Source organism: Lygodium microphyllum, chromosome 22, assembly GCF_053477565.2.
Source record: "Lygodium microphyllum isolate KBCC chromosome 22, Lygodium_microphyllum_v1.1.10, whole genome shotgun sequence".
NCBI classification, from domain to species: Eukaryota; Viridiplantae; Streptophyta; class Polypodiopsida; order Schizaeales; family Lygodiaceae; genus Lygodium; species Lygodium microphyllum.
This window is the reverse complement of record NC_141156.1, coordinates 40,163,636-40,235,724: the sequence shown is the minus strand read 5'-3', so window position 1 is coordinate 40,235,724 and position 72,089 is coordinate 40,163,636. Positions and strand designations below refer to the sequence as shown.

The window sequence follows — 72,089 nt, the reverse complement described above, 5'->3', positions numbered from 1 at the left end:
GCACTAGCAGGCAACTCGAGCTTGCAATGAGACGTGGTGGCTAGGGTTTTTGAGGAAGCCATTAGGGTTGATGACCAGCTGAAAGAGCGGAGCCCCAGGAGCTCAAACCTAGAAGAAATCAACCCACGGAGTTTAGAGCGAACGCCAACCTCTAGCGAGCGATCAAACGCATCATCCCAAGATAAGGGGAAGGCCATCGAGACGGACCACGGCTTGGCCGAGGTCAAGACGGAGCTGGCCAAAATACAAGACATGTTGAGGCGACCGACGCGTCCGCACGTCTAGTGCATGTACTGTGGAGGAAACCACCTGCCAGTAGAATGTCAGGACCCTAGGTTAAGACCCTGCGCTAACTGTGGAAGGTTCGGCCACGATGCCGCACACTGTAGACGACCACGAAGACTACCATATACGCAACCCTATGGCCAGCTTTACTCGGCTAACAGGCCACAGCCATTCTTCAGAAGGGGAGCCCCGCTAGCCCTACCAGCGCCTAACGACATGAAGCCAGCGGTCCCTAGGCTGGACATAAATCCTACCAGTATTCCTAGACCGCCTGGTCCCTATGTGACCCACCCACCGAGCGATGCTCCCGTACACTACGTAGAGGAGCCCAGTGACGAAGAAACCTATATATACCCTTACGTCTCGCATGATGATGAGGGCAATGAAATCCTCATGGATTACCGACCGGTGTTGGTGATGGCATTAGGACGAGGACGGGGTAGAGGCCTGGGAGGGCAGCCACAGGATCCGGTCACTTGTTGGACGTGTGGACATCTCGGTCACGTCTCATCACGCTGCCCAGAGAGAGAGCAGCAAAGTAGGGACAAAGCTGACCAAAGGTGCGCGGAGTGCAGAATCACCCATCTTTTCATAGACTGCCCAAAACGGAAGCCACCTTCCGGTTCAGCTAATTTGCCATCTGTCCCACTGGGACTGTTTGGTGTTGAAAACCCCGATGGGGAGGCCACACCTATCCCCCTACGAGTGATGACCCGAGCACAAATGAAGCAGGCCGGCGTCTCTCTGCCAGGACCTAGCAATCTCGACGCGACCTCAGTAGGAAAGAAGAGCCGTAGGCGGAAAAAGAAGAGATCAGAGGCTAAGGTCGCACTAAAAACCAACAGCGTTATGACCTTACCCCAGGGAAAGAAAGTCTCAGACGCAGAGGCAGAGACTTCAGCCCCTAAAACAGCCCAAAAGGAAAGCGCTAAGGTAGGGGGACACCCACACCCCAAGCGGCAATTGGAAGCCATAGAAAAGGTGAAGGAATGGGTGAGGGAGGCTCAATAGCACCTCAAGGATGTCGAACCCATCACGGAGGACGAGATTGATGATCTCTCTTGCATGAGTGCGCCGCTATCACTACCCCAACCTAAGTCTGCCGAGGCTGCTACGCCACAGGCAGTGCCGTCAAGGCCAAGCCTAGACGTAACAGACCCGCAAGACAGGCATGGCCATTGGCCAGGACAGTCTGAACGAAGGGAAGGACGAGTGTTTAGCAATCTCCTAACCACACTAGTGACCACCCCTGTAACGGTTGGCCTGGGAGAGCTGCTCAGGCAGCACTCTGCCCTATGGCAGGACCTCAAGCATTGGGTCGAGAGACCACACGAGCAAGCTCCGGTAGATACTCAAGACCAGGATGCGGAAACGCACTTACCAAGTTTGACGCTACACTCCGGCCCTAAATCCTTGCACATCAACGCCTTCTGGGAGGGCTGGGAGATGCATGCAGTCCTGCCAGTCCTAGCCCTGGGAGACGCAACGAGAAAGGGGATTGTAGACACATGAGCTGGGGTTAGTGTGCTTAGCCACGCAGTGTTACAGAAGTGGGGAAACCCGCCTGTCGAAGCTGCTCGATTTAACGTCACACTAGCAAACAGTATGCGAGTGAAACCATTCGGGGTCTTGAAGAATTGGCCAGTGAAGATTGCAGGAGTCCATTTCTCTCTCAACTTTATCATCATGAAGGGAGTGGACTATGATATCTTATTGGGTCGACCCTGGATGCGCAATGCTAGAGTTATCGAAGACTGGGGTAACAGCTTGATCTTCCTGGGCAACCGAACTAACGCTGTGAGAATAGAGATGGACACTTGGAAGACCTCGCCAGTCGACCTAGACGCCATCTCTACTCTACTCAAGGGAAACACCTAGGACAAGGAACCCTATGGGTCCTTAACTAAGTATATCCCATGCCCAGAGGACGAGCGGGATTGGATGCACGTTCTCGCCACACTCGACCTGCCGTTCTCAGATCATGAGGCATACTAGCAGGCTGTCAAAACAATTGGCAAGCCAAAAGAAACATTGCCTACACCTGTCTACATGATGGCAGCAAGCCTCCATGAAGGGCCTAAGCCTGTCGCTTTCCAAGTGCCTACCAACAGGAGAGAACTCCAAGGAATACTGGGGCACTTAACGGACCGACTGGCACGCAACGCAGCCGCCAATCTCAAGCCTCTCCAAGACCTCTTGGAAGAACCCGAGTGGAAGTGGACCAGGGTACATGAACTGAACCTCAGGTACAACTGGGCGTTGGTCCCCGACCAACAAGACGAGGCAGAGCACGCCTTGGGGGACGATGAGCAGTCTAGCGAGGCAGATTCCTGTGACAAATACGAAGATTGCCAACCCTTCGATGAAGGAAGTGAGATTGAGATGGACACCGTAGAATATGACACCGAAGGGCGAGAGATTGAGCAAATCCGGGTAGATGCTAAGCCGCAGACGAGACCGGCCCTTAGAGTGGACCAAGGAGTCATGTGTGCGAAATGCGATCGTGCTTGGTTGGAACAGATGGGAGCTATGGATTTTAAGCAAGCCGGCGTGGCCCAACCAGGAACGACAGCAATGCTTAGAACCGAATCACCATCCGAACTGCGGCCGCCAGGGGAGACCACCTCCTCTAGTGAAAATGGGAAATTCGACTCTGAATCTGAAGTTACTTCAGATGATGACCTAGAAATCCCTAGGCCACCCATGACCAGACGCACCAAGGGAGACTTACATGTCCACCTGAGGCGCAGATGGTTACAACAGAATGAAGCTAAGCGTCCCAATGATGCGCGATTAGAGGAACAAAGGAAGCCACAAGACCTCCCTAAGCGCTTTTCGAAATTCAAAAGAGGGGACAGGGTGGTGGTTCTGCTAAGTGCCAAGCACCAAGGGCAAACCCGCTAACCAATCGAAGGGCCAGCCAAGGTCAAGGAGGTAAACCTAGCCCTGGAAGGGGAAGTACCCCGACCAGTGTTCATTGCCGAGGAATCGACCACGGAAGAAGAGCCCAGCCTTGTCACTCTTTTGCGGGAGTATCGGGACGTATTTGCTTGGTCTTTAGATGAGCTACGAGGGGTAGATCCGAGTGTTGTGACTCACAACATACCCATGACAACGGATGCAACGCCGGTCAAGCAGCGACCATACCCCATGAATCCAAAGCATGCTCATGCTGTCAAGGAGGAAATTGACAAGCTGATGAGAGCCGATTCATTTATGAAATTGAGCACACAGACTGGGTGTCACCCATAGTCATTGTGATGAAGAAAAACGGCAAGATTCGAGTGTGCATCAATTACAAGAAAGTAAACGCTGCGACAAAGAGAGACAACTACCCCTTACCATACACCGAGCACATGCTTGAGAGGGTGGCAGGTAAGGAAGCCTACAGTTTCCTGGATGGCTTCTCGGGGTACAATCAGGTGCAAGTGCATCCTGCAGATAGGCACAAGACCGCCTTTGCCACTGAGTGGGGCATCTTTGCATACATAGTCATGCCATTCGGGCTAACCAATGCCCCCGCCACCTTTCAGCACCTCATGTGCACCATATTTAAGGACATGCTTCGCAAGGAGTTAGAGGTCTTTGTTGATGACCTGTGTGTCCATTCGGCCTGGATTCAACATCTCGAAAAACTCCGCGTGGTCTTTGAACGGTGTCGCTTATACTGTCTCTCCCTCAACCCCTTGAAATGTCAGTTTTGGGTGAAGCACGGATGCATCTTGGGACACGTGGTGTCCAAGAATGGCATTGCCACGGACTTCTCGAAGGTCAAGGTCATCGTGGACCTTCCACCCCCAAGTAATTACAGGGGAGTTCAATGCTTCTTAGGTCACACAGGATACTATCGGCGGTTTGTACTGAACTACGCGCTGATCGTTAGGCCATTGTACAAACTGCTAATTGTCTTCGAGTGGACTGAAGCATGCCAACGAGCCTACGAGGAACTGAAAAAACCCCTAACAACGGCACCTATCCTACGATCCCCAGATTGGACTATGACTTTTCAAGTACACATCGACGCCTCTAAGTTTGCCGTAGGGGCAGTGCTGTGCCAACCTAGTGAGCATAACTTAGACTACCCAGTGAGTTTTGCTAGCAGGCAGCTCACTGAGACAGAGATGAATTATTCGACAACGGAAAGGGAGGGATTAGCCATGGTATTTGCCGTGAAGAAGTTTCGGCATTACCTACTGGCCACCCCCTTCACCTTCTTTGTAGACCATCAAGCCCTGCTCTATCTAGTTAACAAACCTTGCACTACAGGACGTATAGCCCGATGGCTTCTCCTGCTCCTAGAGTTCGACTTCTCAATGGTGGTACGGAAGGGAAAACAACATTACATGGCTGACCATCTATCCCGTATACCCACAGGAGAAGCTGCTGGACAAGGCATCGTGGATGAGTTACCTGACAGCCACTTATTCCACTTATCCAGCGAAAGAGACCTATTCAGGGCCGATCTGACACCATATTGGACAGACGACATAGTCAAGTGCTCGAGCATGGGCTGCCCGAATGACTAATAGAACGGGCACGGCTTAGGCGCTTAATCTTGAAAATCCAGCCCTATCAGTTGATTGCAGGCCAGCTCTATAGGCTGGGGCAAGATGGTCTGCTACGTAGATGCGTATGTGAGCATGAGATGCACGATGTGCTCTCAGAGGCGCACAACGGTATTGCAGGAGGACACTTTAGCGGGGACACTACAGCACGAAAGTTGTTGCAGTCCCAGCTATGGTGGCCCACACTCTTCCGCGATGCCTCACAATTTGTCAAACATTGCGATGAGTGCCAATGGACAAAGGTCCCGGTCCATAAAGATCAGATGGAGTTAACCTCGGTTATCGCTCGCCAACCTTTCGAAAAATGGGGGATTGACTTCATAGGACCCATCAGCCCCGCGGCACAATATTCACAAGCTAGATACATGGTGGTGGCCACGAATTACCTCACCAAATGGGCGGAGGCGAGGGCCACACGGAAAAACGACGCTAGGATGACTGCCAAGTTTTTATGGGAGCAAGTAATCTCGCGTTTTGGTTGCCCCATCGAACTGGTTAGCGACTAGGGAACGCACTTCATCAATGAAGTGATAGCCCATCTCCTATCCACCTTCCTCATCATCCATCGCAAATCCTCACCATACTACCCTCAGGCTAATGGCCAGGCTGAATCAACCAACAAAATTCTCATCACTGTCCTAACCAAAGTAGTCTCAGCCTCACGAAGTGACTGGGATAACAAGTTGATGGCAGCCTTGTGGGCCTACCGAACAGCTTATAAGACGGCCGTCGGACAAATGCCTTTTAGGCTAACCTATGGGACTGAAGCTATTCTCCCATTAGAATTCTTCGTCCCTAGCCTGCAGATAGCACTCCAAGAACGATGGGAAGGGAGGGAAGCATGGACGCAATGCTTGGTTGAGCTAGAATGCCTGTCTCCTAGCCACCCACGTGCTTATCTGTGAGAAAGCCAGACGCAAAAGCTGGTTTGACAAACATGTCAAGCAACGAGAGTTTGAGCCGAGTGACCTAGTGCTCCTCTACTCAGTTAAAGGACACAAGAAAAAGATGAAATTCAGAGGTCTCGGACCCTTTAAAGTCCGCACAATCAGTCGAATTGGTAATGTCGAGCTGGAAACACTGGATGGTGAGGGAATGGGCTTCTTCAACGGCAGTCGAATCAAGAAGTACTATCCGCCCACTCATCCGCTGCATGAACAACCAATGGTGGAAACGCCCGTTAAAATACGAGTAGCCACACTTACGAAAATCTGCGAGAATGAGGAGGAGCTTGTAGAACCTGCCTACCTCCGCATCACGGTCACGGCCAAGCAGACGTGCTCCTTCAACGCCCTGATTGACGAGGGGGCGGATTTTAACATTTTGACGCATGATGGTGGTGTGATGGTGGTGTATGGTGCTGGTGGTGGTTGGGTGGTGGTGGTGGTGTTGATGGTGGTGATGATGGTGATTGTGGTGGATGATGGTGATGGTGCTGGTGGATGGTGGTGTGTGGTGGTGGTGGTGTTGGTGGTTGGTGCATGATGGTGGTTGTTGGTGGTGGTGTTGGTGGTGGTGGTGGTAGTGTAGTGGTGGTGGTGCTGTGTGTTGTTATGTCCCTCTGCTTGGACTCATCATATACTCAGTGGGAGTGTGCCTATTGTCACGACTTTCAGCAAGGGCCTCATAACCCCGGCACCGCTCACGGGGCCACCGATAGAAATAGCCAAACCTAGGACTAAGGAGGAGGGCCGTGCATATCTACCACACCCAGATCCCCACGCACCGCGGCCCGCCACACCCAAAGCAAAACCCGAACAGACTCGCTTGCAATGGGTGCCTAAGAAGCCTCGAGACCGGCCTAGAACCAGACGCGCGTGTCCACGGAACACCTACAAACCTAAACCTAGGAAACCAAGACGCCATCATCACAAGCGCCACGTGATTAAACAAATATGGGTCCCTAAAGTCCTCCTGCGTGCACAAGGCTACTATGAGGGGAATGTTTCGATGTGGATCCCCAAAATCCCAACTGTCACATGCCCTGGTTCTATGTCAACCTCAAGGCCTTGTCCCCCGACACCTCAAGACCACGAATCACAAGGTCCACCCCAGTCATCCAACTCCTCTGCGAGTCAACCCACGGGCATCACACACACCCAACGACCCAAGCAACGGCCACCACAGGAGGCATTACCCAACCAACCCAACCCACAGCTCAGCAACCCCGCTGACCGCAATAGCATAGCCCCTAAGATCAAACCCGACCCATCCATCCAAGCAACGCCTGGGTTGCCGACTCAAACAAGCCCCCCGCTACAGCTCTGTACTGTCAGAACCTCCAGCTCCAGCAAATCCCAACCACTCGCCGGCCTTAAGCCTTCCTATGAACAGAAGTCATTCCTAATGCTGGCCGTTGACCTCGCAGAGGACATGGGAGATGATGTCGTGGACTGCATCAAACAGCTCGATGCCACCTTTGTTGCACTGGCCCCCTCAGTTATGACCGTTTGGACTTGGGACTATTAGCAGAACCCCTTGCAACTGACGTGTGCACTATGCCTTGCTCTTGGGAGACTTTTGAATTCGCCTTTGCACAAGCTTCTCGCTCTGCCGCTGAGCTGCTTGCTGGCGAGGTCTCCAAAGAGCAAGCCATTAAGCAATGCCTCATCCCATCATTTGACCCATGCACGACGTCCGACCTCACTAGCCAAGAAACAGCAAGGTTGTCCCACCTGGCAGACACGGAATCACCCTTCTTGAAGCAGTGGTACACTCTTTGATTGAAATGGGCAGTTGAGGGATGCCGCATAATGACCAACGCCGAACAATGCCGAGCCATCAAAACGGCCGAGTATGATCCCACATACGTCGCGCCCACCTCGTATCGAGTGTTAACCACTCTTTGAGGTCGGACCATGGACGATCATATCTTAGGGCACCCCTATCTCGATCGCATCTTGACAGAAGAAAAGCTCCACATCGCAAGTCGGGTCAACTCCGGTGATTTCCTCACTGATGTCCTCACATACATCACCCACGTAGGCATCCGACCCTGTGACCTGGACTACTCTGCACACTTAGAATATAACCCCAACTTCTACGATTGGCTCCTCCACAAATAAACACGAATGCCTTGGGCCCACAACCTCCAATCCTGGGACGGATTTTTCTTTTCCACAAGGGGGATGGGGCAGTAAATGGGGTTAAAACTAAAAAGTAAACCAAGCATGAAAGTTAAAACTAAAAAGTGAACCAAGCATGAAAAGGCTCCAAATTGAAATGCCATACAGAAATAGGTGATAGAAGTTTGAAAGGAAAAATCACAGTTATGAACGATAAAATCTGCTATGGTCGTCCAACAAATTGGTTGCCAAAAATACTAAAAAGTTAATTGACTGAATGTACAGGTGGTGACCATGGCAGGTCAAGACAAAGCTGGCAAACTCCCCTTCTCGGAGGAAGAACAGGTGCGGTACGGCCTCACTGTGGAAACCAGAGCATTCAATCAACTGAAGTTCCGCCACATATTCAACTTGGAAGACGTGGTTATTGAGGAACCAGTGGTACGACGGATTATAGAGCAATGCCACTTACAAAGGTATCTGGACGCAGTGGGCCAGAGGATAAACTACACCCTGTGCGCTGAGTTCCTGTGCACCTTCAACAAAAACAGGGGCACCGTCACGGTGCGGGACAGGGAAGCCACCAGACACGTGCAGGTTGAATCGACCCCTGAACTGATAGAAAGGGCACTGGGGCTTCCGAACAAGGTGGAGAAAGTACATGGAGAGGGAGTACATACCTATGTCTCTCTCTCTCTCCCCATATACATATTTCACATTGTGTATATGAATGTGTGTTTGTGTATGGTATTTTATATGAAAAAGGACATGCATTTAATGTGGAGAGAATAATTGTACATAAGCACGTGTGCATGCTTGTAGACTCTAGAGTATGAAAGCATGTTATGAATGGACATATCAAAAAGATACATGCATGCATTTTTTTCTTTTTCTTTTTGTAATTTTAAAATGTTTCAATTATGTGGTCACACATCATGTTTATGGTATAGCACGGAGTATGTAAGGGCATACTTATGTATGCACATATGTACATATGTATGTTACCTTAGTGTTGTGAAAGCTGGTTGATCGCATATAAATTGTAACTTAATGTAGCTTAAACATATATATTGGATTCCTAGAAGCTTATCATATAGATATACGTGTAAAATCAATTTAGACATGTACTAGTGATTGTGATTCTATATATATCAATGATCATATCATATGATATTGTTTCCATAATTATGTAACATAATGATACTATTTCCATTATTATGTAGCATAATCTCTCTCTCTCTCTCTCTCTCTCAACATACATTTAGCCCTTCATATCCATCGTGGTCCAAATGACATGCGATAATAACATGATGGTGATATTAGACAAACAAGCCACTTGACATGCCAAATATTTTGGCATAGCCCTTGAGTTCTACTTTTATGAGTGCTAGAGGAACAATCTAAATTGGTTGGTTGTGGAAGGTCATTGTCACAAGCAAGCTCTATGGATGTCAAAGCTATTGATAAGGTTATGGAAGAACTAGTGCTATATTGAAATTTGGTATTTGCTGCAAATGAAGCAAACATTTTGCAGGGGGGGGAGAAACCTCCATGCCATCCTAATACTCGAAAATTTTGAGATTTGGAGGTGGCCATCAAGAAAAATTGAGTGACACTGAAAAGATATCGTCCCTCCTATCCTCATGCCAAAGCCCTAATTTACCACATTGAAGGGAGAAGACGATGTTCAATATCAGGAGAGCTCGCTCGATTGCAGAAGAGGAGATTCAGACATGGTTTCTTGCAGCCCAGAGATGCAGCCTGGTTGCTTGTATAGAGAAATGAGCGCGAGCTTGCTAAAGTCAGTAGTGCTGGGCACCCGCGACACAATCACAAAGCTCGTTGAGTTGAGCGTGTCATGGAAGTACAAGGTGATCTGGCAGCGCAGCCCCTCGCCGATTGGCACGACTGAGGATATACGTAAGGATGTTGAAACATTGATTATTTTTTCAAAACTAACCTCACATGAAGATATCATTGTTTAGGATGGAACCAAGGAGTGGAGGACATTGTAAAAGATGCGCCTGATCTATCATGCCTACTTGAACCTCTTGTCAAGCTTCCTCTTGCCACTTCTAAATGCTAGTCTAAGCATCAAAGCAACTTATTGTAATAGATTAGGAAAACATATGATTTCACTATGGTGATCAAATGATGTTGTAGGATAACCCATTGCTGAAATACACAAGCATCCCTTGTTATCTCAACTTTTTCGCTTCAAGGTGTTAATGACCAATGTGCTCTCGATCTTTCCCGTTGTATCTTAAACTCTCCACTTTTAAGGTGTAAAAGTAGAACTAACACTAGATGTTGCTATCTATATGTGTTTGGAAACCCTTGTAATAATTCTTTTTAAATGTAATGTGGAGCTTCATAATTCTATTGCATCAAAATTGGTTACATATTTTCATCTATTTATCATGGATTGAAAAGAAACTATTCTTCTTTCCATATGCCTATCGATAATGTTTCATCGTTTCCTTTTGCAAGCAGAAATTAACTAACATGGAGCCAAGATTTCCAATACAATGCCCTATCGTAGGCCCATTTGATGTGTCAACTTTGATATGGACTATAAAGGTTGATCCTACCTAGTTGTATCACACTATTTCATATGCATATATACCATGGGAACATGTGATTGATTTTATCTTTGGTGAGAGTAAGATGCAAAGTACTCCTACAAATTTCAAAGTTTGATCTAGCCATGAAAATCAAAGTGGTAGTATTTTAAATCCAAATGAGGAATCTTGGTTGGAGCTATATTGGGATTTACTTTCTTCATTTATCTTCTTTTTATTAAACATAGATCTATCTATGTGTTGCTATTCCATTGTCATTTATACATGTTAACTTCTATGAACTTGTTACCTTCTTATCTCTGTTACTAGTGTGCATATGGTCCTAAAGACATGTACAATACATTAGAAGCATCCCAAGCCCTTCACCCTAAACATCCTAATGTAAGAAGTGAAAAGCACTTTCTGGGTTCTAGATGTCATTCTTACGTTGACAAGCTATATTTATGGCCCATATTGCACGTGTCAACTACATTGAGCATAAATATGTGGATTCAGATGGGTGCATTTGTCATGGTGACAAAGTATCAGATTCAAGATTGACCATAGCACCTTGGTTATCAAATGATGTAAGGACTTGGGTGGTGAATCTTCTTCATAAAGGACTCACACCTCAACAAGTATTTCAACAAAGCATCTATGGAGAGTTAGGTAATATTAAAACCTAGCCAAAAGCTTGGAAGGGATGCTTTCATGACTATGAGGGATATCCTCAATATAGCATCAAAATTGGAGTTTGTCGCATATCAAACAGATGAGAATGATGCTATTAGTGTGCATAATTGGGTATTAGGAAATGGAAATCATACTTTTATGTATCAACCAATTGGAGAATGTTCCTCTCAACCCTTCATTTTGGGCATCCAAACAAAGTGGCAACTTCAAATGTTCATTAAGTATGGAAGCAATAGCATCTCAGCAATGGATGCAATATTCGAAACCAATATATACAAGGTACAATTGTTTAACCCTTTGTATCTTGATAAGCTAAGTATTTCATATTCCTATACTTTGGATGTTTTTGTCTCCTAACTAGCATATAACTTTGTTGTTACAATTATGCATGTAGTTCACTCTATAATCCATTCTTGTATATGATACCCATCATAATGGAGTACCCATTGCTTGGATTATCACTTCTTATGTGGATTCCATTAGCACAAAAGATTGGCTAGCTAGCTTCCTTTCGAAATTGGATTCTAGATTTCAATCAATCATGGGCAACAAAATGGATGGATGGTAGATGATGCACAGGTGGAAATCAATGAATTACAACAAGCTCCTTTCTCATTCACTCTTTTGTTACACACACTTTTATGAATGTGAATGTTATAATTACTAATACCATTGTTTTGCATGATGTAGGAAAATTCTTCGTCTCCCAATATATTTGTGTATATGGCACATAAGAAGATGTTGGTTAAAGCATTTGATCAAGAAAGTCATAGATCCCCAAATAAGAGCTAATATGTTTAGGGACTCGGACTATATTATGAACATGTGTTGTCAACATTTATCCATTGAGGCAAGAAGATTGGAGAAGGCATACACACTAGTGGAAACCTTCCTAACAAAGTATAATGCTCAAGAAAAGTTCATATCTTACTTCAAAGAAAATCAGCTTCCAAAAAAGGTACTTTCACATCCTACTTTAAAATCAAATAAAGACTAAGTTTATGGTGTGGAGTATAACCAAATAAATATGAATTGGGCTAGTATGATGTTTATGGTTTGAAGTAGGTATGTGGATTCAGACTAGTCACATTCTAAACCATGCAGAACCAAGATACTAATAGATCTATTGAAGCATATCATGGTGTCTTGAAGAACAAATTCTTATGTGGTTGTTGCTCAATTCATGGGCAACAAGTGGATTGGCTTCTCCATAAATTGCTCACAACAAGTCACCCTTACTATTGGTACAATGAAGCTATGAAAGAAGTTGGATTCAGACAAAATTTCACAATTCATAAGATTGTACTATCTTTCTTAGAATGAGCAAAGAAAATTGCAAATCACTTCATAAAGTTCATGGGTGATGATCATAGCCTTGCCAAATGCAACAATATGAGTAACATAAAGCTTTAGTACACTATTCAAAATGTGGATTGTGCATGGGCCAATTGTAACTATGATTGGGTAATGAAAGGAAATCTATCCAAGCATCAAATCAAGGTTATGATAGTAGCTGGTATGTCAATACTATTGTCACTAAGTCCATGACATGTACCTTAATAATGTAGAAGGTGACTTTATGATTTATATGCTCTACTAAGAAAGTATTTTATTTCATTAACTAAGGATAAGAATATATCATTTTTTCTTTTAGGAAATTGTGTCCATGCTTCCATCTCCATATACAACCATGTGGCATCTATGCAAAATGACACAATAGAAGAGGAAGTTTAGCTTTTAGTCCATAATGTTTGTACCCAATAATCACATGGTAAGGCATAACATTTATTGGGAAGTTTTTATAATATATCCATGTATGTATTTCAATTTTTTTAAAAATGATTCATCATGTCGTTCTTTTATTTCAAGGAATATGGTGCAAATTATACATGAGAGGTTTCAAGAGATTATGCAATTGGCAGGTACATCTCATATACAAGTATGAATATTTTGTATAGATTTTAGTCATTTTAAAATTAAGATTATTTTTTTACAACTTGTGTAAACAGAGACTCCTCTTTGCAGCCACATCTTGAATAATTCCAAACCCAATTACTTGCAACTTTGAAACAAATTAAAGGGACCTTACAAGAGACAAGGGCACATCCATGTAATGAATGGGTGCCAATAAATGATGGTTTTGGAAACTCTTTTATGTGTGCCAAACCATTTGTTGAAAATATGTTCCCAACAACTAGGTGACAACCACCTTCATCAAATGTGTACAACTTTCCAATTCCAATAAAGAAAAAGAAGGTGTCCATGCAAGGACTCCTAGACAATGAGGTCTTGCATCATGAGGATGCTTCCAAGACATAACTTTCATGTATTCAAGTACTCTTCTGTCTTGCTTGTATGCAATCGAATTGGTTAAATTATTATTGAAACATGATTGTAGTCTTGTTCAAGCTTGACTCTATTCTTATTCAAGAAATTGTTTATGGTACTCAATACACTTGTGATTGCAAACTAAATGATGTTGTAACCTATTGTGTCGATTGTGTGTATGAACTTTCTCTAACACTAAGTGCTTATGCTAGTTAATGCACTTGCAATTACAACCTAAATGATGTTCGATCCTAGTGTCCCTAAGTTGACTTGATGAAGTGCATGCCTAAATGCATTGTGGGTGAATTATGCCTAGCCTAGATGTGCATGTCATCCCAAGGTTGATGTGGCTAGAAGAGCACTTGATGATGTGTGTGTTGTAGACTTTTAAAGGATATATGGTGTCTACGGAGGGATGTACCTAAAAGGAAGTGTGGGTGCTTGTGTTGCTTGGGGTAGAGCACTTGGATATTCTAAGTTAGAGATTGAACTTCCAACTAGTCCCTGGGATAAATCCTAAGATGATGGTTTTGCAAGGAATCACACTTCACAAAGTACAAATGGATCCTCCCAATAGGTCTCAACTTTGTTGAAAGACACGTAGGCCTACTACATGTGCCAAAATAAGCTCAAGTCAAAGCATCTTGTTTTGTATATCCAATAAGGAGCTACCCTATTGCATGTGCCAATAAGCTCAAGTCAAAGCCCAAATATCATCATGTGTTAGAAATAGTTGTGCACTAGGGAAGAGTGGTACCTAGGCTAAAGTGTACATGTGCTATCTTGTCATGTTGCCCCACTAGCTTGCCCTTAGTCCGAAAAGGTTAGCTGCCCTAATCCCTTATGCACTGGTGCTCCCAATTGACTACTCAATGGCCCATTTGTAGTGCAATAGTGGCATGGATGTGCCTATGATTGAGTGTTTCTTGTCCAAAAGTACAACTTTGTGTGGCCTTAATGACTCCTAACTCTAGACCATGTATGGAACGGTCTTATGTGAGTGATTGATTATGCACATGAGTGAGTGACATGTGAGAGTGTGAATCTAAGTGACCACTATCATGCGAGTGTGCGAACTTGGGTGTGCTCAAGTGAGACCTATGTTGCTATTGTGATAATCTATCCTCTGTATATCCCTAGTGTCTATAGGGATTAGCTAACATATATAGTATTATGTGTCTATAGTTTAGTGTATTTATGTATCTATAATGGCCAAATGTTACCATGAGCCCAACTCATTCAAGTAATATTAACATTGATGATAATATAACAAATTAAGTATTAATAGTAATATTAATCATATGCTTAATACTAACAATATTCACCATATTTAGCATTCTAGATAGTGTTAATATTAATGCAAACAATACTAATATGCTCATATTATTACTAATGTCAATACATAGTATTAATAACATGTAAATGTAGATGTATTACTTCATTATAATATGCATACATACATGCAATAATATATGGTGATAAAATGCATTACATATATACTATAATAAATATGATTATAATATATGCAAAGGGCACTCATTTTGCTAGCTAATTGTTATAATGGATAATACATTATTATTCATTATAATATAGATACATTATTGTTCATTGATGGTGTTTGGGGGTGGGGAGGGGGGGGGGGGGGGGTTTATAGACCTTCATGGGAGTTCAAATCATAACCTATCATGAGGCACAAAAAGGCACATGAGATATATCAATAAGGAATCCTTTGTATTTATGGTATCAAAAGATACAACATTGAGGTATGTCTCATGACTACACCCTCGTGATGCTGCACATGTGAGGGTTCACTACTCAGGATAGAGAGTCACATATAGAGTAGAAACTGAGTAGAGCTTAGAGCCACTTCTACTCCCTATATAGGTGTTTCTGGCTCCCAAGCCATGGTATAGCTACAAATACCATACCCTTACACTCACCCCTACTTAAGGGGTTGTTGTCTCCTTAGCAATCTAAGGGTGTTTTTCTTGACTCATTTTGGGGTCTTAACATAGTTCATCCTATCAAGCTGGTTAGTGTTTTCCAGTCTAGGACTTGACTCATTAGCGGGCTCTTAGCGGGGTCTTAATACATCTTTTTCTATCAACTAGTCAATGTCTATAACACTATGACTTGGGTGTCTTAACACAACTTATTCTATCAAGCTAGCCAAGGTCTATCCATCTAGACTTAGTTCTTTTTATTCTTTTGCATTCCAATCCACCCTCAACTAAATTACATTTGAGGAGTGGAGGCTTCACAGTCCTAACTTTTGCATGCCAAACTTTGTAGGCGTGACCCCAAGTTGTCGCACTATTGGGGTGAAGGCGTCGTGGCGCAGTTGTGGCCATGTTGTGCCACACCTTGAGGGAGATAGTCCATTGAGTTGCTCCTTGCACCATTCCTCCCTTTCTTCTTGTCATCACCTTGGGTCTTGGGGACTTGGGTCTCTTGGTTCATTTGCCAAGATGAGTTGCCCTCATATCTGTCAAGAACTTAGGTTGTTTTCTTTTGTATCTTTGTCGAATCTTTCTTGCTTACCTTGAACCTAGACAAATTGGCTGGTTCAACTTGCCTTGTCACATAGAAGGTGCAGTGTTCATGCATGGCATCTCTTTGGCTCTTCCTAGACTCATTTGGAGTTGAAGTTCTTGGGAGGGAATAGACTAAGTCGTCACACTTAGATTGGATTTTGGGTTGCATAAGAAAAGGTATCCTTGAAGTTCCTAGGGTGACGCCCATATGTGGAGTGCTTGGTGTGTCACGAATCCATATGATCCAAAAAATGGAAACCCCTTGCACTGTTTTCATCCTGAATGCCAAGATGTCAATCTTTACCAGCATTGAGTATGGTCCCAATGGGTTCCATAGTCCAACGACATTAACCTAAAGAGTGAGTTGGAGAGTTCTCCAAGACTCAACTAGTAAGGTTACCTTGTATGCACTAAGTTACCTTGATTGGACCATATTGTGAGCACTCTCTCATCCATGCTCTTCCTTCTTTGAGGCTTTATCCTCCAACTCATTCTCTCCAAGCTCATAAGGGTTTGCCTCTTTGGGGTAAAAGGCACGATCAATGACTCCATTGCTAAAGTGCACTTGGTTTTTACTTGATCTGAGTTGGCTAGGATGGGATCTGGCCTTGGATCAAAAGCTTGGTTTGTTTCATCCTTAACCACGAGTTTAGCTTGAGAGGTTTTTGAAGCATCTTCATTCTCATCTCTCATATTGGCTCTAGCGGCCTGCCTCCATTTCTTGGCGTTTGGTTTCTCCTTCTTCTTTTCATTCTCATTCTCATTCTTCTCATTCCCTATCTTTCCTTCTTCTTTTCGGCCTACTTTGCTTGGGTCTATCTTTTGCTCCTCTTCATCCTTCTTATTTCGACCTAAGTCTAAGTCATCTTCCATCTCTTCTTTCTTCGACTCTCAAGCTCTCCATATTGGTCATTCTAACTTGGCTCCTCCGCCTTTTTCTACTTACTCAATCTTTTTTCTAACTTTTGTCTTCTTGTTTTCTTCTACTTGCTTTCGCATATCTTGCTCTAGCTTTTCTTTCTCTTCTAGCTTCTTCCTAGCTAACTCTACTTGTTCTTCTATTTCTTTTCTTCTCTTTTATTGTTTCATCTTTTCCTTTATCTTCTCTATGGCTGCATCTAATAAGACTTTTTCTTCTTTTCTATCATTTGATTCTATCTCATCCCATATTTTCATGATTCTCTCCTTCAACTCTTGTCCTAATCTATCATCGTTGAACTTTATGGGTTTGGTTGGTTGTTGGGGTTGGGGTTGGGGTTGTTGGGGTTGAGGTGTTCGAAGATCTTGAGCTCTTCCTCACCCTTCTTTTCTTCCTTGGGTTGATGGGGTAGAGGTATTCCAAGATCAAGACTGAGCTCATCCTCTCTCTTTTTTTATTCTTTAGCTTTTGCTTCTCCTTCACCTATATCATCCTCTAGAGTAGAAGTGTTGGCTCCATGTAGTGGATGCCTTGCCCAAGGTACTTTTGCCCTTCCATTCTCATATTGTAAGTCTTTCTCCTCATCTGCTTCTTCATCATTCTCTTCATCAAAGGCACTTGTGCCTCACAATAGGGCGTCAACGTGGCCTCACCCTCAATTTTAATGGGTGGAGGTGTTCCAAGATTAGGGTCAAGCTCATCCTCCCCCTTCTCAAACTCCATTTATTTTAACATTGGTTCTTCTTTCAAATGGGCTACAACTTGTGGGTACAAGGGTTCATCCTTCTGACATGTCCACCTATCTTTCTCTTCTTTTGTGTATCCTAACTCCATCATAATATCTTCTACCTTCGAACGCACATCCATTCTCCATTCTTCTCCCTTACATAATACTCTATTATTTCTTTCCTTTCTTGAACTCCTTTGGGTTGGCATTCTTTGGGATAGGGGTAGTCGGTGTAGAGGTATTCTCCTTCTAGGTGATAGTTGATGGGAAAATATTCAAGGTAGTCCATATCCATCTTCTTCAGGAGGGTATTTGTTGTAGAGGCATTGGTCTTCAAGGTAGTCTTCTTTGTAGTAGGCTTTAGGGTAGTAGTCGGGGTAGTAGCAGTTGGAGATGAGATGTTTCAAGATCTAGGCTGAGCTCACCCTCTCCCTTGTTTTCTTAGCTCCTTGGTTCTTCTTTATTTGGCTTCACTCCATTCTTCAACTCTTGGACTCTTTCGTCTCTCATTTGCTTCAAGTATAGTTCGGTCCGCTCTTTAGCTTCTTCAAATCCTAAGGCAATCTCCCAGTTCCACCTCAGCATGATTTCTTCTTGTCGCTCTGTGTCGAGGTCTCGCGCCATCTTCATTTGCCACAACCTAGCTCTCTCTCGCACCATGATCAACTGGTAGTCAACCTCCTCCGAGTCTTCATCTAGCTCTTCAGCCTTCTCTTTGAGATTGTGCAGCACTTTGGTTTCTTTATGGGTCTTCTCTAGTGCTTTGATGGTCTTCTTTGTCAACTCGATCAATTTGAGTCACAGCTCTTTCTTCTTGTAGATAATTTTGATGAGCTAGTGACATAGCTTGTCCTTCTCTTCAAAGAAAGTGTCCTTCCACAACTTCTGCTCTCGCCAAGCCATGTTTGAATGGTATGCCACGCGTCCCCTATCACGCCACGACTCTCTCTTAACTTTGTTGGCACGACAGGTTCTCTTCTAATTTTTTGCAAGTAACACACATGGGGAGGGCATCATGACCTATCATGTCACATCATGTCATGTCGTGTTGTGTCATGTGTCAAGTTCATTGCATCATGTTGTGCAACATGTTATGGTAGGATCTCCTCCGCATCTATGAGCCTACTCCCCTCTTGAGTTAGTATGCTCTGTGCTAGAGTTGCTCTGATACTAAGTGTTACAAACCTTCACAAGACTTCAAGACTCAAAATGGCACAATGAAAATACACACAAGATGTATCAATAATGAATCCTTTGTATTCATGATATTGAAAGATACAACATGGAGGCATATCTCAAGACTACACCCTCGTGGCGCCGCATATGTGAGGGTGCACCACTGAGTATAGGGAATCACATGTAGAGTGGAAACTGAGCATAGCTCAAAGTCACTACTACTCTCTATATAAATGTTTTTGGCTCCAACGCCATGGTATAGCTACAAAGCCTATACCCTTATAGAGGGGGTGGTGTCTGGTAGATGCGGGGACTAGGGTGATTCGTGGCAGGTGCTGGAAGTGGAACCGGGTGGAACTAGCATCAGCTAGTAATGGCAGAAGAGTCGAGACTCACCAGCAAATAAAATGCTGCGATTTGAGAGCCAAAGCTCTCATGGATCACCTAGCTGGCATGGCAAAAATTGGGGGGGGACCCAATAGTACATGTATCCTTAGTTAGTGGGCACGATTGACTCATATCGATCATGCTTGGACTAATCAACGAAAATGGATTGCTAGAGCTACGAAGGCCCTCTAAATAGGAGCAAAGGGAGACCTTATCTCTTTGATGATGCATTGTTGGTCATCGTCATTCATACAAAGCAGGTCATGATCATCAACAAGGACATGAATTTTGTGATTTGGGTTCATCGAGGCAAGAGTCCTCGCTTGTAGAATATCTTACACATATTGTGTTAGGTATTTCCATTCATGGAAATTCTAAAAAACTAGAAAACTAATATCTCATGCATATTTATATATTCCATTGCCATCATTTTGAGTAAATATGTTCGATATATTTCTTGAAATATCATGAGTAGTCATCAATACATGTATTTAAGAAAGTTGGATTATATCAACATATATATGCATCACACATTATTATACATATAGATACCATGAGCATTTAAGCAATTTGCACTAGGTTAACATACATACAAGTGCCACATATTAATCTAATTGATTTGGGTTACATTATCACATGTACATGTACCACACATTATATAACCAAATTGGATTACATTATTACATGTACATGTACCACACATTTATCTAACCAAATCAGATTACATTATTGCATGTAGATGTACATGTACTACACGTTTATCATGCATACATGTAGCACGTATTTATCTAACCAAATTGAATTATATTATTGCATGTAAATGTACCACACATTATTATATGTAAATATACTATACATTATCATATGTGCACATATTTCATATTAGCACCTATATGCCTACCACATTTATCAAACTTACTTGGATTTATTGAAATAAAGCAAAGTGACACAACATGCAAAAAATGATACTCTGTTGATACAACATGTGATTTATCATAACGCACAAGAAGAAACTTGTTACTTCTTGACTTTCTTCAATGGTAGAGATGAGGGGTCTTTAGATGCAAAAAGAAGTCCTTTTATATTTGAAACAAAGATGGTTGTCTTGTAGCTCTTCCTCCAAGAGAAATTGGCGAGAGGTTTTGGCAAGCTCACCCAATGTAGCGAGTGTGTAGATTGCTTCATCATGCACTTGATTGAAGCAATACAATAGCTTTTTCACCTTCATGAGCACCACCTCCTCCATGATAGAAGTTTTAGGTGTTTTTCTTTCATAGATACATTGTCTTTCATAGAATTGGCTATCTCTCTCTCTCTCTCATACATTCTCTCTCTCATCCTATAGCGTGAACTCCCCATTTGTCAATGAATCACCATTCTTAGTAGAGAGATCCACAAATTCCCTTATGCTCTATAGCGGCTGATGACCTCAATCTAAAAGAGTCATGCTACAATGCTTGGAAATCAACGTTGTATAAGTTTTTACCCATCTCTATTATAGCAATGTCCTCCTAGGTAGCTATAATGGCACTCATTATATCCAATGGTGCCTCTACTATTGTTGGATACACATCCATATAATCATAGACAATTAGATCATCCACCAAATACGTAATGAGATTTAATAATAGTTATTCTTCCTTCATCCCCAAGTAATGCAACACATTAGATAGAAATAGACATTGAATTAGATATTGAGGAAGAAAGATTTAGTTTGTCAAGGATTGTCTCTTTTGAAGAAGATGGCAATGTGCCAGCCAACCCTTCCTTTGGCCACCATCCAATATTCATCCTCAAGGTTGATCAATGGCTCTTGCTATCATAGAGCCAACAAAATACCAAATGGACTTAGAAAGAAATGACACATATTTGTAGTAAAACAAATTAAGGCAAAAAAGTGAAGAAAAATAAAAGATTTCAAGTGGATGAGAATTAAAATTTTCCCTAGAGAATAGCTAAGTGAACTCCCACTACCTACAAAAGCTAACCACAAGATAACTTTGATATCATGGGCTCACTCACTGTCCTCACAAGGCATCCCTATTTGATGCAATAGAGCCAAGGAGGAATTAACTACTTGATCAAGGTCTTATTAGGTCCAATACTTTGCGATGGGAGTAATTGTACTCTTTCAAAAGAAAATAGATGGTTGTATTGACTATAGGGACCTCAACCAAGTTTATGTAAGGGACACCTATTCCTAGATTGATGACTTGGTCAATTTCCCTCATGGATTAAAGATCTTCAATAAGATCAACCTTAGATCAAGCTATTACCAAATTAGAGTACAAGAATACAATATCCCTGAAATAATCTCAAACATTTGTTATGACCAATATAATTTCAAAATGATAACTTTAATCTTCAATCCCCATACATGATATATTTTTCCAAAAATTTCATTAGTATCATTTATTCTTGTATGTCTTAATGAGATTCTTATCTTCTCTAAGATAATGCAGAACCATGAAAAATACATATCTAAATTGAAATACACACAAAATAAGTGGATTTCAAAGGCAAAAACAAATTATAATGAGGCTAATCCTCCTATAAAATAGGCAAGCATATCTACTTCCTATGATCCGAGACTAAGATGCCACCAAAATCGAAGAAGGATCAACAATAAGCTATAGTGGGTCCCCAAGACCTTGTTGCATGCTCAAGGTTACTACATTGGAAACACATGGACTTGGTTACTCAAGCTTCAACAACGATATTTTTCTCCTAAGCTACTAGAAATCCATGCCAATAGCTCAATTGTCTCCAAGGCAACAACAACCACAATTAACACACAATCTCATAGTAAAAATCTCTAACCTAATAAAGAAAGAACCTATTAAGCTTGTGATTTTTTAAAAGAAGAGAGGACTTACTATTCCAACAATGAATAGCTTGACATAGCATCTTGATGACTTATGCCCAAAAATGCTTCAACCACAAGAGTCGACTGTGAAGAAATTGGTGCCACAACAACCCCTACTTATTACTGATTAAGTTTGGGATTTCTTAAAAAAGGCACCACTGTTGCCATCGACCATTGTAAAACCAACTGACCCACCCAAGGACAAGAAGAGGACCCATAAGAAACCACTAATTACCACCAATTCCCTTGGAACTTTTAATTATTCAAAGAATTTTTTTTTTAGAGAAAAAGTTGTTGAGAGCTGCAACTACCAAAGGCTAGGATGTTTGTTGACAACCATAAACAACAACAATTAATTAAGTTGACAACCATAGCCCCAAAGGAAGAGTCATTCAAGAATCCAAAATAAACATCTCAATAGGTGTTGGGCACATGTATCCATGAGGTATGTACCACAAAATCTAACCCACCTCTAAGTTACACCCATCATATAGGAGACCATCAATACTGAAGCTAGCCATTGATATGACTACCAATGCATGTGAAACTATTGTCATTAGCATCAAATTGCTTGATAATATGTTCCCTCTATTTGTGTGGAGTTATGATCGGATGGACCTAGGTTTTCTAGATGGCAATACAACTAAAACAATTCCATATTCATTGAAAGAGCATGAATTCACATTCATCAAGCATGCCACCATAGTTGAAGGACTAAGCAACACAAGTGTTAGGAAAAGCGCTGCATGATTGCTTGATCATTTCCTTCATGCTGCTCAACTATTATAATATTCAGGGTTTACTCATCTAACTAGACAACTTTCCATCAAAATTTTCTTTTTTCTATAGATGATTGCATCTCGATTTCAAGGTGTGAACCTAATCTTGAACTCCAAAAATCACATCTCAATTGAACAAATTGCATGAGTCCCACCTGCTCAAGCACAAGAACCACTATCAATATTTTCTTTTGCAATCTAAATATGATTTGTTGATGCACATGAAATGGGACTTATGCAAGTCTTTTTTTTTTTCAAATGTAAAAGCTAAAGTAAAGCTTTAAAAGGGGGCTTTAGGAGGAGTTAAATGGGGTATGAGAGGCCATTTTGTGGTCAACAGTGGCAGGGCACCCCCCCTCCCCTGATGCCCAAAACCACAAAAAATCTCAGAATTAATGTTCATCGATTGTCATCCTCTCCTACCCTCTCTACTCGTTACCATCCTCCATCCTCCTCCTCCCCTCATTGTGATACCTTACTCCCACCCCATAATTGATAAAATATCCTCCCCTTCCCTTGGAAATTGACACATTCTCCCTTCCATTGAAAGCAAAATGCTAATGAGCTCATTAGGCATCCCCTCCATCAAAAATTTCATTTTCATATAGATCCTTGCATCTCGACTTTGAGGTGTGAGGTCAATCTTCAACTCTAAAAATCACATCTCAATTGAACAAATTGTATAAGTCTCACCCACTTGAGCACAAGAATCAATGTTGACCTTTGACCTTGGAATCTCAATATGATTTCTTGATGCATGTGAAAATAAAAACTAAAGCAAAGCTCTAAAGGGGGGCTTTAGGGGGAGTTAAATGGGGTAGGGGTAGCAATCTTTTGTTCGTCAAGTGCCACACCCCCCCTCCAAATTAATATTAATGGCCATTAGTTGTCATCCTCTCCTCATCTCTCCTTGTGATCCTCCTCCCCTCATCACAATGCCTTGTCCCCACCCCATTATTGTTAAAATACCCCCCCCCCCCTTTTCTATTCCTATAAATATATCCCTATGGGGAAATAAGAGAACAAGCAAGATGAGCCAAATTGCACACACACACACACACACACACACACACACACACACACACACACACACACACACACACACACACACACACAAAATCCCAAGGCAAAGGTGAGTCAATTCGAATGAGCACAATAGGAGCACCCTTCTCTAACTTGCCTAACCCTTCACTCCCTTTTGGTCATGTCTCCTTGCAAGCGAGTTGATGTGGTGGGACCCTTAAATATTGAAAGACCCTCATCAACTACCAACAATGCAAATACGAATATAAACACATCAAATAATGACTAGGTACTTGTCACATTTTCATGCCAAGTTAGTGAATATAGGATTAACTAAGAAAAGAAAAGTTAAAAATACATAGATAAGATTTTTAGTATATGAAACATAGTGTTTATAAAGTTCTTGAATATTTCATTTGCCATCATCAAATAAGGATAGATAATGGCATCAATAATTATGATCACATGATGAGGACAATCACCGTGATGAAATACTTAGTATGATGTTGTCTACTATTTGTAGCAATAATAACACTTGAATTCATCAATGTTGCACCTCCCCAAGGGTAAGAATTGGGTTTTTGCCTACTTATGAGCACTTAACTAACATCTAGGTAGAAGGCCATGTGCAAAAGATTCCCTCTTAGAATGACATGAGAACTAGGGGGCTCTGGTGGATTATGATATTGTTTGTAGTTAGTCCTACGATAGAGCAAAATTTTGCATGAGTACCATGTGGTGTGCATTGAGAGACGAAACTATGGGCAAGGTGATTGCCTTCTATTAAGGTGAATCTTTTGTTTATATGGCTCTTTATAGTGGAATTGGTATTGTAAATATCAAAGCAAATGATTTGGAAAAGAATGTTGTACTTATCTTCATGTATGTGTATTTAATGAAGACATGAAAGAAACAATTAATGAAGTTGTTTTTATATATCAAACAACATGCCTAGAATGTTGCGTTTAGAAAACTAAAGAATACTATATCCACGAATGGGAAGTAGACGATTGAATTTTCTTGATGAAAACACTCAATGGCTAGGTGGACTCGATTAGTCAAGTTTTTCCCAACTATGGAAAATAAGATTATGGCCAAGTGATAATTCCTAGAGTCAAGTTTTAGATCCCAACCTATCACCTTTTTAGTGGGCCAAGGCTGAGATTTTGTCTTATGGGCATTGGGATTGAGCCCAACTCCCCTAGTCTACTCTCTTTGAACCAAGCACTATGATTAGTCACTCTTAGCCTTGGTAAATTATGAAGTGATCTCCAAGGTTGGGTGCTAGAATACTCTTAGAGTCTCTGATAGGTCAGTTGGATCCTCATGGGTCAAGGTCAAATGTTTCATTGTTGCAAGGTGGACTAATGGTACCTAGTTGGCAAAGTCCAAGAAATCTAGTGGATTTTGCATGGCAACAGCTAGGAGTGGACCTTGAGTGACTATTAATATGACCTTGGGCTTAGGTTGGTGGGTACATTACATGTGGTATTAGAGCAAGTTAAATAGAACCTCTTCAAACAATAAACAACTTGAAACTTGGAAACTAAAGAGAACACTCATCAATGAAATTAGGTGAGAAATAAATCTAGGAATTGTTAGGATGATAAAGTTAATAGACAAAATAAATGCCCAAAAATTATTAATTCTTGGAAAAAGATCTAGAATAGATACCCATGAGCACAAAAATTGTGATAAATTGATCACCCAATGGTAAAAGAGATCAAAGGGAATTGTAATAAAGTAAAGGAGTGGAAATTCCATTAAGAAGAATAGAAGGCTTATAAGGAAAACTTTGGAATAGGGAAAACACGACAACTAAGAAAGACATAAAATAATTCATCTAAGGTGAAAAGAGGTTAACATCATGAAAAGGAAATCTCTTTTCTCACTCTCTTCTTGGTTATGCACAAGATGAGTTGCAATAGTCCCATGAGTTATTTTTTGTTGTCCACCAAGCAAGCTCTCAATGCAGCTTTATCCTAAGGGATGAGAAATTTCACATGATGGGAGCAAATTTGTACTATTGTGACCTTTCTATTTGCCCAAGTTCGTGCATGATCTCACTACCTAGGATGGGGTTTGATACCTACTTAGTACTACATCCATGTTGACGCTAATGAGTGGCATAGAGTATGACTTGTGGAGGCTTCATTGGATAGAAAGGCTTTGCTTGGTTAGACTATTTTCTTAGGAGTGACATGAGTCCTATGGTGCATAGAGATGGAGAGAGGATAACCATGAATCAATGGATTTACCACTGTCAACAGAGTCTTCTAGCATAATCGCATAGTAGTAGCTAGTAGGTTATTAGCAAATAGTTATGAATATGAGAATCTCCGCAACTTGCCTAGTAAGTATCTAGGATTGGATAGTATAAGCACTTCTCCTACTTATTTCACTATCCTAGTATGACTATTCTATGGTTGAAAATTAAATACAAATGTGACATGCATATAGGCATGGGTCTTTTGATTTCTCTTTTTGCGACATGTTGATAAGTTTTTTAAATTGTTGAGGGTTGAAACGACTTGATCTTTTGGCTGATTTATGTTGTTTTTGAGGACTTAGGATGGTTGATTTTTTATTGATTTTGTATGTTGATTAGTTGTTTTGGAAGTGTTTGAGAGAGTATTTTGGATAAGGTTGATTAGGATTGCCACAGTATAGTGCACCAAATCTATAATGGGTCGCTGAAGGTAGTACCTCAAATGATGGTTCAACCACAACAATAGTGGCCTCAAGCAGTTCTCCCAATGGTGACTCAACAACAACAATGGAACCCTACCAATTGGAACCAACAACCACAAGTCTCAACAAGAGCTCTAAATCCGCCAAATCAGAATAAAAGACCCTCTGGATCAACCCAACTAGACTATTCAGTGATTACAAATGCTTCCCAAAACCCTACTACAAGTACTGCAAGAGGTGAAAATTTGAAGGACTACCTATCCAATTCACTCGCAAGCATCAAGGAGCCAATGGATGTGATTACAGAACAGTTGCAGACACTGAAGATGAATACCACCAACATATCCAGTCCTGCAAGAGCTGGAAGAGATGTGATGTGATCCAATACATGGTGTGTAAAGTGCCATCAAGCGGGGCATTTAGCCACTAAATGTACCTAAAAACCAACCATCCTCTTGGATCCTTTTATTTGTACTGTTTAAGAAAGAACCATCATACAAAGGATATTTGCTCTCTGAAGAAGGAGATGCATGAAAGAAGGGAGAAAGATGAAGAAGCAAGATTCAACTTGTTGGAATTCAAGATAACCACCCAAGATATCAGACCAAAGCCTAGAGATTTCGGTCCTAATTTTGACCCAAGGAGGTTTCCCTCTCGAAGTTATAGAGGATGACAGTTTGGTAGTGGCCAAAGATCAGAATTGAAGTATTACGGATGTGGAGAAAAGGGACATATCTCACCCAACTACACGATCCCTAGAAGGTCTATAGACTACAAACCCTTATGCAATTGATGCAAAGGAGAAGGCCACAATGCAAAAGACTATCCCAGTTCGGCTCTCTTGTAAAGACTACCCTACAGAAAACCCAAGAACCTGCCTCCAACTTGGTGGAATTGGAAGTTGTTGCAATAATGTGTGCCAAGAAAAGAGAACCCATAGTTTCAAAAGGGAATGTTCCCTTTGTCAAAATTGTGAAGTTCAATCTTCACAAGGAGAAACAAAACATGTATAAAGTAGAACAAGGTAGTACAGAGCATTGCAATGCCACAGAGAGCCACAAAGACAGTTACAGGGATGGGACCAGAAGTCCAATAGATAGAGGATGCCGAAGTACCTCCAGTAGTAGAAGAAGTGTAGATGTTGCCACTTTTGGACGAAAGAGGGAAGATAAAAGTGAGGGTTGCCCTATTCCCTAGCCGCTTTGGAGAAGCCCATGAATCCTATTAAAGAATATGACTTGGTCAAAGACCTAGACACCTTCAAACCAAACCTAACATTTTGACAGTTCTTGATGTTATCTACTAGCTGTCGAAAGAAATTCAAAATCATACTAACAAGAAGAAGAGGAATTGCTTCCTCAATAGGAACTAAGTCCAATAAGGTCCCAAAGCTTGTAAAAGAAGTGGATGTGGCTAATGCCTTCTTGGATCCTGGTACCTCGGAGATCGGCGTATGGCTTGAAGGATGCCTTGTATCAAATGCATTGATTAATGGAGATTCATTAGTGAACATAATGACGGATGGGACAGTGAAGGATAGAAGCTTGCAAAAGGAATGCAATTTACACAATGGCTTATCAGACTAGCAAACCAAAGTAAAATTAAGTCTTTGGGCATTCTCCCATATGTCAAGGCAACCTTGACAGGAAAAGATTATTGGCTGTCCTATCTGATGGTAATACCAAATTCCTACGAGACCTCATATCCTCTGTTGCTGGGAAGGCCATGGCTTTTTGAAGTAAGGGCATGGACAGATTGGTTCAAAAGAACCCTAACCATGGGTAGAGGACCCAACAAAGTGGTGTTGAAGTTGTATGGATTGCAAAAACGTAATGGATCCATTTCCATTGAAGTCGTCGCCTTCGACTCCTCCAGCAAAATAATAGATGGCACATCAAGAGAGATGAAGAGGCTATCAAACACATCTTTCCCAAGAAAACAGAGGCGCAATCCTTGATAGTGGCCACTGTAAGCCAGCTCCCGAAAGAAGTAAACTTTTTGTCAATGGGTGAATACCTCATGTGTCTAAACCCGAAATGACTTTTGACAGTGAGATGGAGGCATCGATGAATTGTTCTCCTTGTTACATGGGTATATCAGCAGAGACAGAGAGAGACTGAATCAAAGCTAGAGATAGAGACAGAGATAGGAGTAGAGACATATGCAGAAGTAGGGACATATGTAGAAGACAGAGATAGGAGTAGAGACATATGCAGAAGTATAGGCACATGATACAACAAAGAATCTATTCTTCTCTTATAAAGCCCCTACATAGGCAGAGATAGAGTCCGAAGAGGACGAATATGACAATGTAGAAGAAGACTATGAAAGCAAGCTGAAAGAATCTATCCTAGCCAAAGAAGGCATGAATGAGGAAGAGGTCCCATAAGCCTTAGAAGCAGAAGATCCCATGATGTTAGATAGAATGACTTTGGTACCCTTTGGATTGGCTAATGAGTCGTATTATATGCAAAATATCCACAAGAAATGGATTAAGTAGAATAAACCTTCCTTCAATAGTGGCTATTGTCTCCCAAACTTACCCTTCTCAAGAGAGGATAATGACGATGTACCTTGCCAACAACTACCAACACTGCAGTGCCCAAATAGAATTTTGTAGGTTTCTATTGTATGAGGTTCCTAAAGGAAACTTCAAAAAGAGAGTCCTCAAGCTAAGAAGTAACTAATTTCCAAACCAAACCCAAAACAGCCTTGATACCATTTCAGCTTTCCAAGGAGCAAGCCCAGCCCTCATTAAAAGAAGAAGCCAATTCTAGTGGAGCATCAAACAAGGAGACCACTCCCTTGAAGAAGTCGGATCTATACCCAAAAAAAGTTTGTGGGACATTCATCCGTGAAGTGGAAGGTGAAAAGCAATTAATTTTTGTAGATGGTGATGGTACTGAATGTCACGTGAAGGTGAGTATTAGTCTTCCAGAAGAAGAGATGTCGGTCCTGTATGAGCTACTGAAGGAGAACTTGGACCTGCTTGTATGGTCATATAAATATTTGAAGGGGATTGATCCCACGGTGTGTCAACACTACATCAACCTAGAGCCTGATGCCAAGCTTGTGAGGCAAAGGCATAGAATCATGAATCCAAATTACTCAACCTTAGTGAAAACTGAATTGTTGAAGCTCCTTGAAGCTGAGTTTATCTATCTAGTGGCCAATAGTGAATGGGTTCTCCCCATATTGTGGTAGTATCCTTGAAGAATGAAAAGCTACGAATATGTGTGGACTTCCTCCAAAAGCTGAACTCTAAGACCAAGAATGATCATTTTCCTATCCCTTTCACAAACCAACTGTTGGACACAGTGGTTGGGCATGAGCTTTATTCCCTATTGGATGGATTTAGTGGATATAACCAAGTCTAGATTGCAAAAGAAGATCAATCCAAAACAATCTTCACAATAGAATGGGGAATCTATGCTTATAAAGTGATGTCATTTGGGCTCTGTAACGCTCCTACTACCTTTCAATGAGTGATGATGGCCGCATCCCAAAACCGTCTGCATGATTTCATTGAAGTGTACCTAGATGACTTTTGTGTTTATAGCCTAATCTGCGATGAGCATTGGGGACATCTGGAGCAGTGCTTTGACAAATTTCGAGAGTATGGGACCTCTCTCAATCCCAACATATGCGTCTTTGGAGTCTCCTCAGGAGTTCTTCTGGGCCACATTGTTTGTGTACAAGGGATAGCAATAGACCCTACCAAGATTGAGAAGATTGCAGCCTTAATAGTGCCAATCAACCTTAAACAGTTGAGGGGATTCCTTAGCCATGTGGAGTATTACAAAAGGTTCATTGCACGCTTTGTGACAAAGGCAGTCTCCTTGCATAAGCTCCTAAGAAAAGATGCAGAGTTTACGTGAACCACTCATTGTGATGAAGCGCTCAAAACCCTGAAGCAGTGTCTGATTAAAGCATCTTTCCTGCAACATCCTGATTGGATGAAGGAGTTCCATGTGCACACTAATGCGCCAGTAGAAGGCCTAGGCACAATCTTATGCCAAAAAGGCTCCTCGAAGTTAGATCAACCTATCTATTATGCAAGCTGGAAAGTAGTCAATCGAGAAAGAAATTACACAGTGAGACAGAGCTTGAATGCTTGGCAATGGTGTTTGCCTTAGAGAAATTATGACACTACCTATTATCGACTCATTTCAAATTCTATGTGGACCACGAGACCTTGTCCTTCTTGATGAACAAATTATATGTGAAGGGCCAGATGATGAGATGGCTCTTTTTGTTTCAGGAGTTTGACTTTGAAGTGGTTACTAAAAGCGACAAGGATGAGCAGGATGATCTGGACCTCCCTACTGATGCTTTCCTTTTTCTAGTCGAAATCATAACCCCATGGTATGTAGACATAGCCAACCTCTTGGCTACTCAACATTATCTCCTAGTATCTCTAGCTAGAGAAGAAAAAGCTTATGTTGGAATCAGCCCCCTATACCTTATTAGGTGGTGCTCTATATAAGAAAGGAAAAGATGAAGTACTCTGAACATGTATGTTCGGAGATCAGATTGAAATAGTGTTGAAAGCATACCACAACAAGCCTTGTGTGGATGACACTTTGCAAGAGAAGTGATAGCCAAAAACACCTTGCTCGCAAGATATTGGTGGTGAACCCTCCATAAGGATGCCTATGACTATTGCAAAAAACAATGTGATGCTTGTCAACATATGGGGAATCACCTTCCTTCCTCTAAAGCCATTTGAGAAATGGGGAATCACCTTCATTGGCCCCCTCGATCTGCCAACCAGAAGAAAGTAAAACAAATACATTTTGGTATGTACTAATTATGTGATGAAGTGGTGTGAAGCCAAAGCTTTGAAGTGAGATGATGGCAACAGTGTGGCCTTATTCTTATATGAGAACATCATCATCCGTTCTGGCACTCCCTTAAAGCTAGTAAGTGGCATAGGTACTCACTTCCTCAATAAGATTATGGAAGAATTGACAGAGGTGTATAAGATCCGCTATCGCAAGTCCACCCCTTACCACCCCAGAGCCATTCGAAAACAACCTTCACAACAGAATGGGGAACCTATGCTTACAGAGTGATGTCGTTTGGGCTCTGTAATGCTCCTACTACCTTTCAATGAGTAACGATGGCTGCATTCCAAAACCATCTGCATGATTTCATTGAAGTGTACCTAGATGACTTTTGTGTTTATAGCCTAATTTTTGATGAGCATTGGGGACATCTGGAGTAGTGCTTTGACAAATTTCGTGAGTATGGGACCTCTCTTAGTCCCAACATATGCGTCTTTGGAGTCTCCTCAGGAGTTCTTCTGGGCCACATTTTTGTGCACAAGGGATAGCAATAGACCCTAACAAGATTGAGAATATTGCAGCCTTAATAGTGCCAATCAGCCTTAAACAGTTCAGTGGATTCCTTAGCCATGTGGGCTATTACAAAAGGTTCATTGCACACTTTGCGACAAAGGAAGCCTCCTTGCATAAGCTCCTAAGAAAAGATGCAGAGTTTACGTGGACCACTCATTGTGATGAAGCACTCAACACCTGAAGCAGTGTCTGATTAAAGCATCTTTCTTACAATATCATGATTGGACGAAGGAGTTCCATGTGCACATTAATGCACCAGTCGAAGGCCTAGGCACAATCTTATGCCAAAAAGGCTCCTCGAAGTTAGATCAACCTATCTATTATGCAAGCTGGAAAGTAGTCAATCAAGAAAGAAATTACACAATGAGACACAGCTTAAATGCTTGGCAATGGTGTTTGCCTTAGAGAAATTCTGACACTACCTACTGTCAACTCATTTCAAATTCTATGTGGACCACGAGACCTTGTCCTTCTTAATGAACAAATCAGATGTGAAGGGCCAGATGATAAGATGGCTCTTTTTGATTCTGGAGTTTGACTTTGAAGTAGTTACTAAGTGATAAGGAGGAGCAGGATGATCCAGGCCTCCCTACTGATGCTTCCCTTTTTCGAGTCAAAATTGTAACCCCATGGTATGTAGACATAGCCAACATCTTGGCTACTCAACAATATCCTCCTAGTATCTCCAGCCAGAGAAGAAGAAGCTTATGTTGGAATTAGCCCCCTACACCTTATTAGGTGGTGCTTTATATAAGAAAGGAAAAGATGAAGTACTGTGAAGATGTGTGGTCGGAGATCAGATTGAAATAGTGTTGAAAGCATACCACAATAAGCCTTGTGTGGAGGACACTTTGCTAGAGAAGTGATAGCCAAAAATGCCTTGCTCGCAAGATATCAGTGGCAGACCCTCCATAAGGATGCCTATGACTACTACAACAAACAATGTGATGCTTATCAACATATGGGAAAGCCTACCAAATCTAGTGCAATGCTACTATATCCCATCCTTCCTCTAAAGCCATTTGAGAAATGGGGAATCACCTTGGTTGGCCCCCTTGATCTACCAACCAAAAGAAAGCAAAATAAATACATTTTGGTATGTACCGATTATGTGATGAAGTGGTGTGAAGCCAAAGCTTTGAAGTGGGATGATGGCAATAGTGTGGCCTTATTCTTATATGAGAACGTCATCGCCCATTCTAGCACTTCCTTAAAGCTGGTAAGTGACAAAGGTACTCACTTCCTCAATAAGATTATGGAAGAATTAATAGAGCTATATAAGATTTGCCATTTGCAAGTCCACCCCAGAGTCAATGGCCAAGTCAAAGTTACCAAATGCATCCTTTGCTCGATTCTAACAAGGACAATTGCTATGCATTGCCATGATTGGGATGATTTGACTTATAGAGGCCCTCTGGGCATACAAAACCTCCTATAAGCTACTACAAGATAGGCCCCTTTCCAACTGGTATATGGTACATAAGTGGTTTTTCTTGTTGAGTTGGACTTGCCCTCTCTTTGCGCAAGGCTATCAAAAACGCCTAGGCAATGATGAGTCCCTATAGCACCGTCTCTTGCACTTGCACTATCTAGATGAGACTCATCGGATCGACAAAAGGTATACCATTATAGCTTCATCAAGTAAAAGGAGTTTAAGAAAGGTGACTTAGTCCTTGCTTATGATTCACCATTTGGCAAGTTTCCAAGCAAATTTCAATAGTGTTGGATGGGCCCCTATAAGGTGATTGGGATCAACCCTAATAATGGCTCTGTTCAAGTGCAGACAATTGATACTTTTGATGATCCCTTCTTAATTAATGGCTATTTCCTAAATAAGTATTACCCTCCTTGGGGATCTTGACAATCATGGCCAAAAGCCCCTTCATTCCTTACACATCGATCGATAAAGCTTTGCATGTTGCTCCTAATAGCCCTCCTACTTATCCTAACGAAGTGGCCTCATTTTTCTAGCCTCTCACAGCTACCTCCACCCCTCATTTAGTCCCTTTCCATTTGATCCAACAGAGATGGTGAGGATGGTTCCGATACTCGGTATTCCTGTCAATCTCTTTTTTTTAAAAGAAAAATATATATATATTGGTCATGAGAGAAAAGCACTTCAATCCTTGTCATGCCGACCTATTCTTCGAGAAAAGATGAATACACCCTCGAGAATAGGAAAAAATAATAATCAAAACTGTTATGGGAGAAAATGAAGAAATTCTCTGCCATAACATGCCAAAGCTGGTTGTGGAAAAGGTGGCAATACCCCGCAGTCAAGGATAGCTGGATCACTATAGAACTCTTCCAGGATGCAATTTTGAAAAGCCACCTCCCTTGGTGTGTTGTATCCTGCAACCTTCTTAGTGCCTCTGACTCCTACAACATATGACATTTTCAACATGCAATCCAAGTATCAGACTTGTGGGCTACCTCCCTAGGTATGCTTCTTCATCAACCGATACAAGTTAACATCCTCAACCAGACGAAGCTGATTTTCATCAACAACCCTTGAATGATGTGAGCTTTCATCCTAACTAGATGGGAATGTGAGTATAGGGTGCCCTTTGTAATTCTCAAAAGAGTGTGAGACAAAGGGTGGGGTGAGTGACCAGTCTTTGCCCTTTAAATCCAACAAAGAGGTGAGATGTGTGAATGGAGCATTGCACGCACGGGCTCAGGCCTCAGTGCACAAAGCACAATTTGTTCATGTGTACGGCACTATATGGCTCCTTGGCCTTCCTTTTTGCAACCTATGCCGACACAAGGTCGGATGCACTACTGCACCATCAATTGCACATAAGGCATACAACCTTTGCACAAGTGATAGTGAGGATTACATCAATGGGGTTCAGGAATGGATTGCCCTCCTGAATTTATCAACAGAGCTTGAGACAGGGGGGGGGGGGGGTTTGAGAGCAATTGATTTCCCTTCCATCAATTGAGAGGTAAGGATTGAGAGACATTATGACAATTGGCGTCAGGTACATTCTCGTTTCCCTATGCATATATGAGACAAAGCCTCCTCCATCATCACTACACATCACTCTATTCGGTGCATTGTACTACAAGGCTCCTTGACCTTCCTTCTTGCACCTATGCCAGATTGGTTGGGACACACTGATGCATCATTAACTGTGCATGTGGGCATACTCCTTCTGAACCATCCCTCTTGTCAATTTCTCAACCGAGTGAGATTTGGGTTTCAATTATTATACATCGAGTGATGCGAGTTATGGGGCGAGTGCTTGATCTATCATCTTCACACGAGTGGCTATTGAGATGAGTGTTGTATTATTTCTTATCGACGCTTAAATCAAAGCTTCATCGTTTGTGCTACCTCCATGGGTGCTGCTGCATGATCCCTGGCCATGCTAGACAAGTGTGATATGGTAAGCCGTGGTACCTTTTGCCAACGACTACGACCCTTCACATGTCACTGACGGTTCACCTCAACCATCTACGAATCAGGCCAAGCTTTTCTAACCCTGCCACTTTTGCCGACGACTACAACCCTTCACATGTCACTGACAATTCATCTCAACCATCTGCAAATCGGACCAAGCTTTTCTAACCCTGCAACTTTTGTTTACAAGTGTCATCATGTTTTAAGTGTGGCAACGTATAGATATGGTTTGTGGTCAAGTGTTAGGCCCTTGTTGATTAGTTACCCGATCTATTAAAAGGTCTTAAGTGTGGGGACGTGTCCTTGCGTGTCTATTATTGCGTACCCTCATGGAAATGCCCCTATCTAATCATTCATGAATACCATGTCCTGATTTTTCCCAATTGGGGTCCCTTCCCCAACCACCTATCCTACTTTCTCCCCATCCCTGGGGCTGTTCCTTGTCTGTTTGTCTTTATCCTAGAGCAGCTCCTCACAAGCTCTACAGTCCACATTCAGGGCTACAAATATAGCCTCTCTACAAAGAGAGTGCACAACAAGTTGTGCTTATCTAGCTGGCAATGGTAAAGTCAACTCGCCAACCCTCTCCATTGCAGCCAATGAGGACATTTTCAATCCCATCCTCAACAAGGAGTATTGTTTGAGTAACCATGTCGATGCCCACAAACCCAAGCTCAACATCCTCAAGTTCTTAGTTGAGGCCCTCTACCTATAGGCCAAGGTGTTTAGCATCTCTAAGAAGGTGGTCTCTCTTTTCTTCTCTCCTCCTAATCTCCCCATCACCTAGGCCCATGTACTTCATGAGCACCTCTTTATCGAGGCAAGGCACCTATCCCACAAGCCGCCCTCCATCAAAACCATGAAGGTGATATGTGGATAGCACTTCACCTTGCTCTTCTTAACCCTCCCCACTAACTTTCCTCACTTGTGATGGATGTCACCTAGTCTCACCCTAAGACTGGAACCGTTCCACAACCCACTCCTAACCCTCTCGATGACAAATCCTTGAAAATGAGGACCATCCTGATTGAAAACAACACTACCAAGCAGTCCACTGAGCAAGACTAGCTACCCCAAGAGCACCAATTTCCCCATTCCCCCAAAAAGTCCGCCTTTGACACAAGCCTCTTTGCCAAACTTGCCCTCCTCAAGTCAAAGGGCCAAAAGAGATAGAGAGAGGAGGAGACCATAGAAGACAACAAGCCCCTAGCCTCACTTCTACATGCACCAATCAAGAGAGCATCTCCTCTATTGCCAATCCATCTGCACCAACTTGTCCCAGCAATCGGTGCTTATCCCCCCAAACTTTAGCTAGGAGATGGCTCAATAGTCATTGAACTTCATCCGTGGGTTCTTGACCAAGCAACAGTATCAATAGTAGGACCTCACTGCCTAAGTGGACTGCCTCAAGTAGGCTAATATTGCCCACTCTAAGTAACTCTCATAGAAGGACACCACTCTCTAAGAACATCAACAAAGGCTGGAGGTATGCCAATAGGCATAGCTAGCCTTTGTCCTCGATGATGTCAAGAGCAGAGTGTAGTAGTTAGAGCAAGGGAATGGTTTTCTCTAAGCGTGTGTGACTAGAGCAAAGAATTCAAATGGCGTGACCCCGCTTGATTTGGAGATTATTCAATAACTCCAATGTGACTATGAAAAGGAGTAGCTCAAATGATGGGAAAAGATCGAACAAGAACTTCAAGCTACCATGGCCAACACTTGCTTCAAGTTCCCATCTTTGATTGACAAATTGAATGAGGCAAACTCTGATGCCAAGTCCACTCCCCCTGCCCCCCACAACTTTGCCCTATCTACCACAGCAAGGTGAAAGCACCATTGTTGGCTCTGCTTCCTCTCACTCCCACTTTGCATCAAGCTCTGCAACCAAGTTCAAACTTGTCACCTTGCCTTGGATCCAACTGGCCACACTCAAGATCCTTGCAGTCCGGCCACCTAGGGAACAAGCAACTGTAGCCAAGTGTCCCCTACCCACTAGTGAAGGCAAATAAGTTGCCATAGAGGAGCCTGTCTACCAATCGATAAAGGCAAACAGTTTTCCCGAAGGAGGCCATTTATCCCCTATAAAGACAAACGGGTTGCCACAGAGGAGCATGTGTCTCTACAACCCTCTACTCTAGACCCCTTCAACTTCTCCACTAGCACTAGTTCCATCAATTTGAAGTGGCAGATCATGGTGGAGCATTGCCAAGCATTGGAGCAATAGGATGTTGAAGCAAAAGAGAGGATCTAGGTACTACAGTAGGTGGTGGTGGATTTGATCTGGGACTGGAAGGAAAAATCCAACCTTCTTTGGTAGCACATTCTAGAGGAACATCATGTTAGAGTGGTCCAAGATATGAAGAAGGCCAGTATTCCCCATCAGGGCTAGGATTCAAACACAAACCCACACCCTACACCAAAGTGTCCACCTCTAGCCCAATGCCAAAGTCAAGAGGGAGCTACATATGAGTCAGGGAGAAAAATCCTTAAATCCTTATAATCCAAGTAAGGATCAAGGAGGTAGAGATCCTAAGCTTGATGATCCACTCTTTGAAGACCCCTCCACTACCGCCTCTAACATCCTAAAGTTAGCCAATATTAACCAACTCTAGGCCTGCCTGACCAAGTCCAAAGCCCTGTCCCTCAAGTAAAGCCCATGCATCCATGCCCTCCTAGAGATCCTAAGCTTGATGATCCACTCTTTGAAGACCCCTCCACTACCGCCTCTAACATCCTAAAGTTAGCCAATATTAACCAACTCTAGGCCTGCCTGACCAAGTCCAAAGCCCTGTCCCTCAAGTAAAGCCCATGCATCCATGCCCTCCTAGGTGTCGAGTCCAAGCATAAAATCAAACTTAAAGAGCTTTAGGCCCACCTCATTCGACTAGTATAACCAACGTTGTAGCAGCAAATCTATCTCAAAGCCATCCACCCAGAGAAGTTGGCAACCAAGCTCATCTACCACATTCTGTAGCTTCCTCTTTGGATTTGCATGGATCTTTGGATGTAGTAGCACCACCTCTAATATAACTCACTCCCTTCTCTTTGACACCAACCTCTTGGCCTAGCAGCACCTTGCCTCTGGTCTCCACCAAACCCCAAACCCCCTCACCTCTTACTACCTCCCATCCAACCTCCAGTCCTCATCGCCCCACCTCCACATGCGAACTAGATCTAACAGCATAATGTGCCTGATATAGAAAATGAATGCAATATCAATGGAGTAATTTGTTAGGTCCAAGTCCACCATATATACCAGTGTCAAAGGAAGTGGTAGCTAGTAGTCTTTAAAGCTAGGGGCTACTAGCAGTGCATTAATGGGCTAACCAATAAAGACCATCTAGCATGGCACATGGATGGAGAGAATGTCACACAAAAGGTAGTCGGCTATAGGGGATTAAGGGTTGCACGTCTAAGAGATCGAGGAATCAAGTATCCAAGGCAAATTAGGATTTGAAGGCAAAGGGCTCCCATGCTCGATTGTTAGATCTTTTGTATGTCTCTTTGACAAGTCCTTTGACTAGCATCCTAAGTGCTATCTTAGTAGAGCTAACATTTATATTGTCCTCAGTCACAATATCTAGTCGTTCTACCATGGTCTTGTATTCATCGATTGTCTTGAGTTTATGAAGGCTCTATGGTCCCTCATTGGTTGTCCCTGAATACCGTGTTGTTACCACTTTCTATCTTTGTTGAGATAGTTGTATTATTCTTCATATAGCAATATGCATTCAGGTTTGTTCTGTTGAGTACATTTTGATATCTAATTTCATTATTGTGACTACGTTGAGCTCTGCATATTGGACGTTGAGATTGTAGAGAGGATGTTGGTGTCCACCTATGTCAGATATAAGTATGAATGCACTCCACTCTGTCGCGATGTTGCTTGGACCCAATTACAATGAGCTTATTTTAAAGAAGAAGGGGAACTTGTGTAACAAATTAGGGGGTTGTTTACACATGTACACTCTCAACTTGGGCCTATTTTGAGATAGAGAGAAGAAGATGATGATCAAACTGTGTGACTTAGGGGATTGTTTGCTATACAAGTACATTGTTTGCTTATATCTATTATTGAGAATAGAGAGAAGATGAAAGATAGATAGAGTGGACTTCATGCACTCCTTGTGGACTCTATTATTGATGTAAAAGTTACTGGTGCATATTTATCATCACTTTAATCATATTGATGCAAGTTGAATTATTTAAGCATTAAGGTGGCACTATCTTGGTTGCTTATTAGTTTGCACATATTGTAGTGGTGATGGCTTCATCATCTACTTTTATATTTTGTAATATTGAGAAGTTGGATGACACTAATTTCTCATATCGAAAACAACAAATATAAAACATCTTTGTGTAAAAGAAATAAGTCAGAGACCTATAAAATGCAAAGGTGTAAAGTTTGAAGCCATGCACAAGAATACTTGGGATGAGATGTATAAGCTTTTCTACACTACCATTATGTTCACTTTGCATTTTTGTCAGTGAAAAAGCTTTTTTTGCTTCAAAGTTTATTATACAAAGGCACATTGCATGCAAAAGAAGATGGAATCCAACCTTCATTGTTTCCAAACAAAAGTTATGCACAAAATTGCAATGCTCTGCACAAAATTGCAATGCTCTCTCAAGGCACAACAGGAACACAAAATTGTAGTCAATCTCATTGGCAAACATTCATAAATAGATCGACCCAATGCAAAAATTATAGTTGCACAATGCCACCACAAGTGGAGTGCAACATGGCCTCAAAAAAAGGGTAATCAATGGTGCACAAAAAAAAATTTGCAATTCAGAAAAGCCATTTTCTATGTCGCAAAACAAGATTGCCTATGAGCAACTGAGTTTTGAGGACATCATTTGCTAGCGATCCTTGCACATTTATTTTGCTCAAATCATTGCAATCATGGATCTTTCCAAACTTTCATTTCCCTTAACTGAACACACACAGCAATTATTAGCAGGAGAGTTGCGTGAAGAAAAAAATACAATTTTAGTCACTTGAATTAGAAGCAAGTGTGGGAATCTCTATTCCATTGGACAAAATAACACCAAGATACAATTGATGCACCCTAAGCAAGCATGAAATATCCATGAACGCATGATGCTCCCAACGTCATGGGATGCACAAAGAATTTTTTTTAATAATCAAGAATTCTTCAAGTGGGGCTAACATAAAAACACTGGAAATGAGGCCCATACTGAATCTCTAAAAATGCTAGACTAGAGGAGTCCACATATGGGAGAGTTGGCAGTCACTCCACATCATGAGCAAGGCTCTTATGTATAATTGGATATGACAACACAAATGTGAATTCCTCTTGAAGGCATAGTTGTGTTTTTACTGCAAGATAAGATTTTTGGATGGGGGTAGACATCTACAAAGGCAATGAAAAGTTCTCTATATGCTCATCTATGCATGTGTTTTTAGACCTACAAGCAATTTGCATCCATATATGTTATACTCACATGCATAGACGAGCATATAGAGAACATACTTGATATGAAAATTAGAAAATTTCTAAATATGTATCATTAAAAAACCAATTGAAGTTACTCATTTTCTAGAACAATTATTCAAAGTGACTATGAAACATAAAAAGGTCATATGCATAGATGAGCATATAGAGAACATACTTGATATGAAAATTAGAAAATTTCTAAATATGTATCATTAAAAAACCAATTGAAGTTACTCATTTTCTAGAACAATTATTCAAAGTGACTATGAAACATAAAAAGGTCATATGCATAGATGAGCATATAGAGAACATACTTGATATCAAAATTAGAAAAAGTCTAATTATGTGTAGTAGTTAAAAAACACACTTGCAGTTACTCATTTGCTGGAACAATTATTGATAAAATATTGGCAAGGGTCGACTTGTTTAATAAGCTTCAAGGTTTATGACTTTGGATGTAATTTATAAATAGTGTAATATGAATGTGAGTACTAAAAATCTTGGAACATGACACCCTTGAAAATATTTTATCTATAGGAAGAGACAAGAAAGACGCACATATGAACCCCTTCTTACCTCATATCCCTACCCCAAAAATCCCCCTTTCCCCTTAAAACTTATGTTAACCCCTCTTTGGAATGTACAGGGAACATAGAAGAGAAAGCAAAGCAAAGGGAGTGAAAGAAAGTAGTGTGAAAGAGAGATTAGGGAAGAGAGAGAAAGTTGCTATTTGTTGAATTTTGATGGAAGTTGACATGGCAAGAGAGGGGTATGGAGAGACAAACACACACACAAAGACTCTCTCTCTCTCTCTCTCTCTCTCTCTCTCTCTCTCTCTCTCTCTCTCTCTCTCTCTCTCTCTCTCTCTCTCTCTCTCTCTCTCTTTGCAGAATCAAAGAATTCTTCATTTATGCAATGCAAAATGCATACATATAATAATCAACCAAGAGACAGACACATCTTGTTAAGGTCACTTTAAACAATGGACCTAATTAAGAACTTCAACTAGCCCCTTTAGTCCATCCAATCCTTCTCATAAGTTGGTGGGATAGGATTGGGGTAGGGGGGCAAAAAATTTTCAAGTTCTTCCACATCATGTTGAGCTTCTTTAAATTGAGGCATGACAAGGAGGATGCTATCATTATCTATAGTAATAAAGATCATTATCCTTCTCTTGCACATCAAGTTGAGCTACCCGAAAAGCCTTTTCATTATAATATAATAATATTGAAAAGAAAGCAAGGTAAAGAGAGTGAGAGAAAGTAGAGAGTGGAACAGAGATTAAAAAAGAGACCCACAATCATACCATTAATTCGTGTGTGGAGGGGTATCATTAAAGTTGCTACTTGTTAAAAATTGATGGAAATTGCAAAGAGAGTGAGAGAAAGTAGAGAGCAAAAGAGAGATTAAAAAAGAGACCCACAATCATACCAGAGGGGTATCATTTGTTACTTGTTAAAAATTGATGGAAATTGCTCTCACACATGTACGCATGCACGCACACACGCACGCACACACACACACACACACACACACACTCTCTCTCTCTCTCTCTCTCTCTCTCTCTCTCTCTCTCTCTCTCTCTCTCTCTCTCTCTCGGCATGTGCATGTGTGTGTATGCTTAATAAGTGTGTTTTCTTTTTTGTCCCTCATCATTTTTCTTGTCTCCTTTCTTTTTTTTTCGGAGTCTCCTCTCTCGTCCTTTTTCTCCCCATATGTGTCTCCCCATATGTGTGGTTGTTATCTATGCATGTGTATATGTATATGCAGCATATGCATACATGTATACACAACATACGTGTACGCACGTATGTGTACAAGTATATGTATGCATGCTTAATACGTATATTTTCACTTGTGCGCTTAATAATTATGTTCTCTCGTATTTTTTTCTGTCTCCTTTCTATTTTTTTGAAGTCATTGGTCTCTCATCCTTCTTCGCTTGCATATTGTGCACACGTGTGTGCATACATGTATGTGCTTGTGCATGGGTGTATGTGTCTACACACATGGGTATGAATATGTGTTTTATATGTTTGTATCCTCTCTCTCTCTCTCTCTCTCTCTCTCTCTCTCTCTCTCTCTCTCATATATCTAAGCATAATATATGTTTGCACATGTCTATATATTATATGTACATTTGTGGGTGCTTAACCATTAAAATATCATCTCATCAAGAAAATTTTATCTCATGCCTTTTATTGAAAAAGAAAATCATCTCTTTAGTGTTGAAAGAGAGTGAAGTAAGAGAAAGCTGTAACTATGAATCACTTTTCAAAGGCTCATCATATTTCCTCTTTTCATCATCATATCACCCTTTATTTCTTGTATACCCATAACCAACCTTAGCCTACCAACTTTTCAAAGACTCATCTTTGCCTTTTTCATTATTAAAGCACCCTTTATTTAAAAGCCCTTTCTTTTCAAGAGTCCCCCAAGCAAACCATTAAATGCCATTTCCTCTCATCTGTCCCCTTCTAGAGGCCATGAATCACTTTACAAAGGCTCACATCTTTTCACATTAGCTTGGACTTTTGATCCTACATGCGAGTAATACATGTTATCTTCTGCAATCCAAGTTTCATTCAAGTCCAAGGCTAAGTTCCAGTAAGGACATTTGGAATGTTCATTTTGGCACCAAAAGTATCGATCCGATGAAGTCCTTGCTTTTGGGACATGGCTTCTCTTCAAGACATGACGAACTTACAATGTCTCAACACATGAGATTGTTGATATGCATCAAGGAGATGCCAATTATGAGAATCAAATCATCATAATCATAACTACGTTTAACACTTACAAAAACACTTTGCCCTGTGTATTGAGAATGAGATCTTGAATGATCATATCACTATTGTTGTTGTTCAAAATGCTGCGGACGTAAACATAACCGGTTTTGCCCACAAATTTATGAGTGGACGTGGTTGAGTTGTTAAGAGCTGTGTGAGGTGTTGCATTTGGGCCGCTTTGCTTGCTTGCTGTAGTGGAATTGGGGTTCTTTGGGAATGGTTGGTCGCTTGGAAGACCTGCGGCAGAGTACTCCACTTCAGTTAACAGCACCAAAACAAAGACCACAACACGTGTGCTCGCGCGTGTGAGACTCGAGCGAGCGAGGCGGCGGGGGGGCGGTTTTACCTTCGTGGCCTGAAAGGTCGATCAAAATACGGCATAAGTTGAGCCTTGGGAACCATCTCTTGACGTAGTTTCTTGACCTCTTCCTCCTCAGCCATCTGTCAATCATATTAATATGTATGTCATGTCATTACCACCCGCGCTGACATGTAGAATCATCATAGAGGAAAGCGAGGCCTCACCTTCCGAAGCTTTTCTTCTTCTAATCTTCGGTGTTCCAAATACGACAGCTTCTCCATTATCTATACATACAGCAAAGCAAGGACATTCCCTCAGAACTAGCTAGACCTGCGAAAATCAAGCGGAGGGAGAAGCAGATGGACTTACAAAACTATCGAATTCGGCACGTTCCGTGGCTCTGATTTCCGTGCGAAGATATAAATCCACCGGCTTGGTGATCTCCTTCACAGGAGGCTTGGGAGGAATCTGTGTGTAAAGGGGTGATCGCTGGGTAAAGACAGAGAAAGACAAGACATCGAGCGCGCGCGCGCGAGAGAGAGAGAGAGAGAGAAAGAGAGAGACCTCAGGCTCGTCGGTACTCAATGGCAATCCTTGGGCGAGGGGAATCCGACGCCTCTCTTCCTCGGCCAGCATGTTCCGTAGACGTTCCAAGAACTCCTGCTCCTTCATTTGTCCCCTCGCCTGCCGTCGACACCTCAACAAGAGAAATAAGTTCAACAAAGAGATCACCACGTGTGCGCATACTGGACTCGCACGTGTAGCGTAGTGACAGTGCATACTGTTGGGTAATGGGAGTGAATTTTACTCTACCTCGGTGCGTAACTTGAATGGCTGCGCTTTGCAACACAACGAACCTGCAGCCCCTTTAGGCTGAGGCGGAAGAGGCGGAGGCCGTCGGTGCCCATCGGTTCCTTCAACTGCCTTCTTTTTCCCATCAGGCCTTCTCGAAAAAGTTCTCGATGCCTGGTAATCCAGAACGGGAAACTCTCTCAACAATGACAAACCAAATATAAGTTTATTGAATAGTCCGATTACTTGCTTCTGCTGCAATGCAACGCAGCCTAGTAGTGTGCATTTTCAGTTGTATTCGGAACTTTTTCGAAGGTCTAGCCCGGATCTCTTAGGTGGTGAATCGTTATACATTATCCTCTACGAACTCATTTAAGCTGCATTCTGCATCCAGACTAGGGATGCCAACCCAACAGACAGCTAAGGGCAAACCCTTCAATCACATGCATTTTCAACTCTGATTCTGTCTATTTCATATTACCTTGCAAGCGAGTCAAAAGAGAAATTCAAGATGTCAAAATAGAAAAACAGGTTCCAGAATCCATTCAATGGTCCATAAAAATATAGGTCTCTATCAGCTCCTAGTTGATTGCAGTGGATCCCATAACGTGCACCTTCTGGTTGTGATTTTCATGGCAGAAGAAAAGCCACATATAACTTATCATTTCAGATGAGTTCGGACTTAATTTATGGTAGACCTGCATAATTCAGCTCAATAAACTTCACGTATCCATCTGGATATTATTGAGAGCCCTTTGATTACGGACATGACTAGCTAGTAGTAGCGACGCCGGACGGTATAGAGAAATCTTGAAATTCGCAAAACAAAAAGATCTGCGAATCCTGACCTGAAATTTTCGTTGTCTGCTGCCTGATTTCCTTCTGCGTTGGTGGAAAACATGAGAGCTCCTATTAGACAATTGTGAAAGGTAAACTAATATAACAATTTAACAAATACAAGAATAGACGGTGAGGTACCTTGATACTCTGCAAGCAAAACTGCCTACTGAAAATTCTTGTGAATGCTTCCCTGTTTGCACTTCAGAACAAGTAGCAGCAGATGACAGTTCGTCACTACAATTGTCTTCCGTTTGAGGCCCTGAATCCGTCTCGGTTTCAGAGGACCAGGGATTCTCACAAACTTCATCCCTGTCTCCAGCCTCATCTGATTGTCCCTCTCTGTATTCATCAGTATCATCATCCACTTCTGTGTGACCAGTTCCCCCAGAAACATTATTGTCAGCTCTGCTTGATTCAATGTTATGATAGCTGAACTGGAGAGGATAACCTCTGCGCTTCTCGTTATCAGTCTGAGTCTGTTGATTGGAGAAAGACATGAGGCTCTCAAATGCCTTCACTAGAGTTTTCACCCGGCCTGGCCGGCTGGGTGATGTTATGCTTGATGCATTAGCATCCTGCCATGCTTCTAGTACTGCCTTAAGCCTCCAGTTACCTGATTTCGCTATAGGCTCTGGGCTATCTTCATTAGAAACTGTAGGGCCAGCATCATCCTTCTGCTCTAATGTACAAATCTTAGAACTGCAAGGACTGGCATTGTGTTCTAAAACTGAAGTAGAAGAGTCTCCCTGAAAATTTTGCCCTTTGTCACCTCCAGCAAGAGAATACGAACAGTTTTGTGTGATTTCTCTAATCTGCTCCGAAAGTGGTTTTCCTGAAGTCGTGTTTTGAATAGATGAACTTTCAGTGCTACCTTCATCTCCATCTATTTGCGCCTGATCTGCTGCTTCTTCACGAGTCGCATGGTCAGGGCTCAATACGGACCATCCTCTCCTACTGGCTTGCTTTGGAAGTGGCGACACATGGATATTCATTGTGGTAGGGGCACACGGTCGCTTGTGTGCACCCTCCCTGTGCGGTGAAGGGGTGGAAAGCTTCTGCTGCTGCTGCCGCTGTGGAGGATGATGCTGTTGTTGTTGCTGCTCTGAGTCTGCTTTGAGCTTTCGCTTGTTGTTCGAGTGGGAACTCGGTATAGAAGCAAGGTTTGGATTGCAGTTTTCATTGGCGGTATGAGGCACATTCGGCATGGCCTCCTGTTGCTGAAGCCTATTTATTTAACAGAAAGATAAGGCTTAGGAACAAAGGAATGAAACCAGAACTGTCTGTCCAGATGCATTCACAGGCAGTGATTACCTGGAGCCTGGCTTGCCTTTGACTCGGATGTGATTCGGATCCAAATTACTTTGAACTCCCTCCGCTGCACCCGTCATTGCTCTCGAAAACCCTAAACCGAACGGCAGCAGAGACGGCAATCAGATCAATCACTGCGAGTTAGGACTCAGGAGAGGAGATAACAGTTCTAGGTACGTATGTCATGTTGGAGCTCGACAGAACCCCCAGCAGGCCCAGGCTGCCGTTTCACCCTTAACCTGCTGATGAGTATGATTACCTCCTAGGCTATCTTCGCCGTTCTCCTCCTGGTAAGTTGAGGATGGATGATTGGGATGAACAGAGGAACCTCTCAGACCCCCATTATCGTAAGAACAGCAAGAATGAAAACGTCTCCCTTTGATTCAAAATTTCCTCCTCTCCCAACGGCTCCCGGATAACCCAATAAGCTTTCCATTTATTTTTTATGCCACCCTTTTAGATGCACAACGTCTCTTGCTTGGTTCACGTGTGCTCTATACACCAACCCGTTTAGAGAGCACACAATGAAATACGGTGCGTGTGTTTCCATGGAGCAGAGGTCGCCTACATCTATGATACGTCTTCCTAAAGTTGGGTTCCGATGAGCAGGGGGCAGAGATATATCAAAGGGACGTGCTTTTGATGTGGCATCTCCCAAATGGTTGAGACTTCCCTTCTCTTTCTGCCAGACCTACCCTCTTTCTACCGACCCCTCCCCCTCTGAACAGCCTTGGCACTAAGAAAAAACCTCTATTTACCTTCTTGTAACACATTGTACCTCCAGCTTCATTGTTCACACAAAGGAGGTGGAAGGTTGGTCATGGTTTGCAGTGTTGCTACCTCCGTCTGAAACCAACCTCAGTTCCTTGTTTGGCGACCTACTCACTTTACTAATGGCGGCCTAGAGCTCCTTGCATGTAACCCACCCCTTTTCTTTTTATTTCCTCTCTCCTTTTCTTCTTCTTCTCTCTTCTCTCTCCCCCTATCACTCTCCCTCCCTTTTTCCTCTAGAGCTCTTTCCCCTACTTTGCATTCTCCTCTTTTTTCCTCTCTCTTACCTTTTTTACTCTCTCTCCTTTTCCTTATCTAAATGAAGGATATATATATATATGTATATATATATATGTATGTATGTATGTATGTATGTATGTATATGTATGTATGTATGTATGTATGTATGTATGTATGTATGTATGTATGTATGTATATATATATATATATATATATATATATATATATATATATACATACACCATAGCCCTATTGTGAGATGATAGAGAGAAACGAAACAGGAGGGAGCAAGGAAATGAAGGACAAGAGAGGGGAGGAACGGTTTGTCTCTCAAAAGTGATAATATAAAGGCAATTGAAGTGTGTGATTTTGGGGGAAATTTGAAATGAGGTTTGGGGCATTGCTAGGTTTGAGAGTATTTTGGTGGTTTGGATATTTTTGAACCTAGAGTCACAATAATGAGATAGTATAGAAATAATAATTTGATAGTGTAGATATAGATTGGATTTTCTCATGGAGAGTGGTTCTCATTTCACTTGTATTCATCTTAGCTCTTCCTGTACAACTACTCTACATATTTTGAGTTGCTCTTTTTGATGTTTTCTTTCCCACAATACTAATAGCTCCATCTATGATAGTAGGTTTTTTCTTTTTTTGCTAGGCAATAGTCCCTAATAGGTTTTATATTATTTCAAAGTTCCAAATAGATGTGGTAACTATGCTAAGTTGATAGTTCCTAACTTTACATAGTTATTCTATAGGAGTCACTATTAATGCTAGCAATTATTAATAGCCACTAACAAATATGGCAATATAGCACCCTACCAACCATGGAAACTCCAAAAAACAATCTAACCCCTAGAAAGAAGCTTAAAGCCAATCTTAAATACAAGCTTGTCTTTCTAAGTAACTTTAACAACACCAAAATTCCAAAGATACATGATCTCAACAACCAAACTATTTTTTTGCTTTGGATTTCTACATTAGGATATTATTCTTATGAGAAACCACTTGCTTCAAAACTATAACCTTAACTATGTTCTAAATTTTGAGGGTCTCCTCATACAAAGCACCTTCATCTCAAAAAAGAGCCAATGATATACCCATAGATAGCATTCAACCTAGCTTAAGAGACCCATTTCTTGACTCTAATGTGGAGTGTAGTAGTAATAAGATATTTACATTAAATATAAAATATGGCTAGGGCTATATCTCCACAAATCATGGAACCTCCAAAAACAATCTAACCCCTAGGAAGAAGCTTAAAGGCAATCTTAAAGACAAGCCTATCTTTCTAAGGCACATTAACAACACCAAAATTCCAGAGATACATGATCTCAACAACTAGTCTATTTTTCCTACTTTGGCTTTCTGCATAAGGATATTTTTATTATAAGACCCTAATTGCTTCAAAACTATAACCCTAACTATGTTTTAAATTTTGAGTGTCTCCTCCTAGAAAGCACCTCTATCTTTAAAAAAGCCAAATGCATACCTATGGCAATCTGACCTGCGTGACCCATTTATTGACTTTGTTCCACAAGGACTTGACATTCGAGTTATGCCAAAGTGAATGAGTGATGGTCTCTATATGCTTATAGCACAAAGGACACAAGAGCAAGACTATCTTAAAATTAGAGATAGTATTTGCTAATTATTTTGTCCTCAAGCATCAATTCGTAAGCTTTAATATCTCATATGTCCTTCTAAGCCATTTTGTATAATTGGATAGACCCAAATCATGGGGGGCTGACAAAAACTTATTAGTAAATGCTCTAGGAAAGAGCTAAATGAAATGTAGCAATCTTTGCAAGCGTGAGATTTTGATCTTGTAGCTTGTCATTGAAATGGCATCTTCCCAAGTCAAGTGTTTCCACTTTGTACTTGCCACTTTTGCTTCTAAAAAAGATTTCCTTGTTATGTAGACTCAAGGTTTCCAAGAAGAGAGCTTAGAAAATAGGCCAAACAATAGTGTGTGGGCTCTATCCTCTAGTCACGTAAGGCCAAAGCCCTCATAGATTTTGGAGGTATTTAAGGTTTTCCAATTAATAGAAACCCACCTACAAGCATCATTAGAACTCCATAAAAATTAACTAAACAACTTCTCTTGTTTTTCCCACTTGCATTCTTGCAAGTAGTAGGCTGATGTAACAAACTAGACTAAAGGTGAGATAAACTTATCTATGGCTACTAGAAATCTATCCCCCAAGCTAATGGGCAAGTTTACCAATTTCTTGATCTTATGTTCTACCTTAGACAAAATCCATTCAAATTTTTGGGTAGCAGTTCGACCCAAACTAGAAGACAACCTAGGTATATGACAGTCCTTCCCATATGAATGAGTTTGAATTTCAATACATGGATCCAATTATAGGGATAATTTAGCCCCACATACAACAATTTACTTTTTCTCTCACTAATTTTTGAACCTAATACATGGCGAAAGGGATCATACATGAAAAGAAAATGGTCAACATGTTACTTGCTAGCCATCAAGATGTTGGAGTTATCATCTACGAAGAGCTAGGTGCATAGTTCTGAACCACCTAGTAGAGGGAGCCCCTTTAAGTGTGCATGTCGCATCTTGTATTCAATCATTTAAAATAGGGGATCGGTGACTATAGCACCATGCATCACGGCAAGGGGGAAGCCCTTCCTAATTAATCACTTGAGAGTGGATGCATGAAAGAATAGACCACTAGCCCTAATAGTAGCTATGGCATTACAAAGCAACCCTTCAGCCATGTGACAAGATAGGTAGCCAAAACCAAGATACACAATCACTACCAAAGAAAATCCTATTGTATACTATCATAAGCTTTGTTGAGATCCATGTTGATCAAGAAAAATTTACTGCCACTTTCCACATTTTATTCCAATAAAACCATGAAGTTGAAAATGGCATCATGGATCTGCGACCCTTGTAAGAAACCATATTTGCCCTCATGGGGATTTTGGGGAGGATATATTTAATCATTGGTGTGAGAGCTTTAGCAATAATCTCATAGTAATAAATTAGCATGGTGAGAGGCCCCCATGGGATTAGTTTCACTCTACAAGAAGATGTTAGTACAAGCTTAATATGACCACCACTAACATAACGAGGTGGGTAGTTGAAGCTTGAAACTTACTAGCAAAATCACATAAATTTGTTGCATCAAGCCTTCCACAAAGGATCATGTACATTGATCAACAACCCATTTGGCCCCAAGATTTTGAACTCTTCATTTTCTTAACCATAAGGATGAGTTCATTAGTTGTAAAGGGTCTAGTAAGAATAAGAGCTTGGTCTCCAGTGATTGCAAGCTTTGAGGGTGCAAGGAACTCCTCCAATGCTTTCTCATACTAAGGACTAATCATGAGCTCTTCCCTCCATTATAGAAAGTAAAAAGTTGGCAAAAACTCAAGAAATTTTTTGGTCATCAAAATGAGGGCAGCTATTCTCATTCTCTACCATCACTATCTTTTCTCTTCTCTACTTCGCCTTTAGAGTGTGCAATGGGAGGATCACCTTCAAAAATCCATCTTCCATTCAATTGAATCTTAAGATTCTCTTTGACTCTATGTCTCCCATGAGCTACAAGGAAACTTCAATGTCTTGCAAGAGCCATGTGATAATATAATCATTAGGAGAAATAACAAGAGCGCATAGAATGTATTCTCTCAATCTAGAAGCATTAATCCCAACTTTCTTATCATGAGTAAAGTTTGATTTTTGCAATGATTTTTGCTAATATTATGAGCTTTAAAATACACTCTTTTAATCTCAAAAATGGATCAAAGTCCCTTTTACTTGTTTTAGCCCACATGTGCTATGCCTATTCAATAAATTTATGGTCTGTGAAAAAACATTTGTTGAACCAAAACAAAGACCAACCATGTAGACAAGGGTAGAATCGGTTACCACTTCCAATAGACATAATATCTAGAATTATCATCACCTTGGTATGAGGACCAAACCACCAACCTCATGGCTAACATAAGCTCTATCTAATCTAACAACCTTCCATGATGCACCTTTATGATGGTTATGCTCCAAAAAGTGCACTACATCAATGAAGCCATGCTACCTAGAGCCTCTTTATTTCCTCTTTCCCATGAGGGTATCTTCTCTTTGAAAAAGACTATGGCAAGGGGAAAATTTTAACCATAGAAAGACTCAAAGGGTGAAACTCCAATACTAGCATGGGTAGAGTTGTTATAAGCAAACTCAACCAAGTGTAACGAGGAATCCCATGCATGCTACACATATTTACCCTTTTTCTATATCCATCAGTCTTCTACGGATGATATACTATAGAAGAAGCCAACTTAGTATCCATGGAGCTAAATACTGTCGACCAAAAGTTGCTCGTGAACTTTGTATCCTTTTCATGCACAATCACATGTGGTAATCCAGGTAATCTAAAGACATGCTTAATAATGAATTGACAAGCCACTTGTAATGTAGTGAACTATGTTTTCATGGGAATAAAATGGGTTGCCTTGGTGAGTCTATCCACCATCATATAAATGTTGTTCCATCGCTTTTTGGCTATAGGCAAGCCAATAATAAAAGCATGGTTATATGCGTCCACTTTCCTTCAAGAATGGGTAATGGCTACAATAAACCACTTGGCTTATGAGTGCCATCCTTATTTTGTTGGCATGGAATACACTTCATGAATAATCATTTACATCTTTTCACAATCCCTTATAATGAAAGCTTTTATTAATTTTATCATAGGTCTTAAACACACCAGAATGCCTAGTTATAGGCAAAGAATACATCTCCTCTATAATTTTTAGCTTAAAGAAGAAGAAGTGGTAGAAATAATGATCCTGCTATTGAGCCATATGAGGCTATTCTTAAGCTACAAATGAGAGTTTGATGGAGTGATAATTTTTGAAATGTATGGTTGAGCTCTTCATCCAAAAGATAAGCTTCCTATAGCTCTTAAACCTAGTTACTATGTAGCTCAATCATGGTGGCTAAAACTTTGCACTCCCATATCCTTGAAAGAGAATCATCCACTATATTAGCCTTACCCTACGTATGAGTGATGTCAAAATCATAATTTTATAGGGTAGCCATCCACTTGCACTACTTAAGAGTGAGATTTGACTAGGTAAGAAAGTGCTTAAGGATCTTGTGATCACTCTTGACTTGAAACCGGCTGCCATACAAATAGTGGTGCCACTTTCTTGATCGCATGAAGAATGGCAAACATTTCTTGGTCATACAAATTCATAGCCATCCCTTTATCCGTAAGATTGCAACTCTCAAAGGCAATGACACCATGCTTATGTAACAATATAACCCCTATGCCTCTGCCACAAGCATCACATTGTGTAGTAAACTCCCTACAAAATTCTTAGTAGACTAAAATAGGAGCATAGGAGATAAGTAAGGAGTTTCTTTAAGATCAAATCTTCTATCTACAAGAGCATCTCAAAAGAAAGCTTCCTTTTCAACTTACCAATCAAAGGAGTTGTTATAGTCACATAATGCTTAATAAACCTGTGGTAGGATGATGATAGACCAAGAAATCCTCTAAGAAAAGTAGTAGTGGTAGGTGTTGACCAATCTTTGACACACATTGCACCTTCTTACAGTTAGCATATATCCCTTTCTCACTAACAATGTAGCCTAAGTACTCTACCTCTATTTGCATGAATAAATATTTTTTCTCTTCAGCAAAGAGTCTGTGGTGTTGCAACACATCAAAAACCTTTCTCATACATGACAAATGATTTTCCAATGTCTTGTTGTAAATCAATATGTTATCAAAGAACACTAAAACAAACTTAAAGAGGAAATGCTATAAAATCTTGTTCGTCATACTCTAGAAGGTGGCTAGTTGTTAAGCCCAAATGGCATCACCAAGAAATTGTATAACCCATAATTAGTCCTAAAGGTTGCTGTAATCTCATCACCCTTTCACATGCATATCTGATGATATATTGATCTCAAGTCAATCATGGTAAAACACTCATCACCCTTTCACATGCATATCTGATGATATATTGATCTCAAGTCAATCATGGTAAAACACTTAGCCCCCTTGAGCTCATCAAGCAAATCATCTACTCTAAGAATTAGATATCTATCCTTCACTATGATGTTATTTAGATCCCTATTGTCTATACATATCCTAAAGAATCCATCTTTCTTGCTCACTAACAAGACCGATGAAGCATATGGCAAAAAACTAGGCTCAATGAAACCCATCTCTAGAAGCTCATTGATTTTCTTGGCCACTTTTTTGCACTCATATTTAGACAATATATAGGGTGGAAGTGGCTTGAAGTGTGGCTCTAGGTCTATAGAATGATCTGCTGCTCTCTTGGGAGGTAATGACATAGGCACCTCAAATAAATCCGTGTACTCCTTAAGTAGAGATTTTAGTGCTAGAATATTAATTGAATCCTTGGATGGATCTTCAATCTTTTTATTCATGTGTAATACAAAAATCTAAGAGCACTTCTATACTCCTCCTTGATTTGTTTAAAGGCGATAAGTTGAAAATCTGACTTACTTATGGATTCCATGTAGGTGGATGGGCTGCCCACACCATCAATGGCAAACTCCATGTACAATTGTGACAAATCTATAGCAATCCTCCCTAAAGTCAATAGCAAATCACACTCGAGTACTACATCTATGGGTCCCATTTCCAAGATAATCAGGTTCATCTTTGCTTTGTAATTTTCAACCAACTATACAGGAACCTGTGGACACAACTAGGTACTTATTTCCTCTTCACCATTGGTGATTTGAACTCTTATGGGCTACTGTAAATCAATGGAAAGATAAATCAACCTATCAACAACTAATTTATTTACCAAACTATGTGTGCTACTACAATCTATTAAGATAAACACATCCTTCCCATAAATGGTACCCTTCATATAGAGTGTATCAGGCCTCCTAGAACATGTCCAAGTATCTATGAAAATAGAACAAAGGGTAGTGACAGTAGTATGCAAATCTATCCCACCTGAATCAAATCAAAATGCCCACTATGATCAAATGGAAATCCATCTATTAGGTCATAAGACCGATCTTGCTCAAGATTCTCATCATGATCTTTAAATTCAACTTGTACATCTGGAGTTGGTTCCTTAATTACTTTCTCATCAACATCCTCAATTATAATCATATTATAATTCTTAGCTTTGGCATTCTTATAAGTGCACTTAGATTCATAGTCAACTATGTACTTCTCACAGCACTTGAAACATAGACCCTATTGGGGGTAAAGACACCTGTGCCTAGCCATCCATGTATTAATTACATCGACATTACCTGCATCGTGTATTAGTTATCCACACACCTATACATTGCAAGTAGTGGGTGCTCATCATTGTCACTTTATTCTTTATTTTTTCAATGACATTTGAATAAAGGGAAGGTCAATCACACATTGTGATTGTCGGACTTTCCACATCTGTGTGTGTGTGTGTGTGTGTGTGTGTGTGTGTGTGTGTGTGTGTGTGTGTGTGTGTGTGTGTGTGTGTGTGTGTGTGTGTGTGTGTGTGTGTGTGTGTGTGTGTGTGTGTGTGTGTGTGTGTGTGTGCGTGCGCATGCGTCTCTCTCTCTCTCTATAGCTCTTGCTTCCGCTTCATGCTTCCACTTCAAGGCTTCCTCCCTTCAATTGGTATCAAAGATTTCTTCTCTATGAGCTCAAGCTTGGTCTCGACATTGCTTCAGCTCTTTTTTGAATACCTATAGCAATTCCTTTCATGGCAACCATAGCTCAACTTGAAAAGGTATGATTTGTGACCCTCACCTATTCCCATCTTGTTTAGACATGCTACATGACTTTAGTGAGCTCTTTTGAGCTTGCTCTTAAGCCACATTTCAGCTCAGTCACAGCACACAACTTCCAAAATAGGGCAGCCATACCTATAGCTTCTCATTGAAGCTTGGCTTGCTTCCCACCTTGCTTGAGCCTTCTTGAGGGCTTCTTGGGTACCTCTTAGTGCCTCCCTACCCTCCCCCGCCAGCCTTATCATGGCACATGTGGAGTAGCCCTTCCTCTCAAGCCTAGTTGATTGCACCAATTTATATAGCTCCTCCCCACAATCATTACCAACCCCTTTGTCATTGGCAACCCCCCTAGCATTTGAGTGGTCCTCTATACCTTGGCAATCCCAGTTGGCATTGGCCTTTGCTATTGAAGCACTCCATTGAAGTATTATACTCTAGTTATTGATTGTGCTTACACAATTTACAAGTTGTAATACAAGGCAACCCTTATCATTGATGCATGTTGCTTCGTGGTGATGTATAAATCATGTTCATTCCTGCTTGGTTCATGCCCATACATTCGAGATAGCTTACCTATTGATTGGAGATCATTTTGAGCTGATTTAAGCATTGTTCGTGCTTAGTTTGACACTAATATAATTGTTGTAATAACTAGGGCTGAAGGTTATTTGGTCATTGAAATACATGCCTATTGCTTTTCCAAAGGTTACCGACTACTTGGGTTGACATACCGATGCTTATGGTTCATGTTACATGCTTTGTCATGGTTCCAAATGCTATTGAGCAGTGATTGAAGCTCATCTCGATTGACATTGGTCATCATTTGCATACAACAAGCATTCTTTGGGAGACACTTTATGCCTCTTATGCTTGACAAACACTCGCCTTTGCATTTGACTTGCATTTGAGCTATTCTTGAGATTTGGACATTGACATTGGTTTCCAGTTGCCTATTTGGATGTTACAATGGATATTTTGCCAACTGCTTTCACTTGGATGCTGCAAATGTACACACTTGGATCTTGGATGTCTGATGTTATGTACATGATGCATCTGAGCTTTGCTTGCTCATTCCGCATTTAACTTTGTTCCAATGGGAGCCGCTTCATTAACTTTGATGTTACATAGAGCTTGTGGTTATGCAATTGAACTCGATTATTGACATAATGGGATATTCACTTTATGTGCATGCTCTCTTTACATACTATATGTCTACAGTTTATGCCTTGAGGGCTAATCTGAGTTGACACTTGTCTTGGACTAGCACAGACCTCTATTAGGACATTGGTAGTTATTCATACACTTGTCTTGGCTCTTTATTGAGATTTTTCTTAGTCAACAGTGCCTTTGGTTGGTCTCTTTTGCTACCCCAAGACCTGCTACATGCATGATTGGTATGCCAGTTGATGTATTCCACACTGATAGATTGTAGTCGACAACTTTGGGTGCCTATTTTATGTATGTTGGTTGCTAGAGTTTCTTACATACCCCGCATGATACATGATATCACCTAGCAATTCCAATTTGCCCTATCTTAGTGATAGCTCAATTTTGGCCTGGTTTTCTTACTGTTATACCTTACTTATTACAACCAACTATAGTTGTAGATTTTGGTAGTTTTCATGAGGACAAACACTCCCTTTTGACATTCGTTTGTTCATACTTTGTGGACACCTTCTTAGCACATTGCCTTTAGGTGGGAGGTTGTTGGGAATAAAAGCTTACTGTGCCTTTCTTCAATGTTTGGGTGATAACCTTGAAGGTGCTTTGTTGCTTGTTTTCTAAAATTTCATGATTGCTCATTATGATATGCTTAGGTGTTTTGTAGATTTTGGAGTTGTGTTGCTATTCATTATAGCAGCAGTGGTGCATGGATGTCTCAAATTGTTGCCATACGTTAGGAATTGTCTTCATTATAAACATTTGGATTGTCCTCATAAAATTTGGCATTGAACTTTAGCGATTCTTGCACTTGAGGATTTGTTTCAAAGAAAGTGCCACATGTTGGTTCTAACATTGCCCATATACATTAGGAATTGTTGCCATTGTAGCCATTTGGACTATCCTAATCACACTTGGCATTGAGCTTTGGAGGGTGTTGAATGTGAGATTCATTTTGAAGGATGACACTCTTCTTTGGGTTGTCTCATTTGCTCGCTTGAGAGACTATTATTTAGACAACCCTTTATGCTTGAGAATTTGTTATATTGCATCTAGCATTCTAAAGTTTTTCATTAAGTTTTGTGTAGCATCAATTCTTGTTTTTGTCAATTTCATTCTTTTGAGTTCATTTGTTACTTGTATTTGCATGCTTTGTGTTTTTCATTCAAAACCTAATGTAACCAACCCTATTAGAGCTTGTTGAGCTGTCATGAGGACTAGGGCTTGCAAGAGAAATACTAACTAACTTATGATGCCCTAAATGCCTTAACCTAGGAGATCTTAATTTTCCTTGATTACTATTCTCACTCGAGTCTCTAAGGTGGATAAAGGCTCTCCATTTTTCTTCATTGTTATAGAAACCATTAGAAAAGATATCTAGCCAAAATTTTCTATAATATAAAAGAAATGCTTGAGCTCATTCCTCCTCTAAATATTCTTGCTCCTTTGATACAAAATCCAATGGACTTGCCTCATCAAGCTAGAGAAATGGCAGAAAGGCGTTTGTAGGCTTGAACCGCATTATGCCAGATCTAGATGAATTAATGTATATTATTTCATGGACTCTACTATAGCTATTCCATTGCGGTCTCTCACCTTGCATGTATCCTTATTGAGGAGAATATCCACACTCTAGGCTCCCATGTTCATAGGACCAATATTTCTCTTTTCCAATTCATACTTGTGGGTGCTCTAGCATTGTAAAATGATATCTCTAGCCACAAACTTCATTTTGATCTCCTCAATCTTCTTCCTCCTTTGTCTAGGATTAGTTTTCAAATGGAAGGAAATGGGCTCAATTTGGTGAACGTCTTCTTAGCAAGTCCTCTTTAGGAGCTAATTCTAGTACTTCTCTCGCTTCCCAATCATCTGAATCCATTGCTAAAGGTGATATTAGTGGCTTTTCCTAGATGGAAAATCCCATGTTTCTAATGTCATCATAAAAATACCCCTCATCTCACAATTTCTAGGTCCCCCTTCATAAACCTACATTCTAGTTGGGGCATCACTTCTCTAATACTAGTTTTAAGAGCTTCTCTAGCAATCTAAAGTTCCTCAGTTGTTATGTCGTCTTCATATGGATTTGTGACTTTTGTTAGCCTTTGAGTGAAACCCTTTTGTTGGATCTACATCAATGGTAGTAAAGCTTTGATAGGCTCCTTCCCCTTTCCCTCTACAAGCTTAGGTGAGTCCCCACTTGTGATGCTCTTGCCCTTCTCGGTACTTCTATGAGATCCAACATTTGATAGGATATGATGGCTTGGATCCCTAGAGCTGCTAGCTCTTTAGCTCAATTGGGTTGCTCTATTGGCTTCTTGATTACCAAGTTCATTTGCTCTTCTTCCATTTTTATGAGCTCCTCTTCTTCTCTTCAAGCCAGCTTCTATTTCTCTTCTACTTTTCTCGACCCCTCCTTGGCTCTTTCCATTGCCTCCCCTTTGACTAAGTTGGTTTAGTTTTATTTATTTTGGTTTGTTTCTTGATGACGTCCTTTTTCTATCCCTCCTTGTTTTGGTGGAGATCAGACTTTTTCTTCCCAGGTTTTGTACTAGGTGGAGTTTCTCTTGGTTGGCTTTTTGAGATTTCTCCTTTTGGATAGTTTCCAACTCAGCCCTTTGGGCACTTCAGCTCTCTTCTTTTTTCTCTTCCTCCAACTTCATTATTCTCTTGGAGATCATATGTTTGTAAATTTGCCAAGGTTGAGAGCAGACTAATCACCGCACTTGGTTCAAAGAGAGTGCGTGACGAGGGGAAACTAGGCTTGAACCCTTTGCCTTGAGGCAAAATCTCAACTGTGATGCCCTAAAATGACAATCAAAACTTTATTAATTTCCCTTATTACAAGGTTTATTTCATGTATTCATTAAATACACATGCATGAAGATAAGTATGTCATTCTTTTTTAAAACATAGTTTTGATCTTTGTTGTACCACTTTTGCTCTTAAAGAGTCATATATACAAGAGACTTGCCTTACTTGAAGGCAACCACCATGCCCATAGTTTGGGCTCCTAATGCACACCTCATCATACTCGTGTGGATTTTTTTCCTATCTTAGGGTTTTTTCCTATAGATTCAACTACGAGCATTACCAAATTTGACTAAAGTCCCTTGATTTTCATGCTACCATAAGCACCTTGTGACCTCTGCCTTAGACATTGGTCAAGTGCTCATAAGTAGGTAAAACTCCAACTTTGGTGTAAGAGCCCTAGTTGTTGCCCTTGGAAAGGTGGAATGCTAATCAATCTTGCCCAACATCTAGACATGGACTTGATTTAGAATCCTTTCAAATAAAACACAACCAACATTTCACAAACACGTGCTATTTTTTTCTTACATTGCTAGCAACTAGTCATTGAAACCAACCACTATTCCTTGTGTAATTATGAGCAATCTCTTATAAATGGATAGCTTGGATTAGCTTAGATCTTTATGTTAGTAGACTTAAGTTTTTTTTCCTTCACTTAATCCTAAATTTTTTATTTGTCCAAGGGTAAAATAAAATATTTTGTTTTTCATGCATGGTAAAAGCTAACCTCAACCTCACATTTTATTCTACTTCCTATGTTTCATTGATATCTCTAAACTACAAGAATATAGTTAATAAGTTCATCATCTTATGCACAAACTAAAATTTTTTATCCATGCCTAGTTTAGTGATTCTTGCTAGAACTTTTCAATTAGCTCTTATTTTATATTGAAGGATTTCCTTTTTAGGTTGCATTAGCAGATTTTAGCTAGATTATAAGATCTATACCAGCCACCTATATCGCTATTGTTCAATGCGATTTTGTGTACGGAAAAGTGTCATGATTAGGATACTTACTTCGTAGATTAAGGACACTTGTTAAGGACCTTATAGTTTTTAAGTAAAGTTTCATCTTTTACTTGTGCCTACTATATTGTTTTATTAAATTCAATACAAGTTTATGGTTCTAGTGATTAAAAAGAAAATTTCAGGTATTGTGAATGAACATTCAAGTTATATGATTTCCTATGGCTAACTTCAATTAGGTTTACTATGTTCATTGGGGGAATTGGTTCTCGGGGGTAACATCTTTGATTAGTGTCTTTCTTTAGTTTTTGCTTTTGTGTCTTTGCCTAACATGGTCACCACGATTTCATTTATAATTCACCTAGTCCTTCTAAATTAAGTTTTGTTGCTAAGAGACTAATCTAAACTAGCATAGAAGATCTATTTTATTACTATTTCTCTTGTTAAATGATGAGTTTTCATGGCTAACTATATAGTTATGCTAGCTAATTTTACTTAATGTAGTAGTTTTGTTTACTATTCTTTATGAAGGTCATGAATCCTAAGTGTTGTAGATGGAGAATGAATGGCGCTTAAGTATACTATGGTAGGAAAGGCCCTTAAGTACAATATGGTAGGAAATTGCAATGTTAATGGACAATCAATCTACTAACTTTTTTAAAAAAAACTTTAGGAAGTATCAAGATTCAAAGTGAAGAAAAGAGTCCACTTACTAAGTGAAAAAAATGCAATTCTACACATGTGAACATATTGAATGAAGTCAATTTGGTTGATGCTCAACCTGTGTTCAATACTATGACTTAACCAAGGAGGAAGAGGCTAAACTTATTGGCTTTTTGAAACAAATTACTAATGTCTTTGCTTGATCAATGCAAGAATGAAAGGGAATCAATCCTAACATTGTCACACACAATATACCAATGGTCCCTGGTGCCACATTGATATGATAGTAACTCTATGCAACGAATCTTAAGCATGTACATGATATCAAGGAAGAAGCTCCTAAGGAATGGACTCATTTACAAAATTGAACGCATAGGTTGGCTCTCACCACTTGCCATGATGCTAAAAAATAACGAAAAGATTTGGGCATGTGTCAATTATAAAATTATTTATGCACACTACAAACAAAGACAACTACTCTCTCAATACACAAACATTTTTGGAAAGAGTAGTAAGGAAGGAAGCATACAACTTCCTTGATGGGTTCTCTGGGTACAATCAAGGTGCAAGTTCATTCGGATGATGGGCACAAGATAGCATGTACCACATGAATAGGGAGTGTTTGCATATATAGTCATGCCTTTTGGCTTGACTAATACCCTTGCTACCTTCTAATGACTCATGTGTGTAATATTCAAACACATGATGAGGGAGTGGCTTGAAGTGTTCATTAATGACCTTTGTGTGCACTTCACTTGGGAAAAATACTTAGAGAAACTGTGGTTTGGGTGGTCTTTAAAAAATGTAGATAACATGATCTCTCTTGTGCTAGTTCTAGGTCAAACATGGATATATCGATAGACACAATATGGTATTACCACAAATTACTTGAAAGTCAAAGTAATTGTTACCTCCAACTAGCTATAAGGGTGTTTAGTGCTTCCTCAGTTACACAAGATACTATAGTGTGGTTCATGTTGCTAAATTATACGATGATCACTAGACCTTTGTACAAACTACTAAAACAATTTGAAAAAAGAATTTCACACTTTTCCCTCTCCTACAAGCCCCAAATTGGACAACCACTTTCCTTGTGTATATCAATGCTTCTAAGTTCACCATAGGAATATTATAATACCAACCATGGAGTCCTTGACCATGGAAAGGAAAGCATTAGCAATGGTGTTTATCGTTAAAAAAATTTGGCATTACCTATTGATAACACCTTTCACTTTCTTTGTTGATCATTAGTACATTGTTGTATCCTTTTAACAAACCATGTGCAATTGGACATATTGGCCAATGGTTACTCCATTTGTTAGAATTTGACTTTTCTATTATTGTTTAAAAATACAAACAATAATTTTTGGATACATAAATTTAGAAAAGTGGTATGAGGTAAACCTTACTCCATCTTGGATTGATGATATCATTTAAATTCTTGAGAAAGAAAACCTTGATCACCCAATTGAGAAGGAAAGGCTGATGCATCTTTTCATTAAGACACAACCCTGCCACTTGACTGTAGGCCAAGTGTATCAACCAAGTTAGGGTGGTCTTATAAGAAGATACATATGTAAATATGAGATGCATGGTGTGCTCATTGAAGCACATGGGGGAATTCTAATATGAGACACAACAACAAGAAGATATTTCTATCTTAGTTGTGGTGGCCTATTCTATTATGTGTGATGCGGCTTGTTTTTTCAAGCACTATGAGAGTATCATTGTATAAAAATGCCAATAAGAAATGAAAAAGTGGGGTTGACACTGATCATAGCTTGTCAACCCATTGATAAGCTATCATTGGACCTCAACCTCTAGCTGCCTAGTACTAGCAAGAAAAATAAATCATTATGGCTACAAACTACGTAACAAAATGGGCTAAGGCAAGGGTCACTTGAATGAACCACACAATAACATTGGCTCTCTTCTTATGGAAGCAAGTAAACTCACAATTTGAATGCCCTATTGAGATAGTGAGAGGCCAAGGCATTCAATTCATCAATGAGGTGTTTGCTCACTAATTGTCCACATTTATGGTCATTCATCGAAATTCATCTCTTTACTATCCTCAAGTAGATGGCCAAGTTGAAGTGACCAATAAGATTTTAATCCGTGTCCGTATCAAGATAGTCTCTACATCTAGAGACATCAAATAGATGGCTATACTATGGGCATATTGCATAGCCTATAAGACAACAATTGGAAAGACACCTTTCAAACTAACATACAGAATGAATGCAATAGTCTTACCAATTCTGTGTTGAATTTAAGGGAAAGAAAGCCTGAATCAAGCATCTTGTTGAGCTTGAACATTTATCAAAAACTTGAATCATGGCCATGTATGCACTCATTTGCAAAAGGCTCACCACCAAAAGGCATTCTTTGACAAGCCATTCAAACAAAGAGACTTCACAAATGCTGATCTAGTATTACTTTACTCCACTATGGGATATTAACAAAAGATGAGATCTAGAGGTCTTGAACCCTTCTATTTATACCCAAGAAGCAATGTGGAGCTTAAAACTTTGGAAGGTAAGGAAATTGGCTTGTTCAATGGAAACCACATTAAAAAATATTATCCACCTACCCATCCACTACATGAACCACCCATGCTACTTTTATTGCCACCAATAACTATGCATGTTGTGAACATTGCAAAAATATCATCCACCTACCCATCCACTACATGAGCCACCCATGCTACTTTTATTGCCACCAATAGTTATGCACATAGTGAACATCACAAAAAGTGACCTTGAAGATGATGAACTAATACCACTTGCTTATCTTAGGGTCAAAGTAAGCATACAAAAAGAGCACATCTTAATGCTCTCATTGATGAGGGGGCCAATCGTAATATTTTGATGCATGATGCTTGGATATAAATCAAGCAACCTAAGCTAACCCTAGCAACTACCAAAATCAAACCATATGGGGGTAAACTAGACATTGGTATCGATTGAGATAGAAAGCCTTCCCATGATTTTCTATGTATTGCCAAATGTAGAAGGAGTTAAAAAGGAAACCGTGTTAAGTAGAGCTTTCAAACGACAGACCAAGTGTAACATCCATTATGTTAATGCATGCACTTACCCTTACCCATCTAAAGATCATCACGGATTTCAGCAAACAAACTCTCACTTCTATGAAATAACATTATTCTCGTGGATGAGTGAAGAATAGATCTATCTCTAGTGGGCTACATAGTGTTAGATTTTCTTAGATAGCACAAACTATGTGCTAAGAAAAGAAAACCCCTAGGAGCATCTATAGATCTAAGGTAGATATGTTGACTCCAAGAAGAAGACATGATACTTAACATTGTAGTATAGCATTGTTAAAAGCTAGGAAGATATATTATCTTAGATGGTTGGTAACCCCAAAGTCTCCACATATCCCACATTTAATGATTCAAAGCATTGTAGTCAGCCACAAAGTGATAGTAGACCCAAGAATACTTCACCAAATGGTGAAAATTTTATACAAGTGGATCTTTTTAGAGAGCATAAAGAGAAGGGTTTGAAGGGAGTGAGCCGTAAAGTAGAAGCACAAAGTAGAAGCAAGAGCTATGGTGGAAGGAGCAAGAGTAAGAGAGAGAGACACACACAAGGTGTGGAAACTCCAACAATCACAAGGTGTGACAGGCCTTCCCTTTATTCAAATGTCATTGGAAAAATAAAGAATCAAGTGACAGTGATGGGCACCCACCAGCTATAGTGTATATGTGTGTAGGTAACTAATACCCAATGCGAGTATTGTCAGTGTAACTAATACATGGGCGGCTAGGCACATGCGGCTTTACCTCTAACAACTTTCCATTTAAAGGCGAATGTACCCCTAGTGAGGAGAGAACAAGAAAAAAGTGACAAAGTACAAATGTACATAAGTACAATAGGAGTAGGAAAGACGTCATCTCATCCAGCACCCATCAACTTCTTAAAGAAGGTAAAGCGCTCTGTTGTTAAGAAACTTTTACTGAGCATATTTGTAGGATTTTGGTCAGTTGAGATCTTGACAAGCTTAATGGACTTGTTCTCAATGACCTCTTGAATAAAATGGTAACACACCTCAATGTGCTTTGTCTTTGCATGGAAGACCAAATTCTTAGCCAACTAAATAGCACTCATAGAACACGAATGCAGTGTAGAAACCACATCAGTAATGCCAAGGTCTGCCTAACCAGAGAGCCTCCTCACAAGCCTTAGTGGGGGCTGCAACATATTCTACCTTTATAGTAGAGAGGGCCATGCATTTTTCCACCTTGGACATCCAAGAAATAGCACCTCCAACAAAGGCGAAGACATATCTAGAGTCTTGCATAATTAGAATTAGTATATCCCATGACTCTTATAGCTTTTGGCCACCATTATAGATGAACATAGTTGTTGTGCCCTTCACGTACCTCATGATACCTTTGACGGCATCCCAATGCCATTGACTAGGTGTAGCCATATAGTGTGCCACAACTTTTATTGCAAATGCTATGTTAAGGCGAGTGGCTATCATGATATACATCAAACTATTCACTATGGATGCATAAGGGATCTTGGCCTTTTTCTCATCAAATTGTGGATAATCGACCTAACTAAATTGCTTAAGGACCTTTTGTACGCACTCCTTTTGTGACAAGTAAAGGAGTCCCTTAGAGCAATCATGCGTGTTCGTATCCCAAGAATATGTGAGGCTTGTCTCATGTCCTTTATCTCAAAGATATTCTCAAGCAAACCTTTCAATGCATCTAGCTCATCATGAGAACTCCCAACAATCAACATATCATCCACATAGATGATCAAAATCATAAGGCTACCATCAGGAGCCTTCTTCATATATAAACACAAATCCATATTATTGCAGGATATCCTTGTCAATGCATAGAGGCATCAAACTTGTGGTACCATTCCCTAGGTGCTTGCTTAAGGCCATAAAGGCTCTTTCTCAAACAGCACACTAGGTGGTCCTTGCTAGGTTTGGCAAAGCCCTTATACTGCTCCATGTGAATCTCCATGAAGAAAAGCCACTTAGACATCCATATGATAAAGATCCAAGTCAAGTTGAGCAACCAAAGCCAATATCAAACATAGGGTAATCATCTTCACAATAGGATAAAAGACTTCATGAAAGTCCACACCATGCTCTTGCTTGAAATCCTTAGTAACCAATCTGGCCTTGTATGTCAACTTAGGGCATTGAAGAGTATTTTTCAATTTGTACACCCACTTGCATGGCAAAGCACATTTTTCAATAGGCAAGAAAACCAAATTCCATGTATAATTTTTTTGCAGTGAGTCAAACTCTAATTGTATGGACCTCTCCCAAGAGTGACTATCATCACTACGGATGGCCTTGTCACATAAGTAAGAAGCTCATCAACATCGATTACCATAACATAATCCATAGAGATCTCTAACTATGCAAACTATTGTTGAACTAGTAGACTACCTCAAAAAAGGTTAGGGGACCTGGACAACCTATGGTGGACATCTTGTGGAGCATCAGGGATTTGGGCCGCCACTGGAGCATCAACCGCTACTACAGGTTGTCTAGCTGGCTATACAATAGTAGGAGGCTCCTCTTGAAATATCACCCTATATACCTCAATTACATGCTCATGCTTCTTATTCATTTTCTCCCCATGGGAAATAACATCATGGCTGTTGATAACCTTCCGAGCCTACAAATCCCATAAGCGATAGCAAACTCACATGTATCTCTATAACCAACAAAGATGCATTTCCTAAACTTAGGATCTAGCTTATTGTGCTTGTCCTAAGGTACATGGTAAAGAAAGCCTCACAATCAAAGAAACACAAATGAGCATATGAGATAGGTTTTCCAAACCATACCTCCTCTACAACATGATAAACAAGAGTAGTATATGGGGATCGATTTATCGAGTATATGGTAGTAATAATTGCCTCAGCCCAAAAATGCTGTGGTAAGCCTACCTGACAAAGCATATTGCGAACTCGCTCTCGAATTATCCTATTTATGTGCTCAGTCGTACCATTCTAGGGTGGGGTGTACGGGTGATCAACCAAGGCTTAATACTCCTCTTATCACAAAACTACTCAAAGGCTTTTAGAGACATACTCATTTCCATTATCTAGAACCTTAGGTATTTCAGCCTATACCCAAACTAGTTCTCAACCAAAGCAAGCCAACGTTGAAATGTAGCCAAGACTTTTGATTTTTGCTTAATAGGATATACCTAGACCTTATGCATATAGTCATCAATGAAGGTACTGAAATACTTTGCGCCATCTAATGACTCGCAAGGCATGGCATCACATACATTTGAATGAAGGAGAGCTAATGGATTACCCATGCATGTTATACCAAACTTTTTATGTGTATTACACCTTTGAGTGCTATATAAATAATGATCATAAGACTCAAAGCACTTATAGTCAAGGGGCAGAAGACACTATAAACGGATAATCATTTTCATTCCTTTCAAGGACATATGCCCAAGGTGACAATGCCAAAGAGATACATGTGAAATTGCATCCACTACCAAAACATGGTCAACTGACCTAGATACAAGCAAGAGGTAGAGAGTACTGGACTTAGCAACACATGCAATGACAAGATTCCCATGGTTAATCTTCCATGAGGAATCACCAAAAGAAAGTACACTGCATGCATCATCCACAAAGTGCCAATAGAGATAAGGCTCTTCGTGAGAGCCAGTACATGATGTACCTCATGAAGAGTAAACATGCAACCTGAATCAAACTGTAGCTGGGTGGACATCACCAATACCAACTATCTCTAGGGCCATGTCATTACCCAAATAGACAGATCCAATCAAATTGCGATAGGAGTGAAACCGCTCTCTATGAGGAGTCACATTAAAGAAAGCCCTTGAATTTATCAGTCACTGAGTATACCCTAACAAAGCATCAGTCAATTGTGAAGTAATGTCAAGTTGCAAGAGGGATTGAACATTCAAGTAAAGAAGTGGTCCAAACCATAATCTCATTTCATAAATTTTTTGCCAATTGCCCTACCCAAAGACCCTCAAGTTATATAATCAATTAAGTCTTATCTAGATAATGTTTTTGGGGTTGTACGAGAACTAAGAGAAATCAACGCATACATCAACTTTAGGACTATGTCGCCTTAGTTGCCCCATTGCTCAACCCATACATCAACTTCAAGACTAAATTACCATAGTTTCCCCTATTGATATACTTTCGTTGTACAAGAATTTTTGTCTACTTTTTTAAATAATTTTTGTCTTTATTCAAAATTTCTCCCTTATCAAGGATAACCATTCTTTGCCCTCAAAAGTGTTTGTCACATTAGCCATTTGTGTCTCTAATTATTTGTTTATGTAAGTAACAAGTATTAAGGAAAGGGGAAAAGGCCAACTTTACAAATATATTTGAATCTACTTGCATAATGATTTTTTAAGGGAGCATGGGGCTCAAAGAAAGGCTTTGAAATGATACCCATACATGATATTCAAAGAGCATTATATTTCTAGGGTGGAACTTGCTACCTAAGATGGTGTGGACATATTTGCCTTTGTATCTCATAGAGCAAGTAAGAATCCAAGTTTAAATGTCGATATAAACTTTGAAAAATCCCATGCCAACACAATTAAAGTATATCAATAAACCCATCCCTTAAAAGCAAACCATTTTAAGAGTTTAGTCTCTAAAGGCAAACCCACTCATGTAGTCATCTTCTCTAGTTAGGAAAACATTACAAACACTCATCTTCTAAAGGCAAACCAATTTAGGAACTCATCCTCAAGCAAATATGACCATGATGACATATTGTCTAATTTAGTTCTCTTGAAATAGCATCCATTTTGGGAACACATCATGTATATAGCAATAGATAAGCATTAGGCTCATTAAGCAAGTAGGCCCAAAATAAAAGGCCTCACTAAGAAGAGTAACCATAGCACTTCTTAGTTTGGTTAATCTTACATATGTTAAAGGAATGCTTGTGTGTTAACAAAGAGTGATCTCTCTCTCTCTCTCTCTCTCTCTCACATTGACTACATTTTCTATGTTTTTTGTTGACCTCAAAGAGAAGTCATAGCATTTATTAGTTTGGTTAATCTTCCACATATCAAGGAGCTGCTTATGTGTGTTATAAGAGACCGATTGTGTGAGAAGGGTCCCTCTCTTCCTTGTTGTTGAGATAGCAAGCTCAACGTGTGCACCTCACATGGGCATTGACTCATCACTTATTGTATTTAGTTAGTTACACATAGTTATAGCACTACTCAAAGCTGCTCATCTGTATTAAGAGAGACAAATTGTACAACAAGGAACCCTCTCTTTTTCATTGTTGAGATAGCAAGCTCAATACGTGTGGACATTAATGATGGATTTTCCTAGTTGGATCAGTCTTCATGTCTACACTTAGTATGTCAATAGTCACATGGACATTGACTCATCACTATATAGCATTTGGTTAGTTGCACCTACATATAGTGGCATAGTTATAATACTTGTTGATTGGTATAGTTAATTATATAGTATTTGACTTAGTAAATTGCTTCTCTTTCTGTTGTATCTTTGTGTACATTGTATTATGTGAGAATAAAGAATAAAAGACCAGTAATAAAATGTTTTAGCTTGCATCTCTCTTATGTTCTTGAGTGAGCTTCTCCTTACACATATTGTGTATGTTTAGCATAGCAATTCACAAAAATTATCCTAGCATACAATTTGTGACATGGTATCAAAGCTATACCACTAATAGTAGAGACTTATGTTAGACTGGACCCCATTTTAGCCCTCCAAAGTTGTGGATAACAATTTCAATGTAGATTGTAATTTCAACTGTGTCGACCATTCTCAAGTGCATAGATTACATATTTTAAATTTGTAAATGCTAAGGTATTTGTCAAGAAAAAAATACAATGTTTATTTACAAATAGTTGCAAATTGTATGTATTATTGAGTAGTCAATGAAAAAGTTGCCTAACTTATTGTTATGCACTTCTTATGCAAGACTGCAGAAAACTTGTTTATCCAAGAGTACTCAATTTGATCATAACGATTGAGAACATTTGAATTTTTATTTTTCAGAAGCTAGACAAAAAAATATTATCCATCATGTGAGTTCTATATGATGAACTTTCTTGGGGGAGCTTTCACTCAACCGCCAAGACCCACGGACCACTTATTGTTTTAAGCGTTCCAAGTCGAGCACTAATGGCTACCTCTCACATAGTCGACACGCCATCCATATCTACGGGTGTAGTGAGCTTACCTCCATGCTGATCGAGTTACCTCCTCTCCCGCGCACTCCAATAGCTCCACGATCCAAGTGCAAGCTTCAAGCAAGCTCCATCCTCAAGCTCCACGCTCCAAGCTCCATAGCCGCGAGCAAGAGAAGAGAAGAGAAGAGAAGAGAAGAAGAGAGGAGAAGATGGAGATCTTCTCCTCCTCGGTCCCTCACCCTCACACACTCACTCCCTCACACTCTCACACTCCCTCTCTTAAGCACAAGCTCAAGCAAGCAAGAAGAAGAAGAAGAAGAAGAAGAAGAAGAGACCCACTTTTGGCCACACACAAGAATGAGCTTCTCATTCACTTTTCAATTTTATATACAAAACCCTAAATCCCTTTTGGGCAGTCATCTCCTTATCCCCTTTTTTACATGGCTGGCCATGGCCTAGGCCCTTTTTTCCATTGTCCTTCTATCTTCCTAGCTTCCTTCCTACCGCCCATCTACCTTTACAAATCGCACGGGTGAGAGCCCGGCACTCCTTAAATTAAATCATGATGCGCTTGCGCTCTTTTACAAAAGTATTGACTTGCGTTTTTTCTTGTGCGCCTTTGTCTTCCGTTTCACTTTGCCTTGGCCTTTGTCTTCTGCTTTAGCTTTTCCAGATTTTCCACCTTGTTCATCTACCGGCTAACATTACCCCCCTCCTAGACAAGTGCCAGTCCCATGGCACTCACCGTTGTAGGTAGCAGGCTTTGGCATGCATTGAAGACGTAGGTGAAAGGGACATCGGTGGTTGCCGTGGATGAGTGTTGGTGGTGGTGTGGAGGAAGGTCATTGGGGACATGTTGGTGGCCTAGGTGGCTGGTGGTAGGGGTGTTAGAGTTGGTGGTAGAGCTGTTCTTTGTTGGGGATTGCTGCACTGATGGCCAGCACAAGTGTTGGTTTGTTGGGAATTTTGCACATGACAATTTTTGGCAGGCTTGCACGATGTAAGGGATAAGAATTCAGAGTTGGGTTGGAGTCTTCAATACCTGCAATAAAAAACCTCTCATAGGTTTTCTCCCTAGGGTAGTGCTAGTCTTCTCTATCGTGCACAAGACATAGTTCAATTAGTTTGGGAGATAGGTCGAACTCTAAGCAAGCTGAGAGTATTGCCCTGCACTTGAGGACCCAAACTGTGTATATATTTCGATGCAGATATTATGTGAGTGCTCGTGCATACTTAGATATTACGTAGTTAGAAGACCGCGGGCTGGTTTCTTATAACAATGTGTGGATGAAGCCAAGTTTTCCATGCTAGAAAGAAGTATACGTGAAGGTGTATGATACATCCTTTGCATTGTGACTGCATGACATAGCATAATTGAACACAAGGACACCACACTTTCGGTAGGTGGGAGCTATTGGACTTGCTTGATGAGGACGGTGTACTTCTCATGGCCATTCTTTTGGTGCTTACCACAATTGATTGCAATGGTATTAAGGCAGAGTGCAAGAGGGAATTGTGCGAATGGGTTAGGGTGACATGTCTAACCATAGGCGAGACAAGCTCCCTAGGTATGTCCTGCCCTTGATGTGCCCTGAACAATGTGGGTGATGCTAAAGGGCTAGGGGACTAGGGACGGAGCCAGCCAACCAAGGTCACTGGACGTACCTAATTTGAGGA

General features: G+C 40.7%; 1 protein-coding gene across 1 annotated transcript; it reads right to left on the bottom strand.

The window, feature by feature from the left end:
- Window positions 1-43,230: 43,230 nt before the first annotated feature.
- LOC148017059 (uncharacterized) lies at window positions 43,231-47,393 on the bottom strand. The gene is made up of 10 exons (XM_087663255.1): window positions 47,117-47,393; window positions 46,861-46,951; window positions 45,688-46,773; window positions 45,558-45,591; window positions 44,731-44,883; window positions 44,482-44,601; window positions 44,287-44,385; window positions 44,142-44,201; window positions 43,963-44,057; window positions 43,231-43,853 (listed from the first exon to the last, which is right to left on the bottom strand). Exons 2-10 carry the CDS (start codon window positions 46,935-46,937, stop codon window positions 43,760-43,762), a joined length of 1,818 nt encoding a protein of 605 aa, XP_087519381.1. The 5' UTR covers window positions 46,938-46,951; window positions 47,117-47,393; the 3' UTR covers window positions 43,231-43,759.
- Window positions 47,394-72,089: the final 24,696 nt, after the last annotated feature.

Coding starts and splice junctions, on each gene's coding strand:
- LOC148017059 (XM_087663255.1), bottom strand. CDS start 46,937: ATGACGGGTGCAGCGGAGGGAGTTCAAAGTAATTTGGATCCGAATCAC. Junction 44,884..45,557: donor GCAGACAACGAAAATTTCAG/GTCAGGATTCGC, acceptor CTGGATTACCAG/GCATCGAGAACTTTTTCGAG. Junction 44,602..44,730: donor CATTCAAGTTACGCACCGAG/GTAGAGTAAAAT, acceptor TGTCGACGGCAG/GCGAGGGGACAAATGAAGGA.